At 47.4% G+C, this 72,089-nt stretch overlaps 1 long non-coding RNA gene across 1 annotated transcript; it reads left to right on the top strand.

Moving 5' to 3' along the window:
* Nucleotides 1–64,886: 64,886 nt before the first annotated feature.
* On the top strand, nucleotides 64,887–65,847 carry LOC121135984. The gene is made up of 2 exons (XR_005873092.1): nucleotides 64,887–64,934; nucleotides 65,721–65,847. It is a non-coding gene; the product is annotated as an uncharacterized LOC121135984 (long non-coding RNA).
* The last annotated feature ends 6,242 nt before the right edge of the window (nucleotides 65,848–72,089 follow it).

Genomic DNA, 72,089 nt, shown 5'->3' with positions numbered 1-72,089 from the left:
CACACAAGCTCAGGGGTCAAGGGGCAAAGACCAGAACCCCATGAAGTCAGGGAAGTCAGCTAGATGAAGGGATACCCAGAGACGAGGATGAGGGTCTCCCTGGGACACGGAGATCACTCGTACTTAGAGTACAACAGCCGCAGCTAGTCTCTGCCCGGCAGCAAGAGGACTCTGAACACAAAACCATCATGCCCGTTGACCAAAGCCCAGACCACCCCTCCGGATCGAGTTCAAGTCCAAAAGAACAATACTCTTGAGAAGCCAGTAGTGCCCATACCTGATGGCATCCGTTATGTCCCCTGCCCACTGCTGATCCCAGAACGGAACGGAAAGGAAAGGATAGACTTCAGGCCTCCATGCTCTGCTCCCCTATATGAGTGAAGGCCCAGGGTTACAGTATCTGAGTGGGTGTTTTTTTTTCTACAAATTGGGTTCTGGAAAGGAAGTGAGAAGCCGTTGGAAGGCCCTCCATGAGGCCAGAGTGTGTGTGAGCCCACCCAGAATGTCTGCGGCCCCTGCATACTGCTGTGCTGTATAATGCTTTGCACACCTCCCCCACTGCCTGCACAGAACACTTCAACCTTTTCAGGAACTCCGAGGCATCCCTAGGACCCACTCTCGTCTCCCGTCAAAATGTCGAGCTGCTAACTATAAACTTTATTCTGATGTCTTGATTTTCGGGAATAATTACTCTGTACCTAAAATGTGAGGCTGCTTACTGCTTGTGCAAAAAAACAAAAAAGATGACAATAAAATCAATGTTGCACAATCCCCAGATGTCCATCAAAGCCTTCTGCAATGTTAATGGATCTTTGGACAGAAGGTAGTGCGAGCGGGTGCCTGGCTCTGGCAAGGAAACCGTCTCTCTCTCTTCCTTGGCTCGCTAGACCCTGGCTGTCCAGGATCTCCTTGCTGAGAAGTTGGTAGGAGGGTCTGGAGAGATCACCCAGTGGTTAAGAGCACTGGCTACTCTTGCAGCGTCTGGGTTCATTTCCCAGCCCCCACACGGTGGTTCCCTACCATCTGTAACTCTTATTTCAGGGATTCCCAGTGCCCTTTTCTGGGCACCAGGCACATGCATGCAGGCAAACTACCCGGACACATATAACAGAATAAAAGTAAAAGAAGTTTTAAAATAAATAAAACGAAAAGTTGACTCAAGCTGCCAGGTTGGGGGGAGGGGTTGCAGAAATGGAGAGGGAGTGTGGAGCAGCAGACAGGCAAGCCCACGCAGTCACAAACAGCAAGGGAAATGCACTTAGAGGAGCAGATGGCACCACGCCAACCCCTGGAGGCGGAAAGAGACTCTCAGAGAAGGGGAGACGTTTTCCCTGGGTTGCAGAGCAAATGAGCGCAGTGAGGTTAAAACTGAATCACATGACAGGCCTTGTGGGTCCTACTCTAAACTGCACGCCGTTTAGAGTTTTTTGCCCTGCTCTCCGCTGGTTTTGAGCTTGAACAACAGTTTTAGCATTCCTCCTGGGAAGACAGTGTGAGCCTCCATCCGGGGAAACAGGCTACCCAGGAAGCCGTCACCAAGTCACCATGAAGCAAACGGTGCCCAGAAGCCTGGGGAGGTATCTCGGCCACTTACACTAAACGGAGCCACCACAGGCACTGTGCTGACAAACACCAGGGTCTCGGGATTCTCACTGGGTTTGACTTTGTACATGCGTGTTCCTGTAGTGTCTACCTCTAAGTTACTTGAGGGGGCGGTAAGACGTGTTGTCCTGGATGGGGAACTGGCTGTTGATTAACCCAGCCTTAAACGGGTTCTCTTCTGGTCAGGCTGGCGGCAGACCTAATCATCCCAGCACTCAAGAGCTGAGGCAGGAGGATTGTGAGCTGCAGTCCTGTGTGGCTCTGTGCTACAGAGAAAAACCATTGCATGATTTTCTGATGTCGTGATGAGACATCATGACCAAAAGCAACTTGGGGAAAGACAGGATTTATTTGGGCTTTATGGTTCCAGAGGGAGAAGAGTTGCTCACGACGGTAAGGCATGGCAGCAGCCAGCTAGCAGGCGCGGTAGCAGGGAAGGGAAGCTGAAAGCTCATGTCTTGAACCATATGCAACTGGAGGGTGGACAAGGTTTTTTGCAGGCAGAGCCCACCCCCGATGTTATACTTCCCCACAAAATACCACACCTCCTACACGCACATCCCAAAAAACAGGGCAACCAATTGCAGACCAAGTATCAAATACCCAAGCCTATGGGGGGGGGGACATTCTCATCCAAACCAAACCAAAACATTTACCAGCACCACGGTGGGACGTTGGTGGCAATGGAGAGACGGGTCTTGCAAGGACAGGCGTCGGAAAGGCTCAAGGCTCCTCCGTAGACCAAGCCGAAGGAGGGCGCGAAGCAAGGTGAGAAGCGAGGAGACTATTCTTCACGGTGTCCATCTTCAGAGGAGCCACACAGGCCAGAGCACTTCGGTGGCACCTCCCAATCCAACGCACGTGAGGAAGGGTGTGGTGGGATGGGCGAAGGCAGAGGCGGGGCCACAGATAGAGTCTCAACAATGCAAGCTAGTTATCTGTGGCTGGGATATCCTAGTTCTAACCAGTCTGTGGTGACACCATTCTGCTGGACAGAGCAAGAAAAAAAAGAGGGTGTCAACCAAGGGGCCAATGGGGAGGGAGCAGCACGCTGTGGTACCCCAGCCAAGTGGAAGCTGCCCCACCGGCGGCGGGGCCCACGGCAGTCGGCCTTTCAGCGTAGACCTGTGGTTTGAATCCGCACACAGAGGCCAGGCTTTGAGGAGGTGGCCGCCCTCGAAAGTTGCCAAGGAACCCGGGGGCTGCTTTCTCTTACGCCTCCCACCGACTCCTGGGCAGCGTGAGCAAAGCCAGTTGGTGGCTTTACCAAAAAGCTTCTCTCATACCCATCAAGTTCACCTGGATCGTAACCCTGGATACATCCTCTTGCCCATCTCTTTTCTACTTCCGATGCGTGTGTAGGGGGGGGGTCCTAGAAGTAAAATCATATCTTCTCTTTCCTCTGCACTCAGCAGATTTGATGGATTAGACAATTCTGTCTCTAGGAGGCAGCCCTTACGATGGGCGCACTGGCGCTTACCTTTGATATCAGAACTCACAGGGGCTTTTGCGGGAGGACTCCAAGTTGGGGCAACTCAGGTGATGTCGAACAAAGTAAAGGGGAAAGGACTAAAGAGAGAAGGGTAAGGAAGGGGGAAGAAAGGAAGGAAAAGGAAAGAGGGAGAGACAGTGAGAAGAAGGGAGGGAGACAGGGAGGGAGGCACAGAGAGAAATTGAGGAGGAAACATTTAAGCCCTGTCTGCGGTTTTCAGCCCCTCCAAACAGTTGCATATCAGTACAGATGCCTCCAGTGGCAGGAATTTTCACAGCATTTAAGAGGGGAAACGCAAAATCTGCTATGGTTTCTGGTACCTTGATTCCTTTTTCTTCCACTCAGAAAATCTGACCTAGAATGCTCCCCATCAGGGAACTTGGCTTCCGGTCCTCCAGTTGCCCACTTGACCTGGATGCCACAGAGACTTCATCCCACTACGGCTTTTCCCTGGCTCACCAATGGGTCCGTGAAACTCTCCGGGCTCCAGGAAGTTTCCTCGGGGGGGAGGAGGGGTCTTAACTATGTGAGGCCTCAGCCTGTATCTCATCATTTCCCATCTGAAGTACCTTGAGAACTCTCGGTGATGCCCAAGCCAACCCGCCAAGTGAGTGTTAGAGGAGCCCGTGCAAGCGTGGCCACCCGCCCCCCACCCTCCAACCATTGCACCCCACCATGCCTAGCCTGATCCCTCAAGTCTGTCCTCCACAAACAGAAATTAGTTAAGATGGACTCTTGGTGGGAGGAGACAGAGGAGAGAGAGAGAGAGAGAGAGGAGGGCTGACTTGCATTGCTCTCATAGCAGAAGCAGTGTCCAGGCATCCGTCACCTCTCGGTGATGAAGGAACTCTGTCCCCTTACCTATGACCAGCAGCAATGATTTTTCCCCCCCGACTGTTCTACAGGAGTCAAAAACCCAACAAAGCGCGTCGCGGGCGCTGTAAAGGGAGCACGCTGCTTGTGTCTGTGACCACTGTATGCAAAGCTTGGCATTAGTCACAGCCAGGCCGGCTGTGACAGGCCTGAAGTGAGGGAGATTAATGCGAGGCTGGGGTACTTTATTATTGTCATTCTGTTCTTTTAGACTCTGCCTCTGACTTTCAATTTTGCTCCAGAATTAATTGTCTGCTCCCTACAGTATGACTGATGGAGAAGGATACGCGTAGCCCAGGCACCTGGCTCTGGCCTTGACAGTCTCCGGCCCGGTGTGGGAGGCATTGTGTGCGGGGACAGATGGGTATCCTTCAAAGGAATCAGCCGTGCCACGCCTGACTCCAATCAGGTGTGACCAGAGATTATCCTTTGCTAGGAGTCATTGAGGCTTACGTAGGGTTCTCCGCAACATGTCCCTCCCCCCCCCCACCCCCGCCAGCCTATTAAGAACACTCTCTGGTACCCGGAGCTCAGCCGGTTTCTGAAGTCCGCTCTGACCCTTCAGGGCCCTGGTTTTCTTCTTTCTCTCTATCTGAACGGTAAATTGCTGGCACAGCCTCCCGGGACTCAGCCTTCCCAGTGGCACCACCGGTGACAGGAAACACAAGGCTGTGTCGTTGCTCAGTTCCTATGGACTGGTTAGTGTCTGCCCACATTGTCACCCGCTCCTACCTCATCTTCCCCATCTCGAGAACAACCGCTACGTACACAGACCAGACATGCCACACACACACACACCCCGCCCCCTGCCCGAAGAAGATTCCAATAGAATGCAACATTCTCTGTTCTGAAATACGTAAGTGACTGTGTGACAGCCGACTTAACAGATAAACAAGTAAACAGGTTTCCTAAAAAAAAATAAATACCCTTCTTGGTCAAATTTCAAAGCAAATGCAGATACTTGTTGGGCCACTCATTTTCCTACCAGCAATGTGTCTACAGAAACTGCAGCGTTATTCTCTTTCTTTCCGGTTTTACACATGGCATTCTACTTTAAGTATTTTAAAAACCTTGGGTTGGGGACATGCTCCCATGGTAGAGCACTTGCCTACGAGCCCCCAGTGAGGGGTTGGGTGTGCCTCTGCGGTAAATCGGATGTTCAGCATGACAACACCCTGAGTTCCATCCCGGAAGTCACACTGCCAGCCCCTGAGACGAGGAGGGCTTCCTAGCCTCCCCCAAACAGTTCTGTTAATGTCACGCTGAGATACCCAAGGCCCTTCTGCCTTGAGGCTGGATGTACTGAGACTAGGGAGCAAGGGTTTGTCGGGGGGGAGGGTCTTACAATACTTCTACTTCCCTAATGATTCCGGAGCCTTGGGAGGAGAAGGTGGGACAGAGATGTCCCATTTGTCGCCGAGGACCTCATACTCTCTTATTCCTACGCCATGATGAGTCCTGGTCTCTGGGTTCATCACCATCCACTGCAAACTGAAGCTTCTCTGATGAGAATCAATTAGTGCACTAATCTAGGCCGTAGCAGTAAGTCATTAGGCAACAGTTTGATACCACATCCATGTGGGACAGTAGGTAACCCCCCCCCTCCCGCAGCATCTATGACCAATCTAGACGCAGGCTCTTAGCCCCGATAATGATGCCAGGCATGACAGCATACGGACAGCACAAATTGGATTTGACGAGTTTAAAAAAATAAAAAGAGAACACAAAGTTGGGTGGATAGGGATGGGGAGGGGGAGGGGAGGGGAGGAGCTGGGGTAGGAGTGAGTATGAACAAAATATGAACAGAATTCATTGAATAAAATTCTCAAGGAACTAATTTTTTAAAGATACAAACTTTGTAGGAGTCCTAAAGGGGCAGGGAGCTGGACAGATGGCTTAGGAGTTAAGAAAACCGGCTGCTCTTCCAGAGGACCTGAGTTCAGTTCCCAGCAGTCACGCGGTGGCTTGCAACTGACTGCAACCCCAGTTTCATGGGATCTGACACCTTCTTCTGGCCTCTGCAGGCCCGGGGCATGCATTGTGGTGCATAAACACACATGTAAGGAAAAACACCCACATGCATGATTTTAAAACTTACATAACAAGGTATTCCAAATAACTTTAAAAAACGACAGGTTTTTTTGTTTCATAAAATAAAAAGAACAGCGTCGAATGCGGTCAAAGCCCACGACGCAACTGGGTTCAGACGCTATGAGGCTATCCATTACCCTGCACCATGCATAGCCACTAATAAAATTCCTTTAAATAAATAACAGGGGGGGAGAAAAAATCAACGAATAGCACAAAAGACAGGTACTGCTGAGGTGAGAGCCGTTTAAAGGCCAGTTTCCTGCAGGAGGTTCCGAATGTCCTTCTAAACACACCGCCTGACTACAAGCCGCTGTAAATTACCCCAGCTTTAACTCACCAGTACTCTCCTACGATTACGGTATTACGTTAAAGGGTACGGAAATATATAATACACTCCACTGTCTCTATAGGTGATGCCAAAGGGAAAATTACCACCAGTCGGTGAAGAGAGTCCAACCTCATTACACTAATGATTTACCACGGCGGGAAAAGGTGGAAGCAACCAGTTGCTTTTACAAAAAGAGGTTAACTCCTGCCGCTCCTTTGGAAGAGCCTAGGCTGGGGCTCCTGGCACTGCCACAGGCGCGTTCGGCTCCCAGGGCCACCTCGGCAACTTAATGGAGAAGGTGCACGCGCGCACGCACATGCACGGGCGCGCACATGCAGGGGCGCGCTCTGTAGGCTGACGCTGTGATATCCTTCAAACTTGACATTAAGTATTCAAATGTTACTTAAGCAAAGTGTGAGCAATTAAATTAATCAATCTTGCCAGCCATGTACAGAGCAGATGTTCAATAAATCCTCTTTGCTTACAGTGAGGTGGGTGGTTGGGGGGGGGGGGGAGAGTCCACTCCTGTCCTTCAGCGGTGACACCACTCAGGCAGGCATCCTCCGCCGGGCCTCCTGGGCCACCATCAAGCCTCTTCCTTTATTAGAAATAACAAGAGACCACCTGGTCTACCTGTGCTACTTGGGAGCCTCGGGTTTAATGATCCTTCCTACGGCAGGGCCCCCCCACCCCCCGCCCTGCTCTCTCCTGATCCTCCATAATGGGGCTGATGGGAAAATGATGGTTGGCAGTGACGGATGACTCCAGGCCACCCTGTGCTGCTGGCGAGCAGTGAATGGGGGCTAGCGTTGCAGAAAGGTCAGGGCGAATGTGTTTGCCTGACTTTCAAAGTTTCTCCAGAAAAAAAAAAAAAAAAAGGTGGCCAGCCCCAACCACCTGAACCTCCCGGAGCGGTGCAATGGGCTGGCTTTGGGATGGTTCTGGGAAAGGGAGCCCCGTGGGTGTGCAGGCAGGCATTGGTGAGGAAGACTAGACCATGAGACCCACACAGCCGGAGCCTTGATGTCTATTAATACCTTGGGATGCCAGGACACAGGGAAGTTGTCGCTCAGTGAGTAGCCCGCCCCTTCGCCCCCCCAGATAACCATGGATCCCTGTTTCCCATTCCCATCCGCCCCTAAGCCTGGAGGCAATCTTGTGTTTGCCAATATTGTGCGGCGGGGCTGCCGATCTGCCACTGAAAAGAATAATAGATGCCACAAATATGCCAACCTGCCAATCATGGCAGGATGTGGCCGACCCACAACGATGTCTCTAAATCTACGCCCCCCTCCCCGGATGAAAAAACTAGGGAATATGTACTATACACCCCATCCCAAGCCCAAAATCTGACTATGCCTCCCACCGCAAGCCACGATGCCACTGACATTCAGAAGTGGCAGTTCCCCTTCCGGCCTGCAGATATATAACTTCAACCTTTTGAGGTCTGCCTGCCCATATATGGACTTTACCCACATTTTAATGAGGCTTTAAAACCTCCCAGATTAAGCTGGTATTTTATGTAGAACTGCCTTGCATTTTATGGTATCCTGACATGTTGTACAACATTTGGTGGCTATATTGATCCTTATAAATTCAGCATCTATATATATTCATGAAAAGTACCTTTTCTCCCCACTCGGGCCACAAGATGAGCCTCACACACATTTTTTTTTTTTTGGTGAGTGGAGACAATAAAACTGCAATTGTCAATGGTTTTGAGCTTACACAGTGTTTCAGTATTTTCAAATTAAACCCGCGTTGCCATCTGTTTGCAGGCTCCTCCACGAGGAAATGCTGGTGTCTTTCCAGGTACCTGAGGCTGTCTGCCCCTGTTTCTCCTTCAGGTGAGCTTGTTATAAACCCCAAGAGGCTGCTGACAGCTCCCACCCAGCCTCCAACACGGGACACTATGCATCTTCATGCCCGCATGCTGGCCCAACCACAGAGAACAACCTCTCTGGCTTTTTTTGTGCCACTTATGACTTTTAATCCAAAACAAATGTTCACGGGGAAGGGGGGAGAGGGTGAAAAAATATTATCACCTTGGTGAGCATCAGGAGTAATCAAAAAAAAAAAAGGAAGAAAGAAGAAGAAAGAGACTATGGGCAAATTCATCTTCGGCTGCTACAATCAATCTCTCCCGTATAGAAATACACAATAACTTGGCGGGAAGGAGCCAAGATTTATGACTTAGAAACATCCACACTGACCAGCATATACCTAGTTTCTTGGCACCCTCCCTACCCGAATGGCTCTCTCTAACAGTTACAATGATAAACTGTCTCTCCCTACTGTTTTACAAGTACATTAGCTTTATTTAATGAGATCTCGGAGTAATTTAACAGATGTATATAGAGCATACAGCAGGAAAACTCTGACGACTTGGGCGCTTTTGCCAAGGTATTCTAGGACAGCTCGTCTGAGGTGTGGCTTCCCATCCTTTGTGCAAGCATTATTTAAATTTTCGGGAGCCTTCTAGAAATGATGTTAATAGAAATACGATGTGATTATGAACCGGGTGCGAAGCTGCCATCGAGTGCACTTCGGGTCGGCCTGGGAAAAGCCGGGGCGATAGGGTCTTCTGAAGCCGCCTACTGTATTGAATCATCAGAAGGCATGTCACTGTCAGAAACCAGGAAGTCTGTAAGACATTAAACAAAAATGAAAGACTTCCGTGCCACCAGATGGAGGGAAAGAGAGTTGAGAAGAGGCAAGGGAGAGAGGAGGTAAGGTGAGCTACACAGAGAAGGAGGCATTGTCCAGCCAGCTGCACAGTAGGAGGGGCGGGGACAGGCCCTGGCCCCACACGCTCATGCCTGGCACAGTCAGGCCGTGAACAGCCTTCCCTAGCAGTGACGTTCCTAGGTTCTGGGGACCGTGATGGTGAAAAGACAAGGGCCCCCCTCACTATTTTTAAGAATTGGTTTAATAAACTGTCAATTAATAAGAGAGGTGGGAAAAAGCCCCCAGGAAATTACCTGGTTTTGCTTAAAATGAAATCAAAGAGAGAAAAGAGACTTGTTTTTTTTTTGTCTCCATTTCTCCAAAAGCGCAAAGATTGTACACACACACACACACACACACACATACATGCACACACACACTCACATTCACATTCACACATGCTCACACACTCACTCATACTCAGTCACACATACTCACACTAAGACGCACATACTCACACACTCACATACTCACACTAACACACACATACTCACACACTCACATACTCACACACATACTCACACCTACACACACACACACATATACACACACACACTGGGCTGTGGATTTTAGAATCGCATTCCTCTTCAGTAAGGCTAAGGCAAAAATCTATTCTGTCTATTCAGTCAATCCACTCTGTTTCAAAGTCAAGTGTTCTCTGAGGCTCAACAAATGATGGTGAAGAAACGCCTAACTAAATTTATAAATAAACATGCAAATAAGTAAACAAATAACAGAGGGAAGCAGGCCAGTGGTGACATCTGTTCTGATTGTGTTCATGACTTTTGGAGGTTTGCTTTTTGTTGGGACATTCATATGTTTTGAATCCCTTAAGTGGTTCATGGTGGGCTTCAAGGAATACTTAAACTCTGCAAAATAAATGAATAAATACAAACAAAAACCAATCCAGGTGAGGTGGCATATGCCTGTCACCCCAAGATTCAGAACCCTAAATCAAGAGGTTGAGTTCCAGGCCAGCCTGAGATACACAGCAAGGCCCTGTCTCACAAAGCAAACTCTGGGAAGTGTAGTGTATCTATCATTCAACCCTCACGGAGGTGGCGGCCTCTCATAGAGACTCATGCTTAAGAGCAGATGGCTATGGATTTAAACTCCATCTGTGCGTGAGGGTTTTCAAACCTGACCCCACACTGCAAAATACACACCACTTCACGAGGTACGGATTGCTCCTTGCAAATGACTTCACGATCCCGGGACGGGGGTGGGTCACAGGGAGCATAAAAACTCCATGCAGCAGAAAGCGTTGACTCCACAAAGTGACGGCATGGCCTCTAACACCGGGAGAGAGGGTCCCAAAAAGAGGGGGGCGCCAAATGTAAAAACACAGGGCACCACCAATGGGGGCGTGAATGCAGATCCACTGTGGTGGACCTCATTTCTTCGGACCTTATACATCAAGTCTTATTTGTTTAACGAGCCTGGCACGAGAGAGACATATAGGACACGTCAGACACCGGGTACCGACGCGCGGTGGGGAGGAGATAGCATCGCCGAGTCTGACCACTCACTTTGTCTTCCAGCCGCTTTCTCTATCTGTTGGTTCTTTGGGGGCATAATAAATGAGAGGGCAGAAGGAACAAGGAGCCAAATAATGAAAAAAAAAAAACCACACATACACAAAAAGAAAAATTACAATGTTGGGGAGCAAAGCTGAACCAGATTTACTGACCTCGCAACTCCGTAATCAACAGAAAGTTACCACTGAAGAAACTTTCCTGAGCGAAGCGATCTTAAATAATAAGGAGTCGTGGGAAATTTACAGCAGTTTTAAGATATGCAAATTGAATGCAAGGTATAGACATAAGGGTAATTAATTGTAAATCTAAGAATAATGTTTCTTTGTCAGGCTGTCTCCGTGTTGTGGGTTACATTCCAATGTGCCTTAAGTTGGAATACTCTTTTTAAAGGCCGGTCTAATTATAAGATGTTCACAATTTCAAAATACTGGTTATTCTTATTTAATTTCGCTGCCGAGAAACATTTAATCACAGCACCTACTGATGGCATGAAATATTTTAATCTTTCGGGGTTAAGGCATTTGTTCCTAAGTCCTGGACAGCCAGGATTTGTGTAGGGAGTGGGAAATCAGGTCCGGTGAGGTGCTGGATGCTACAAAGGGAGGCCTAGTTGGTCAGTGTTCCCTGACTCTCCCCCTAGCGTCCCGTGCCAACAGGCTCTGGGCTTTTTAGTGATGTCCTTATGACGCCGGTGGGTGACGTCACTGACGTCACACGCACATTCTGGACAGCATTTTTTTTTCCTCCCGGCCTGCAAACAGGGAAAACAGCAGATAAGCACGGATGGTCATCTGGTACTGCAGGAGGAGTGAAGATGAGGGGTGTAGAGCACCGGCCAAGAACATCAGAAAAGCGGAGGCCTCGCTCTCAGATTGAAGATGCGATGGTAGGTGGCCTGGGCTGGTACTTTTTCTCTTTGGGTGCTACGAGAGATTGTCCGTTGTCTCTTGCTGCTGTGATGTCTACTTTCCCAGCTCCCCCCCCCCCCATCTCCCTCCTCTAGTTTCTTCCCAGCTCAAAAACGAAAGCATGGATGGTACCCAGGGCTTCTGGGTTCCCCCCTCCCCTTTGACTTAGCCAGGGACACCATCACACTCCAGGATATTAAGTTTCAGTTCTGTTCTGGTTTCTCCTCTATTGGAAGGCATCTCCAATCCAGACCTGCTGAATGTGTTCTGTGGCTGGCAGGTTTTCCTAATTTAGTGCATCCCAGACGGGGTGCCTGTGCTAGGCACACCCTACTCCCACCCGACACAGTTATTCAGCTTGGAGCCACACTTTTGTATTAGTTCTCTGGTCACCCCGTCCTGTACAAGTGCCTCATTTCTCTGTACATAATCATGTGTAAGTAACTTACGGAATTCCTGTGCAACTTGATGGTATGCTTACTTCTTTCCTGGGTGATGATGGGGGAAGTCCTTCAGTATATGTGCTTACCTTATCGGTTGTTGAATAAAGCGCCGTTGGCCAATAGGGAAGCAAGATAGGTGGGACTAGGAATTGAGGAGGATTCTGGGAAAGAGAGAGAGACAAAGGCAGACACCACGTAGGCCACCAGAGGAGTAAGAGGTCCGGACCCTTTTCTCCGGCGAGAGAAATGCTTAGATTAACAATCATGGGTGAAATACTTAAGTCAGAACCAGCCGGTACAAAACCAAGCAAACGGCCACCAGCTTTATGATGGATATAGCACCCTGTGTGTTATTTGGGGGTTCAGACAGGGCCCAGGCAACTGGCGGGGGAAACTACGGTGATCTACAGTGATCCACTAAAATAGAAGCTAGAGCAGGGCGCAGAGGACACAGGGCATCTTGGCTGTGTGTCCCGCCCAGCCTGACACCTCCGGCCTTTGTGAAGAGCAGCTCAGGTACAGGAAGTGACTTATTCTGGTCGCCAGCTGACAAAGGGGTGGGTTGGTTTCCTGACCTCGCAGTGAGAGACCACAGTGTCGCTCAGTGCCGACGCCACGGTACGAGCAACACATCCCGGCTTCGCTGTCACCCTGGGACCCAGCCTCCTGGACCTACGCTTGTGGCATTATTTTGGGAGGTTAGGAGGTGGGTCTTAGCTAGAGGGAGTGAGTCGCCGAGGGGGCGGGGTCCTGGCTGGCGTAGCCTGTCCCTGGCTATTCTCTGCATCACTAAACCATTCCTTGTCTTTTCCTCTGTGCTGCGGCCACCGTGACGCCTCGCCCGAATGGGACCAAGCGGCCGTGTGCTGAGCCATCTGAAACTGCGAGCCCAAACAACAACAACAACAAAAATAAGCTCCTTCCTTTAACTCTCCGTTTTGTCAGCCGTCAGGGGCACCCCTGTGCTGTTCTTGCTTCTCGGCATCTTTCTCCTCCAAAAAAAGACCAAAGATGAGCCAGAACGGGCCAAAGGGGGGACCAAAGAGCAAGGCAGCCAGAGGGGGAGGGAGGGGGAGGCCAGGTTGCCATGGCAACCGAGGCCGAGGGAAGGACCGGGCACCGGCCCAAAGCAGCCGGTGATGCCCCAGCTCCAGCGCCTGACACTATGGGATCCCACACTGTGCCGCTGAAGCCCCTCTTCTTGCTGAGGCGGGTGGGGTTATTGAAATACCGGCAAAGCACGGAGCCCCTCCAGCATTAGAGAGGGTTAGGAGAGCCCACATAGTCCCAACCCAGGACTCACATCTGGGGGGGGAGAGCGAGACCTGACTGAGAGTCATCGCTGAGTGACTGAGCAGTCTATATCCCTGGATAGCCCAGAAGGCAATCCTGGTCTCTTCATCAAGGTCTGTCAGTGTTGGCCTGAGTCAATTTTGAGTCACCTTTGCATCAGGCCCCAATTCTACTCCAAGCCAACGCCAAAATTCCAGCCATTTCCGGAAATTCTTAGCTTTTATCCCCCTAGGAACGGCTCTTACAAAGCTCACACACACACACACACACACACAGAGAGAGAGAGAGAGAGAGAGAGAGAGAGAGAGAGAGAGAGAGAGGTCAAGACAACAGGAGAGAAAATAGTCATAGCCCATATGTCTGACAAAGGACCTGATTCTGTAATATATAAAGGATATCTACAAGCAAACAACAAAGTTCCCAAACCAACTCAAGCTTAAAAATGGGCGAAACACTTGAGCAGACACCACACACACACACGCACACACACACACACACACAGACACAATGTGCTGACAGGCAACATTCCAAGAACATGCCCAGCATCGTTGGCTATCATGAGAATGAAAAATTGAAACCGTTACAAACAAACACCGTTTCCTGTCTGTCTTGATGGGTAAAACCGAAAAGCCAGTCCTAAGTGCAGACAAGGATATAAAAACGGGTTGAGTGCACTCCCGTGCTACTGGTGGGGCGAGAAACGGAACAAGCGCTTTAGGAGAAACGACTGTAATTCAATAAGCACTTGCTGTTTGGTGCTGGATATTTACGGGAGGAAGGGGAAGCGGGGAGGGGAAGGTGGACAGGTTGGGGAGTGGGGGGAGAAAAGAGAGAAGGATGGGGGGAGAGCAAAGCTTTATTTACAGAAGGTCACGCGCACAAGTATCCATGGCAGCTTTATCCCCACAACCAAGGCTTAGAAACAGCGGCTCCATCGGCTCGTCAGATGATGTACAGTGAGAAACTGATACCATCCCTGAATGCAGATAGGATAGGCACAAATGCGTGGCACACCACGGGGGAATCTCTAAGGCATCCCCTGGAACCAGACGCGTCAGTGATGGACACATTCTCACATTCTGATCCCTTCCTGCCTGGGCCACGACAGCCAAGTCACCCCGGGAGAAGGGTGTAGAGCCCTTGGCTGCTTTCTGGCAGGTCTGTACAGACCGGCTTGGGTAGATCAGGAGTGGAAGAGCAGCCCGGCCTCTCTGTTCAGAAGGTCTGCAGGAAGAACGGGGCTATGCGAGTGTACCTGTTTGCCAAAACTCACCCAGCCGCTCTTGAAAATCTGTGAGATTTGCCGCTTGTGAACTTATTCTTTATCGTAATGAGCTGTAAATGGAAGTTGAGGAGGACAGTGGAGGGGAAGGAAGGGGTGGGGGAGGGAAAACAAAGAGGGGGGAGGAGGAGAGTGATAGGAGGAGGGGAATGGGGGAGGGAGGTGGAGAGGAGAGGGGAGAGGATGGAGGGATGGGAGGGGAGAAGGAGACAGAAGAGGAAGGAGGGAAACAGCTCTACTCTTCGGGGTTGGTCTCTACTTGGGGGAAAGGGTGTTCCGGGGCAGGCTGGGGAGTAGAGAGTCTTTAGGGCCAAGCTTTGCCCTGGGCTGCCACTACCTGCCACCAAGACCAGAGAGTCTGGACATTTTAGTACAGAATGAAGTAACTGTTACATTCCCTACCCCAGGTGATGGAGTGAGACATCTGTGTGTCAACATATATGCAAACATACCCCAAATCCTCTAAGCCCCTGCCCCAGTTCAACCCGCCCCTGCACCGGAAGGCTAGACAAAACATGACTCAAGACAAAACCTAATTCTACCTCCTCTCTAGAAGGTAATGTGACCCTGGGCAAGAGTCCTCACCCCGCCTCGTCTCAATACACTCACCTGCGTAATGGGTACAGCTACGCGCACACCCCACCCAACCTTTTAAGATCGTTAGAAGCCAATGGTATACCCACGGAGATCTGGATGCCAACCCCGAAGTCTGATAGAACTGTGAGCGTCAGGCATTATTATCCCATAAGGGTAGACAAGTCATGTTTAAAAGGCACTGGGTGGTGGGGGGGCACAAAACAGACAGGATATGAATGAGAGGAGAAGTCTACACACATGATGAAATAAAGGCAGAGAGAGAGATGAGAAAGATGAACCCAAATTACAGTCCTCTGCCTGAAGCTTGCCCAGGCGTTCCCCACGGCTTGCTGAGTGTAATTCGGACTCCGTTATTTAAAGGGCCGTGGGATAATACAGTGGGAAGACAGGTCTGTGCTGTAATTCACACAATTTATCACACAGGGAAGAGCCACTAATCTTTTAGAAAACAAGGTATTCACAGTTATTTAAGGCTAATACTTATGCGTCACCACACATTGTGAGCACGGTCCCTTGCACAGCTGGGATCTGGGAAGGTATTTAGAGGCGACGGTCCGTATTTTAAGCTCCTCCTAAGAAGCTCCAACCCAGTAACCTGAACCAGTTCTGTTATTCATGGCATCTCTACCCTAGACACATTCTCACAAAACACTAACTAAAAGAGTAGATTTTCTTAAGGCCGGGGAACGCAAGTTGAGCTGGGAGAACATGGTTGTACGTGCATTCCTCACCAGCCAAAGTGCAGAGCCATCTTGCAGAGCCCAGTCAATTATCCAAACTCAGAACCATGCCGGCATGCATAAAGGAAGACCTGGCATGGTCCAGCTGGCTCAGCGAGTGAGTCTGCTCCTCACCAGGCACTCACAGACCACACTGACATCCGGCAAGATCTACAGTCTTGCCCATCCCAGGAAGGGTGGGACCTTGTTTTCGTCTGGCGGGAAGATGACTGTCCAGGGACCATTCTCCAGTCATTGTCCAGGCTGCCTTCATGCCCCTGTGGAACATACTCAGTCCCTTATCTTCTCTCTCTGTCTCTGTCTCTCTGTCTCTCTGTCTCTCTGTCTCTGTCTCTGTCTCTCTCTCTCTCTCTCTCTGGAGGGATGCAGCCTCACCTTGCCCCACTCCTCGCTGCTGGTCACACAATTTCCTTTCCTTATTTAATTAGCATGCTCACCCTTTAAGCCAGACCATTCCAGTCTGTGCTGCCCGGCTTCCTTAACCCTGAGTTCCCAGGATAGAAATCTCTACTTAAAATGCAAACTGCAAAATCCATTTTCTCCTCTTCTTTGAGTAATTTCAGTGTGATGCTAATCCCGGATACCTTCTAAGGACAAGACGTTTCTGCCTCAGCAAAATAAGGACAGCAGACGCAGCCCAGAAGGCGGGGTCAAACACGTTCACTCCAGACCAGAAATTCTTGAAGTTTTTGAAGATAAAATCATGGGGCTCCCACATGCTGGACAAGCGCTCTACCACAAAGCCACACCCCAGACCCTCACTGGGGGATTCTAGGTAGGGGCTCTACCACGAAGCCACACCCCAGACCCTCACTGGGGGATTCTAGGCCAGTTCCATAAGCACAAAGTCACTGTCTAAGTGATGAAAGTCTCTCTGGAAGAAAAATCAAGACAGTGAGCAAATCAGAAAAATTCAAGGTAGGAAATTCTGGCAAGCTTTATTTGCACAAACAAGATGTCACTACACTTCCCCTTTTTGTGTCAAAATTAAAAAGCCTTTAACTAATATAAGAAACATGATACACAATAAGCACAACAACTATGTACTAATATATATACATATATATATATGTAATAAATACATCAACAATGTCTAGTTCATTAAAAACTGGAAAATTCAGAGAAAATACTCAATATCCTACTGTGGTGAGTCCAAAAGGTTGTACATAATTTATTTTCTATTCTAACTTGCGTTACCAAAGGTACCTTTTTATTTATTTATTTATTTATTTGTTTATTTATTTATTTATTTTTGGTTTTATGAGACAGGGTTTCTCTGTATTGTTTTGGAGGCTGTCGGTCCAGCCCGGCCTTGAACTCACAGAGATCCGCCTGCCTCTGCCTCCCGAGTGCTGGGATTAAAGGCGTGTGCCACCAACGCCCGGCCCAAAGCTACCTTTTTATGTCTCTCAACTTTATACATTTTACCTTTCTTTAGTGGATTTGTTTTCTGAATCTGATAATGAGGAAAACTATAATTACAAAGTCTTCAACTCCATCAGAGAACTGAGAAGGAAATTAATATTAGCTGAGTAAGCAGGAAGTACAAGCAAAAGACTTCCAAAAAAAATTGGAGAAATGACAGAACACCTGGATGCCTGGACAGTCACCCAAGGTTCCTGGGCAACACTGGGTCATCCTCTTTGGCCTTCAGGCCAAGCGCATCTGACGGGATTTTTTTGTGAAACAGAGAAGTTTGGCGGTCCTTTCTTTTGTGTCCTGCTTGTCCAGTTTGGGCAGCGTACTGTCAGCAGCCCAGGCAAGAGTACTTTCTTGCCCAGTGGCTAAGCTTTGCCACAAAGAAAGGAAACTCCTCCATGTGGAGTTTCCTCACTGCCCATCATCTTCCCTGAAGTAGACCTGTCCTGCCAGGAGCAAACATGTCACATTGTCACAAAAGAAAAGAAACGATGTTATTAAAGCATCTTAAGTGGCGTATTCTTCTGATCTCTGGAGTGTTTGAAGATGACCTATCTAAAATACATCTCTGCTTGGCCTTGAAAACATAGCTAGTACGACTACAAGTTTGATTGCAATAGGTGACTAACTACTAACATTATTTCTGACATTAATAGGTGACTAATTACTAACATGCATCTCTTTTAATCTCAACTTTGTTTCAATACACACAAAAAAAATCCAAGTCAATGTAAAATATTTAAAACTCGTTTTTTGTTTTAAAAGTAGACTCAATAGCCGGGCGGTGGTGGTGCACGCCTTCAATCCCAGCACTCGGGAGGCAGAGGCAGGCGGATCTCTGTGCATTTGAGGCCAGGCTGGACCAACAGCCAGCCTCCAAAACAATACAGAGAAACCCTGTCTCGTAAAAACAAAACAAAACAAAAAAAAGTAGACTCAATAGTCTACCTTATTTTTCCTATTTCTACATCCCTTTTTTTCTTTTTAAAGGAGATTCAGTAATCTATATCCTGTCATATCTATATCCCCCTTTTTTTCTTTTCAACACAGGTGTTCCGAATCTATTTTCCTTTGTTCAACTTTTTTCCCCCGGCCATTACCAATAACAACTTGTAACCAACCCCCCTAAGCAATGACAAATATCTATAACCCACTGAATGGCCAAAATCCACCCACCCCACCTCTTGGGATTTTACTTCCTGCTGTCTGGGTGGGTGGGTGATGGCATCTTTAGGGGATCCTGAAAAGAAAAATTTTGGTTAATTGCCAATTCCTGGGAGAGGTAGCTGTATCACTTGTCATCCAGCCTCTGTGTAATGATAATAAAATAGAATAATCCAAACAAGCACAATGGAGAACCCCCTCCTCTGCCCCACTGCTGAGAACAGAGAAGAAAGCATTATGGCGAAGGAATCTGGAGCTGTGGTCATCATCTACATGCTCTTCACCAAATGTGCTCCCTGTGGGAGAGAGGAGGGTACTACAAAGCCATATCGGGGCACGTCAATTTACACTCCACAATTCAGATGGCAGTGTGTATTAACAACTTCCCCCAAACGTTCATTCTTTACATGCGACCTCATTGTCATGGCGAAATCTGTGTGGTGATTTTATCTTATAATCCGGTACAATTGTTACGCGTATTCGTGGGGTACCACATGATGCATTGCCAGATGAGGCCATGGAGATGTGTGTCTGTGCATTGTGTTATTGTTTTGTTGTTGTTGTTTTTGTGTCAGAGCAACAGGAAAATAACAGACAGACCATGTAAAGCAGGCCAGAGCGGTAGCAGTTTCTGCATCTTAACTGTGGTCAAAGTGCTCCATCCTGTCTGAGCCCGGGAGCTAAGCTGGTTGAGTGTGGACTGAGGAGAAGATGGAATTAAGAACAGCATGACTCTGAACGGACAGGGCCAGAAAGCAGCCCAGGGATCAAGAATTTTGATGCCCAGATGTCAAAGCCCTTCAGATCCTCGGGAGCTCGACGCAGACCCCGTCAGTGCCAGTGTCAGTTAACTGTGAGACAGAACATTCCATCATTAACTTGGCCCAGTGTTAACTGAAACTCTGGGCCACTTCTCTGGGAAAACAGAATATTACAAAGACAATTCATATATATATATATATATATATATATATATATATAGGTTAAAAGTGTGTGAGAGAAATTGGGTTTTTGAGACACCAGGTGCTTTCACTCATTGAAAACCCCTTCGGGGACACCTCAGGAAGCCATTTGTGAAAATCGCTAGGATGTCACAGGGCAGACAGGTTACAGAAAAGGAAGCATGACAGGGACACGGCCACAAAGTCCTAAACTTGCCCAGAGAGCCCCAAAGGAAGTGTCACTCTCTCTTTTCCTGCAGCCCTGAGGACTGCACCATCGGGGCTCACTCTGTCTCCCCCAAGGACACAGAGAAGAGACCGTTCCTCGTCCCTGAGTGAGGGCTATGTGACTCTTTCCCGCCAGTAAGTTCTGAGCAGAAGTGTGGTTTCTGGCTTCTAGACGCCAGTCACTTGGCGGCCCGTTAGAGGCACCCAGAGAACCCTTTCCTTCCATCTGGTAAGTGGCCAAGCAGCGTTCCAGATGGTGCAGCCCACTCAGTGGTCCCCGAGTGAGGACACCTGGAGCAGAGCCCAGCTGATGCAGGACAGGCGTGAGACATGAGCAAGAAGGGACGTGGGCTGTCACAAGCCATTTAAGAATGGGGGGGACGGGGAGGACGGGAGGGCTGGTGACAACCCTATACAGTGATCAGATTTGGTGCCTGCAGGAGGGGAAACACGACAGGAATATCATAAATTACACATTCCTCCAACCCATCTTAAAGGCCCTAATCCCTCTGAGCTGCAAATCTACCCTACAGAAAGAAGTACACACCGCCCCCCCCCTCCAATTTAAAACTAAAATGCAACAGGGGAATCTTGAGAGTCTAAGCCCAAACCAAGGGTCAAAAGTACGTGCTGCATCAAAACGGTATTGGCTTGCACTCTGGTGTTGTTGCAGGTAAGCGGCGTGCCCCGCCCGATTTGTTGACATATCTAGCTTTTCTTTATCTGCAAGACAGGGGTGCACCTACCGCTGAACAACGCGCACACCCACAGGGTTGTTGCAAGAACACATTCGATGCCACATGGACGAGCTTCAATGAGACGTCTCTCTCTCTCTCTGTCTCTCTCTCTGTCTCTCTCTCTCTCTGTCTCTGTCTCTCTCTGTCTCTGTTTTTTTTAATTTCACTAAAAAAAGAAAACCATGGCTATGACCCAATTAGCAACAAAGGAGGAGACATACAATGGCAATAAGCCTGCAACATGGGAAACGTGTACAGGAAAATAGCCATTGTATAAAAGCACGAGGCAAACTCGATTGCTGATCTAATCACAACTGTGGAAGTGTAGGAATGGGAACAGGATGAGTAGACACAGGACGGCAAATGTGTGGCCTCTGGAGATGGAAATTCTTGGCATTTTTTTTTGCCCTGTCCTTCCATTTTCAAAATTTCCTGAAATGAGGGCCTAAAAAGAAGCCTTCACTGGTTTGAAATCCCAGCAAACTCCCTCTCCCAGCCCGTAAGACACTGACCTCTCTGAGTTGGGTTTCTTACCTGCCAAATGGAAGTCGTATGCTTAGCTCATGATACTGTCTTGATAAAAAATTCATCACTTTGCAATTATTAGAATATCATAAACAGCCAATGCACATGATCTATTTCCATTAAATGCTTGCTACATCTGTCTTTTCCATTAGGACAAATAATTGTTTTATGAGTTTATTTTATTATTTTACTATGTCTGTGCACCATGTGCACAAGGCTGGAAGAGGGCGTTGGATCCCCCGCCCCCAGACAGGAGTCACAGACGGTTGTGAGCCTCCGTGTGGGATGCTGAGAATCAAGCCCAGGTCCTCTGCAAGAGCAGCCAGTGCCCTTAACTTCTGAGCCGCCCCTCCGGCCCTGGAGACAAAGAACATCTTAAAATCCAACATAGAGCTTGTCATAGCAAAGGGTTTGTGCCACATACGGAGCCTTTGACTTGGGAAGTTCGCGGCCTCAGGTCAGACACGAGCAAGTCAGGACTTCAGGGCGAACAGAAGGCAGTCACACAAGATCCAGAGAAAAGAGCTGGCCCAGGTCACACCAAGACAGGCCCTTGGCGTAAGCTGCTAGCTTCCCCAAGGTCAGGGCCAGCATGTATGGAGGGGGTGGTGGTGTGGGAAGGGCCCCCTCCTGGCTGCCGCCCCTGCAGCAGCTGGCTTGCCCGGGTGATGGATGGAAATTACAGCAGTTTTCAAGAGACCAACAGAAGGCAGGCTGTGTCCTGATAAGCTGTAACAACAGTTGTAAAGTTCTAAGGAGACCAGAGGGTCCCCACAACCACACACTTCCCGCGGCCATGGCTGCGTAATTATAGCTTTGACAGCTGGGCAGCCCAGGGACATGACTGGAATAGATGAAGGCGTGGGCATATGGTGCTGCTGGTGGCGGGGCCAGCCTCCCATCCCGCCCCTGCTGGCCAGGTTCAGCCGCATCTTCAGGCCCGGCTGCGAGGAGACCACTAAAGATACTGACATTGGATGCAGGGCTGTAGTTCCCAGTGCCAGCACACAGTAGGCATTTCGCCATAACCAGTTCAGGCTGACGCGGGCAGTGACACATTCCAGAATAATACTTCAGGGCTCGCCACTGCTGAGTCGGATTTGAAGCCCCGAGGCTTCCAGCTCCCAGAGCAGACTCTGCTCCCAACCCCGCTGGATCCATCCACTGACTGAGTTCCCAGGCTCCGAAATCTCCTCTGTCCGGAAGAAGGAAGCGATCGTCTCTCTGTCCACGTCTCTGCTGCCTGCAAGGCCACCCCCCTGGATGCACTCTGTGTATTTGTTTCCTTGTAAAGAGGGGCCGCGTCCTCCTCCTCACTCCAAGTGTGGCCGTTCATCCGATCGCTGGCTCCTAAATGGAGCGTCTGTGATAAGGATGAGTGTTGGTGAAAGTGAAATATCAGAGAGAAACAGCTTCAGGATCTGTTTGGGCTCGCAGCTTCAGAAAGAGCAGGCCATGGTCAGCTGGATTGAGAGGGGCACAAGGAGAGGGAGGAGAAACAGAGAGAGGCAGAGATATGCCAGAAGGGACCTTCAAAGGCATGTCCCCAGTGACCCACTTTCCCCATCAAGACCACAATTCATAGCGGTCCATTCAGCTGTGAACTCATAAGTCGTCATCCAGCGAATCCATTGGTTACCCAATCACCCGTCATTGGGGTTCCACCGCTGGGGACCATGCCTTGAACCCATAAGCCTTCAGAGGGACACTCACCCATGAACCACCAGCCATCAACTCTGCGGGACACTGATAGAGACACCATCTGAGGACTCAGACCAGATTAAGAGAAAAAGGCTACCAAACGGGAGACTGCAAAGCAAAACTTTTGGGGGCGGTGGTTAAATCTCTGTAAGGTGCTGCCACAGGCGGTAAGAGGACCCAGACAAGTCTTAAGACACTAAGGAGGCCTGGAGAGATGGCTCAGTGGTTATGAACACTGACTGCTCTTTGAGAGAACCCAGGCTCGATTCCCAACACCAAAAACGGTGGCACACAGCCATTGTAACTCCAGTTCCCGAGGGTCTGACACCCTCTTCTGACCTCCTCAGGCACTGAGCTCACACACGATACACAAATATACATGCAGGTGAGACATCCATATGCATAAAAATAAGGATAAGCAAATATTTAAGGAATCGAGGATGGCTTCCTAACTTAGATATAAGGAAGTGCTGAGTTAATGAGAGCCAGGGCTGGTGGTAGCTCTGTCATCGCCTGTGTGACAGATCCAATACCCAGCGTGTGTGTGCACACACATACATACATACATACGTATGTACGTACGCACGCACGCACATGTGTGTGCGCGCACACACACACACACACACACACGCACACATGCACACAGGAAGTTAATGACTATTGTTAGTGTGGAAAAAGCTCTATACAAGGGACAACTCTAGATGGGCCATGGCAGACTTTTCATCTTAGGGGTCACAGAAAGACACTAACACGTACAAGATGGCGTGACCAAGATAAGTTTTTTTTAAACTTAAATTTAAATTAGAAACAAGGTTGCTTCACATGTCAATCCCAGGTCCCTCTCCCTTCCCCTCCCCTCCTCCTGTGCCCTCCCACCACCCCCCCCAATACCCCTCCTTTCCCCAGGGAGGGTGAGGCCCTCCATGGGGGTGTCCATAGTCTGTCATTTCATCCAGGGCAGGGCCTAGACCCTCCCCCAAGAGTCCAGAATGAGAGTGCATCCATCATTGTGGGATGGGCACCCAAAGCCCATTTGTATGCCAGGGATAAATACTGATCTACTGCCCAAGGCTCAATAGATTACCTAGGCCTCTTCACTGACACCCACATTCAGGGGGTTCTTGATCAGTCCCATGCTGGATTCCCAGGCATCAGTCTGGGATTCAAGAGCTAATCCTTGTCAGGTCAACTGTTTCCATGGGTTAACCCAGCCCAGTCTTAACCCATTTGGTTATCAGGCCTCCCTCTCTGTTACTGGGTTCCTTGAGTTCAGCTCATATAAGGAGCATTCTGGTGTCCTCTAGAGAGAAGGGACTGGAACAAAGTGGAGCCAGCTTTGCTCAGAGGTCATCTTATCAGAGACCAGGGGCATGACCAAACTATTTGTCGACTGAGCTAACAGGAAGGGGGCAGAAGAGGCAGGGGTGCCCAAGCTTCAGGTCCCCGCCCTCCCCAATTCTCCAAAATGCACAGGGTCCATTCTGAAGTTCTGAAAGGAGACCCACCTTCTCACACACCCCAAGCAACTTCATCTACCTGAGTATCAGCACACACCTGCAGATAGCAATGCAGCTGGCGCCATGCCTCGCACCCAGAAGTTGCCCATTTAGGCTGCAGGCGAGGTAACATGGACTTTCAGCCACGGTGAAGATTCCTACCGGCCAGGGAGCCAGGAGAGGAAACTCCCCAGGGAGAATGCGATGCCAGCCTGTGGGTCCTGTTCCTGTTCTGTCTTAATCGGTTAGGCGACTGCAGCTCAGGTGCTGTATGTGTGTACAGTTAAACACCAACTCCACTGTTGGCATGGTATCAACGACGAGGGATGCGTCAGGCCCTCCCACAACCATGCACGCCGTGTACCCCACAACCACGCACGCCGTGTGCCCCAGGTCAAGCTTCCTGGTCCCCTTCAGCCCCTGACAGCTGCTCCTTCCACCGTGAGCTGCTCTCCATCGTGACCCTTAATTAAGGATTGTCGGGGTTGGGAGGTCAGGAGGCAAAGTCCCGAATACTTTCCCCAAATCTCATTCCCAGGGCTTTGCCTCTAAAAGAAAAGAAAAAAATATCAGGAGGAACGTTTTCCAGGAGGGGTTTCTATCTTTATGCAAAGTGATAATATGCCCCTCGTATAAAATGTTGAGAACAGTACTTTCAAAGACATAAACAAAAAAAAGTGTAAACTCCATGTTTCTCTTCCAGAATTAAATACTGATAACTTTTAATTGTGCTTATGTTCCTCTGTGTGTGTGTATGTGTGTGTGCGTGTGTGTGCGTGTGCGCGCGCGTGCTCGCGCGCACACTAATATACAGGTATGCAATGTTTAACTACAGTGTTTGTTTCATCATTAGTTAGTGTTTCTATTGCTGTGTTGAAACACGGTGACCATAAACAACCTGGGGAGGAAAGGGTTTTATTTCAGCTCCAGTTTCCACATCACAGTCCATCATTGAAGGAAGCCACAGCAGGAACCCAAGGCAGGGACCAGGAGGCAGAGCTGATGCAGGGACCATGGAGGGGATCTGCCTACTGACCTGCTCCTCTTGGCTTGCTCAAACTGCCTTCTTAGGGCAACCCTGGACCACCTGCCCAGGGTTGGCACAGCCTGCAGAGCTGGCCCCTCCCATGCTGTCACCAATTAAGAAAACGTACCACAGACTTGCCCACAGGCCAGCGGGCAAGGACACCATCTTAGCCGTCTCCTAAAATGACCGTAGTTTGTGTTATGTTGACAAAAAAACTAGACAGCATATCTTGGGACTGGGTTCATGGCAGTGAATTGTTTTTGTTTTTTTCAGCACTGTTTGATGGTCATGTAATTTCTGCCGTGTGACCGTCATATGCTTCCACCATCCGTTAGTGGTCCCAACTGAAGTTTATAGTGACTCTTGTAATTAACACTGCAATGAACATCTTGAGGACAAAGCTCTAAAGACGCGTCCAGTAGATTTCACTAGGTTTCATACAGGAATGAGAATAGCCTACAGAGAGAAACGGGTTATTTATTAACACTTCACTTTGCATTATGAATTTGCTTTATTGCGAAGTTGAACCTCAGGAATATATAGATTCAGAGCAAGAGATGGTACAGCGCTTGCCTAGAACCCCCCCCCCCATGACGGGCTGGGACGTGTCTTCGTGATTGGGCACTTGAGAGGTTTGTGGGCATAACTCGGCGGTACGGCACCTTCCTAGAGTCTCCCAGTGATGGGTTAGAGGTGTGGCCAATGGGTAAACCACTTGCCTAGCATTCATTAGACCTAGTACCACGGAAATGTATCCCAGCAACAGAAAAGCCATTCATGACTATTCCAGATACTTTTGTCGTGTAAAAGAAATAATGTCACCTGGAGAGAGATGACGGGACAGCCTGCCATCCACAGGCGCTACGGGGAAGGGAATCTGAGGAAGGGGAGTCAAGAAGGTTCAGAGACAGCAGAGTCACACAGTGAGGACAGATGGGACCACTCACGTAATACTCCTTCTTATCCTGCTACGAGGAGGTGACGGGTATCCAGAATGTTCTGCATTCCGGATCCGTGCAAACTGTTCTTTCCAATTGTAATTCCTTGACGTCTTGCAGAGTAGAATTTCTTTATATAGCTAGCCATGGTGGTAGTTTTGCGATAGAGTTTTCTGCTTATTCGTTTTAGATATTTTCTGTTGCATATTTACTCATTTGTTATCGGTTTTTGTTTTTGTTTTTTTTTTTTTACGAGACAGGGTTTCTCTGTATTGTTTTGGAGGCTGTCGGTCCAGCCTGGCCTTGAACTCACAGAGATCCACCTGACTCTGCCTCCCGAGTGCTGGGATTAAAGGCGTGAGCCACCACCGCCCAGCTGTTATCGGTTTGTAAGTACTCATTACATGACACAAGTATGAAATCTCCTATGGCAAAGTTACCTCTCCCCCTATCTGTGGTGCAGCATGTGGCTTTGTAAACGATCCCTTTGTACAAAGAGTGTTACTATTCTAGGTAGTTCACTCTGCTAGTCCTCTTGCCTACGGGTCATACCTTCCTACACTCTGCTTTTGGATAGTCCTTTCGCACAGAGATTTCAGACAAATATTTGTGTGGGGGGGTTGATTTCACTTTACACTTATTTTCACTGTATCATATATGGAGAGACGTGTGTATCATGGACTGCACGTGGAGGTCGGAACACAACTTGCAGGAGTTGCGTGTTCTACGGATAGAACTCAGACCACGAGTTTTGCCAGCAAGCACCTTCACCTACTGCCCCATCCCAATATCCCGAATATTCGTGCATTTTCCCAAACTCTATTGTTTTACGTTTCACACTAAGCATTCTGCCAAGTCGAAAAATTGTTGCTGGGTATTGTACTGTAAAAGAGAAAACAAGGCCGAGCGGTGGTGGCGCACGCCTTTAATCCCAGCACTCGGGAGGCAGAGGCAGGCGGATCTCTGTGAGTTCGAGGCTGGGCTGGACCGATAGCCTCCAAAACAATACAGAGAAACCCTGTCTTGTAAAAACCAAAAAAAAAAAAAAAAAAGAAGAGAGAGAAAACAAAAACTTTACCCTCACAGTCAAGACCCAATTTAACTGACAGACTCACTCACTTATTTTTCAATTAATTCTTATTAAAGTGTGTTGTGTGCACGTGTCTGTGCATGTAAGTGCTGTTGCCTGTGGGAGCCAGAAGAGGGCACCCTGGAGTTGGGCTTTCACACGGTTGTGAACAGTCCTAGGTAGGAACTGGGAACTGAACTCAGGTCTTCTACCAGAGCTGTATGCCCTATTCACTGCTGGGCCGTTTCTCCAGCCCAAGAACTGCACACTGATTGAATGTGACAGGCTCGTATATGAAATTCATATGTGTGTGTGTGTGATGACTCAGCTCTCCCTAGAGTGTTTTATTGATTTACTGCAGGTAAATCAAACTCTTCCAACAAACACAAAGGTCTGACTACACCACCACACACTGTTCACCCAGGACCTCCATCCCCTCTTCATCCTTCCTTCCAGAATGCCCTTGGCGACTCCAAACTATCAAACGGGTTTCAGAATAAACTTGTAACTCATGAGGACTCAAAAGACCCATGGACGGCATTACTTGGATCTCATTAAATTTTCTACATACTGTGGGATAATTGCCAGGTTTCCATTTTTGTTTGTTTGTTTTAATGTTTGTTTGTTTGTTTTAAGTAGTGTCTTAGGGTTACCACTGCTGTGATCAAGCCCTTGGGAACGGAAGGGTTTATTTGTCTCACGTTCCCTCAGTCACTTTCCATTGAGAGAAGTCAAGGCAGGAGCTGAAGAAGGCCAGGAACCTGGAGGCACAACCTGAGGCAGATGCCGTGGAAGAGGGCTGCTCACTATCTTGCTCCTCCGTGACTTGTTCGGTCTGCTTTCTTTTAGCACCCAGAACCCCACCGGCCTATCAGTAATTCAAAAAAAAAAAAAAAAAAAAAAAACGCACCGCAGGCTGGCCTGAGACGCTCTCTGAACTGAGAGTCCCTCTTCCCATATGATTCTAGCTTGCGTCAGGTTGACATGAAAGCTAGCCAGCAGGAACAGCATAGTGCACATTTCTACTTACATGCCTTCTCCTTTTTAAAATTAATTAATAACGCGATTGCTTATATACACACCTTAGAGTATACGTCTCTATGTGCTGAACCATCTCACCAGCCCCTTATTCTTCTTAGATCCATTTCTACATATTTCTTGTGGCCTTCATGCTGGAGTTGTTGCTTACTTTGGTGGCTGGCATGCGTGTTGCTTTCAAAACTCATGGCAGCATGTAGAAGACTACAGCCTTTGACTACGTTCCTTTTTCTCACCTTTTCTCGTTACCTAAGAATATCTTTACAATATTATTTTGGTCGCACTCACCACTCCCTTAACCCCTCCCAGATCCACCCACCTCCCTGCCTATCCAAATCTGTGTCCTCTTTTTTATTTTATTTTTTAATTCCCTGAGTGTCCAGTTTGTGCTTCTATCCACTTGAGCGCGTGGCTTTCGCTAGCACACGGTCAAATCACCGCCTTTCCCAGAAGCTACCGGTTGCCAACGGCTTCTCGGCTAGATAGAGATGGGATGTCACACCCACCTTCCCTTCGCGTGCTGGGATTCTGCACACTGTCACAACTTGCTGGAGTTCATATGTGCTTCTGCCCCGCCGTGTTCAGAAAACGCCGTTTCTCTGTAGGTATCTCCCACCTCTGGCTCTTTAGCTTTCCACGTCTCTTCTTCCGTGATGATTCCTGAGCCATGGGAAGAGAAAACGGGATGCGGTTGCCCCATTTAGGGCTGAACATTCCAGTCTCTGTACCTCCACCAGCTGTGGCTGTGTTGACCACCATCTACTTCCAATAAAAACTTGTGTTGCGTTTCTTCTTTTAACTAAATGTTTTATTACCGAACGCATCATTCTTAGTGTGTTCTCTCGTGCTCACCATCTAGACATTTCTGTCACATTGATAGCAATAATCGTGCTAATTTTCAAAGTTGCCCTTTTAATTTTTTTTAAATTCAGTGGGCCATGATTTCAAAAAGCTGTGATGGCTTATATACATATGTCCAAAAAAAATGAAATCCACTCAACAAATTGTTGCAAGCCAGTGTTTACCTCACCTTATTTATAATAGCTGAGATGCGGAGTGTGCATGTATGCCCATCGGTCCATGAATGGATAGAGAAACTGTGATCTATGCATACAATGCGATACTTTTCTTAGCCATAAAGAAGAATGAAATTGCTGGGCGGCTGTGGCGTACACCTGTAATCCCAGTACTTGGGAGGCAGAGGCAGGCAGATCTCTTGAGTTCAAGGCCAGCCTGGTCTGCAGAGCAAGTCCCAGGCCAGCCAGAACTGTATACAGAGAAACCCTGTCTCAACAACAAACAAACAGAGAAGAATGAAATCCTGTTGTTTGTATGGTACCGGACAGTACTGGCTGGTACTAGACAGCACAATGTTAAAGGAATAAGCCAGACACAGCGATGCAAGCACTGTACCTTTGACCTGCTACAGGGGAGCTTAAGTAAGTTAATGTTGACCTCAAAGTAGAGCAGTGATTACTAGAGACTGAGAAGACAAAGAGACTAGAAAGAGCAGAGATTCGATTCGCTCATTGTACGTCATGTTACGTAGTACTTCATGTCCGCATAGCCAGTGGATTCCGTACAGTTTTCAAAACCACCTTTAAACATGGTAGAAACTGTAGGAATCTTTTCTCATTCAGATAGAAATGATTCCAGTTTTTCAAAAGTGCGATTCCTCTGCAGACCTGGGAGTTAGGACGAACCCCTTTGTTACTAAATGTTTTTAAAGGTCTAATTTCTGTTGTATTAGCAGCCTGTGAGTAGCTTTGGGAGTTTGTTTCTGGGAGTGGCTGTGGAATTTCATTACAAACCGTGTTACTAGGAGATGGGTGCCAATTTTCATTCTGATTTACTAATATACTAAAGTTTGTTAACACGTGTTCTAATATTAGACAACCCCGGAATTACTGAACGGCACAAAACTTCAACAAAGGCCGTTATTCTTGTTCTGCCATCGTATTTCTTTTTATTTTTAGAAATTTAACACTGTGTTCAAAATTAAGTTTCTCTGTGTTGAACTGCCTCATCCAGTTGAAGTCTCAGAGTGACCACGCCATGTGATAAATGATGTTTTTGGAAGGAACTATGTTCTAAAACTGTATACATAATTTTATATATTTCTCATAGACGCATCTTTGCTTTCTTTGTGGCAGGTGAACTATACCTGGAAACAATCCTCACATTATAAATTCCTCCAAGAGTTCTGAGCTAGCCGGGCGTTGGTGGCGCACGCCTGTAACCCCAGCACTCGGGAGGCAGAGGCAGGCAGATCTCTGAGTTCGAGGCCAGCCTGGACTACAGAGCAAGTTCCAGGACAGGCTCCAAAACAACACAAAGAAACCCTGTCTCGAAAAACCAAAAGTAAATAAATAAAAACAAAAGAGAGTTCTGAGCTGGCTCTGTGGTTAAAAGCACTGGCTGCTCTTGAGGAGGGCCCAGGTTTAATTCCCAGCACTTGCATCATAGCTCAAAACTGTTTGTTAACTTCAGTTCCAGGCAATCCAACCCCTTCTTCTGGTCTCCACAGGCACCAAGCGTGAACATGGTGTACATACAAACTTATAGGCAAAATATTCATCTGCATGAAAACGAATAACTCTTTCAAAAAAGTTAAATCTGTACTTCTGTGTTGCTTATGTAACGTGTTTTTTTCTCCTCGAAAACAGCAAATTAACACGTGCATTTTATAGTTTAGTTCGCAGACCACACAGTGCTTTAAAATTTGAAATTGCACTTGTTTCACCATAATTATTTCATTTTTTGAAGAGAAGCTCCGCCCTCATTTTCTTGCTAAATACATGAAAACTTAGCTATAGTTCTAACAAGGCAAAATTTGTGTGTTAATACTCAGCTTGTTCTTTGAGTACGTGTTGGATTTTCCTCTTCTTCCTCCTGAAAATTACTAATTGGACTTTCATTAATTTAATGTCAAAAATGAAAGATTAGGAACACAGTAGCGTTGATTTGTATTTCTATTTTTCTAAATACACGGGTAAGTTTCCTATGTGCACAAAAGCGATACGCGTGTGAGTATACCACACGTAAAATGTTTTGAGTTCAAAACATTCCTATGTACTAAATTGCGTGTGTTGACATTCTGATTGTGTTACGGCCTTTTCCCTTCCGTTTTTGAGCTCTTGCCTTACTGGTACCTTTTTGTCACCTGGCACTTAACAGTCCATCATCTGTGTGGAAACACTAATGCAAATACGTGGAAACGAATACAAGCTAGTGTAATAATCTTGCTTTACATTTAATTAGTCTGAGCCTAGAGAAATGGCTCAGCCGTTAAGAGCACTCACTGCCCCTGCAGAGGACCCTGGTTCGGTGTCCAGCACCCACATGGAGACTCACAACTTTCTGTTAACTCCAGCTCCAGGGGATCAGACGCCCCCTTCTGGGCTCCATGAGCACCTGCACTCACATGCACACACACACACACACACACACACACACACACGTGATAAAAAGCTTTATTTATTTATTTATTGTTTTTCGAGACAGGGTTTCTCTGTATTGTTTTGGAGCCTCTCCGGAAACACTCTCTGTAGACCAGGCTGAACTGGAACTCACAGAGATCCAGTGTGGGCAAGGGGGAGATACCCCAGTCTCCCCTCACCCCTGTCCCCTGTCCCCTTCACAAGAATGGTGAGAACAACTTTATTCACAGTACCCTGAAGCCGGAAAGAGCCCAGGTACCTCTCCTCTAGTGAACAGAGAAGACAAGCACGCGGTGCTGCAGGCTCAGAACACTGTACAGCAATATAAAGTAAACAAACACTCCATACACTGAAAGTACGGACACATCTCAAAAGCCAGGGGGAAAACAGTGTGTGCCTGTGCCTTGTGAGATTCCACTCATATGGGAAGCTGGGAAAGAGAACCGTGTAGACGGGAGAGGTACAGCTCAACGGGGTCCCCCCAGAAGAGCACTTGGGGAAACATTAAAAATTGTTCTTCTTCACGATGGAGTTGTGCGTCCAGACTCAAACTATGAGATTAAATGTGGAGACTTTATATGTAAATTTTAGATGATCTTTTTTTTCCTCCCCAGAGTGCTTAACAAATAGATTTTCAGAATCCCCAGCCTCATATCAACCTTGACTTTTAAAAGACGATCAAACCGTGGGATTGTAAGTCCAATTCTCTTTTTTTTCTCCCACACACGGGCAGAGCATCCTGTTAGAGAGTGTGTTGTGTGTTAGCCTCAGACACCAGCTGGATTGTCTTTTGTTTGAGGAAGTATTTTCCTCCTTCATCTCTGATGGTAATGATATTCACACACCCTCCCTCACAAAGCTGCACCCAGTCCCGGGGCCCTGGGATTCCTAGGTGATAAACCCTTGTTGTGAAGCCTTTGTCTTTTTTTTTTTTTCATTACTGTTGTGAGAACTCGCAAAGAGCTTGTCCTGTGGGGCGGATTCCTCTGCAGTGCCCTGGCCCTTGTTTTCATCTCCGAGTGCTGTTTTCTGTGCCTTGGAACAGAGACTAACCCTCCAGGGGAATGAGGCTCTGTCTCTCTCATCTCCTCCCTTATCATCTCTCCTCTCTGCAGACCTTTGATTTCTCGGGATCATGGTTTTAATTGCCGAGGTGCCTCCTGGAAGCAATCCCTCTCCCTAGGTGACTCTTGTTCTTTGAATGTAAGGTCTTCCTGAATGTCACTGCATGTGTTTTAAAAACTTTAGATAGTTTTTTTTATTTTATTTCACATGTATATGAGTGTTTTGCCTGTGTGTGTGCCTGTGTACCATACGTGTGCCTGGTCCCCACAGAGGCCTGAGTGAGGGGAGCATCAGATACCCTGGAACTGGGGTTATCGCTGCCCTGTGGGTGCTGGGAATCAAACCCAGGTCCTCTGCAAGAACGGCCAGTGCCTCTAGCTGCTGAGCCACAGATGGCACCCTATCACTGAATGTACTTTAAGGATGTGTATTTTATTCTGTGTTTTACACTGCTTTTTCCTGCATGAGTGTGTGTGCGCGTGCGCACACATACACACACACACTCGCACACACGCACACACGCACGCACACATACACCACGCACAAGCACTCTCTATCCCTGCCTTCCTCCCTCCCCATAGTCTGTCACACACACACAGTCCTTGGTTTTCCACGTATTCCGAAGAAGGTTCCATTGTTGGTTGCCGTCCTGCGCAGTCATATTCTAGATTGCCAGAACAAACCCTCTACTGCCTCGCTTCTGAGTGAAGATTCTTTCAAGGGGAGGGATTGTGAGAGGTGGGCAACACTGTGTGAGACAGGGGGTTCCCAACCTGCCCTGCGAGATGAGCGGTTCAGCCCACCCAGTGTGGTCACTGAACACAAAGAACGTGGGATTTCTTGTCTGTTTAAGGATAAGACCACGGTGATGGCTGGGCGGTGGTGGTGCACGCCTTTAATCCCAGCGCTCGGGAGGCAGAGGCAGGCGGATCTCTGTGAGTTCGAGGCCAGGCTGGACCGACAGCCTCCAAAACAATACAGAGAAACCCTGTCTCGTAAAAACCAAAAAAAAAAAAAAAAAAAAAAAGGACCACGGTGATATTGCCATTTTGACAAGATCACCAGGGAAACAAACTTTTGTTCACAACTGTGAGGAAATTGCCAGGTTGTGTTCACTGAGATGGGGGTCCCCTGTGGGAACCTGGGTGGCAGGGATCAGCAGGCTGGGGTACCGGGACTGAATAGGAGCCAGACACTAGCTAGCACTCACCTCTCTGACTGAGGATACAAAATGACCAGCCCTCTCAGGCTCCACCCCATGCCTGCCCGTGGTAATGGACTACACCCTCGAACTATGAGCCAAAACTCTTTCTTCTTCTTTTATTTAAATTAGAAACAAGCTTCTTTTACATGCCAGTCCCAGTTCCCTCCCCCTCCCCTCCTCCTCTGACCCCCTATCCCATCCCCTTTCTGCTCCCCAGGGAGGGTGAGGCCTTCCATGGGGGATCTTCAAAGTCTGTCATATCATTTGGAGCAGGGCCTAGGCCCTCCCCCGTGTGTCTGGGCTGAGAGAGTATCCCTCCATAGAGAATGGGTTCCCAAAGTCCATTCATATACTAGGGATAAATATTGTTCCACTACCAGAGGTCCCATAGATTACCCAGGCCTCCTAACTGACACCCACGTTCATGGGGTCTGGATCAGTCCTATGCTGGTTTCCCAGGTATCACTTTGGGGTCCATGAGGTCCCTCTTGTTCAGGTCAGCTGTTTCTGTAGATGTCTCCAGTCTGGTCTTGATCCCTTTGCTCATTACTCCTCCCTCCTGCTCTCTCCTGTCCTCCTTTTCCCTCCTCTTCTCCCCTTCTCTTTATCCTAACTTGCTCTTCCCTCCCCCCATGCTTCCACTTAGCTCAGTAGATCTTGTCCCTTTCCCCTTCTCTGGGGGACCATGTATGTCTCTCTTAGGGTCCTCCTTGTTTCCTAACTTCTCTGGCGGTGTGGATTGTAGGTTGGTAATCCTTTGCTCTATGTCTAAAATCCACATATGAGTGAGTACGTACCATGTTTTTCTTTTTGTGACTGGGTTACCTCACTCAGGATGGTTTCTTCTAGTTCCATCCATTTACCTGCAAATTTCAAGATTCCATTGGTTGTTTTTTTTCTTCTGAATAATACTTCATTGTGTAAATGTACCACATTTCCTCCATTCATTCTTCAGTTGAGGGGCATCTAGGTTGCTTCCAGGTTCTGACTATTACAAATAATGCTGCTATGAACATAGTTGAACAAATGTTTTTAGGTATATGCCTAAGAGTGGAATTGCTGGATCTTGTGGTAGACTGATTCCCATTTCCCTGAGGAACCACCATACTGATTTCCAAATTGACTGTACAAGTTTGCACTCTCACCAGCAGTGGAGGAATGTTCCTCTTTCTCCACATCCTCTCCATCATAAAATGTCATTGGTGTTTTTGATTTTAGCCATTCTGACAGAAGCAAGATGGTATCTAGGAGTTGTTTTGAGTTGCATGTCCCTGATGACTAAGAATGTTGAGCACTTTCTTAAGAATCTTTCAGCCATTTTAGATTCTTCTATTGGGAATTCTCTATTTAATTCTGTACCTCACTTTTTAATTGGATTATTTGGTGTTTTAGTGACTAGCTTCTTGAGTTCTTTGTATATTTTGGAAATCAGCCCTCTGCCAGATTTGGGGTTGGTAAAGATATTTTCCCATTCTGTGGGCTGCATTTTTGTCTTGTTGACTGTGTCCTTCACCTTACAGAAGCTTCTCAGTTTCAGAAGGTCCCATTCATTAATTATTGATCTCAGAGTCTGTACTACTGGTGTTATGTTCAGGAAGCAGTCTCCTGTACCAATTCATTCAAGGGTACCTCCTACTTTCTCGTCTAAGAGATTCAGTATGGCTAGATTTATGTTGACATCTTTGATCCTAAGTTTTGTGCATGTCAATAGATATGGATCTGTCTGCAGTCTGCACATGCCAGCATCCAGTTATGCCAGCACAATTTGTTGAAGATGCTTTCTTTTTGTCCATTGTATAAATATTAGTTTCTTTGTCAAAAATCAGGTGTTTGTAGGTATGTGGATTCATATCAGGGTTTTCAATTTGATTCCATTGGTCTACCTGTCCATTTTTGTGCCAATACTAATGATTCCTCTAAAATCAGGAACAAAACAAGGCTGTCCACTCTCTCCATATCTCTTAAATATTGTACTTGAAGCTCTAGCTAGAGCCATAAGACAGCAAAAGGAGGTCAAGGGGGTACAAATTGGAAAAGAAGAAGTCAAACTTCCTTTATTTGCAGATGATATGATGGTTTACATAAGTGACCTGAAAATTTCTACCAGGGAACTCCTACAGCTGATAAACACCTTCAGCAAAGTGGCAGAATACAAGATTAACTCAAAAAAAAAAGTAGCCCTACTATATACAGATGATAAATAGGCTGAGAAAGAAATCAGAGAAACATTACCCTTTACAATCGCCACAATCAACATAAAATACCTGAATGCTAACCAAACAAGTGAAAGACGTATGTAACAAAAACGTTGAGTATTTAAAGAAAGAAATTAAAGAAGATACCAGAAAATGGAAAGATCACTGACCTGACCTTGAAAGAACAATACTCAACTTTATATGGAATAACAAAAGACCCAGGATAGACAAAACAACCCTGTACAAAAAAAAAAAAGGAACTTCCGGAGGCATCACCATCCCTGACTTCGAGCTCTATTATAGATATATAGTCCTGAAAACACTTTCTTTTTTTTCTAACTTGCTCTTGTTGGATATTTTGTCAGAGCAGCCAGAAAAGTAGCTAGTAGCTCCACAATCAGTTTTCTCCTGGAAATAAGAGTCCAGCAATCTGAACTCAGCTGAGCCTGTGCACTAGAAGTGTCAGCGGGTGGTCTCACCCGTGTTACTAACTCCACTAACCATCTTCTTCTAGACTAGTCCCACCCCTTCTCCTCCCGTGCTGACCTCTAAGCTGGGAACCTCCAAAGTCACCTTAGCGCCTAACTGCTTCTTGCTGGTGTTCGGAACACTTCATCCCGAGCTGGTGTCTGCTGCTCTTAGACGTGGCGGATGGATGGACTATGGGTTAGCTGGCCCTAGCAATCTTAGGGAGGGGCTGAGGGGTTACCTAAAACATGTTTTTTCTGGGGTCTCTTGCTTCCTTATGCACCAGCATGCAAGGGTCCCTTTTCCCATTTCTGTCACCATGCTGGAGTCCCATCCAGGCCTTCCCCACCATGAAACCATGAGTCTAAAGTGACCCTTCATCCTGCAGGCCGCTCCGACTCAGACATCTAGTTCCAGAAACAGTATTAACTAGCACACTTGGGTGGTTTTGTTCCTTTGTGAGAAGCAATGAGACAAGGTCTCACTCTGTGGGTCAGACTTGCCCCAAGTCACTGCATAGGCTGGGCTGGGCTTTGACACACAATCCTCCTGCCTCACCTTCGGACTGCCTGGATTACATGCGTGTGCTACTGCCCTAGACACTACTCGAACTGCTAACTCCCACCACCGTGGACCCTAAAGAGGCAGAGTCCAAACAAGCCTGCTTTCCACAATTCCAGCCAAAGCCCTCCTTTTCCCTCATTTATTTTGCCTGGCAAAATACTGATAATAGACTCCATCTCCACACACCCACAAAGGTCACTATGATGGGAGTTTCTCCAGGGCCCTCTATGGCCGTTTCAAGACAATGAAACTGCTTGTGTATTCCTCTTAAGTCACATGCATTTGTCAAGTAAATCAAGATTAATTTCAAAATAACAAATTATGTGTCCAATGTTTCTACATCCATATTTATATTTTCTTGATTTGTCAAATACTGAATAGTTGTTGGGTTTTTTTAATCTTGACTGTGATTTCAGTTTTACAATAACAACATGCAAAATTGCTTCATGTAATTCAGATGTCGTTATTTGGGGCACAAAAGTTCACGTCCACTCCAGTTTCATAAAGAGTAGATTTTAGAAAAAATATATCAAAATTAAGTGTCTTCAGTCTGCTAAAAAAATCTTTTATCTGGGGGATGGAGAGATGACTCAGCAGTTAAGAGCACTGGCTGCTCTTGCAGAAGACCTGGGTGCAGTTCCCAGCACCGCATGGCGGCTCACAACCATCTATAACCCATCTGTAACTATCAGAAAAAAAAAATCGATGCAGAGTCTGTTTCACCCTGGGCAGAACAGCTGCCATAAAAAAACAAAAAACAAACAAACAAACAAAAAAAACACCAATGGCAGAGCCAAGCCGACGGCTCAGCAGTGCCAAGTACTTACTGCTCTTACAGAGGACCCGGGTTTGACTCTCAGCACTCATACTGTTTAAAAACGCCAGTCTACGCAAGAGATTCTTTGTCTCTACAGACGTGAGACAGTTTTGATTAGAATCTGAGCAGGGGACTCAGACTCTTGTGACTGGGCCTAGAGCTTCAGTTGGTGAGCTCTGACTCCTTTTTCCTATAGCTACCCTGTGTTTGTGTGTGTGTCAGGGATATGGGGGATAATGGGAAAAATCGGAAAAATGAAGCCAAAATAACTTTCAGTTACCTAAGAACACCAAGGGGGGCCGGGGAACGTGTTGGCTTGAACGTGGCTAGAGTCAGTACGGACAGGGCCTTTTGGCCGTCCTTGGACACAGGTGCCGTGTAACCCTGACCTAGAGGGAGACCTCATAGACTACGGGAGCTGTCTACTACATACAACAAGGTGAGCACAGACAGGTGGGAGGATCTGGCTGTGAAGACAGACAGAGAAGTGTGACTCAGACGCCAGAGTCTAGATTATTCACAGGTACCCTGTAGTGAATGGCCTGAGGTGTTCACACCACTGCTGCTCACACTGCCTGTATGAGCTACATGGGGACGGAAACATCCTCTTTTGTTCTGTAAGCTACCCTGGCCATGGTGTCTGTCACATCAAGGGACGAATAATGACGCAGGTGTTTTGGTGCTCTGAATACTTTCTCATTTCAAAATCTTGCCAGCCTGGGTGTGGAGACCTGGATCAACAGTTAAAAACACTGACTGTTCTTCCAAAGGCCCTGGGTGCTCCCAGAATGTACTTGTCAGCTCACAAACATCTGTAACTCTAGTTCCAGGGGATCCTGCACCCTCTTCTGGCTTCTGTATGCTCTTACTGCACGCAGTATGAAATACATACATGCAGGGAGAACACCAAACACATGAAACAGTGAAAGATAAAACTCTGCTAGGCTGTCCTAGGAATAAGAGCTTAAAATAGCGAAGAATGGCTTTTCTATTAAAAAGAAAATACCAACCTTTTACTATATAAAGTCTGCCAATGCACATAGAAGGAAGTTAGAATATGCAGATGAGCAGAAGCAAGAAATAAACAAATAAATGTCCTGGTCAGGCTCACTACTGCCTCGATGAAACACCATGACCTCAGCAACTTGGGGATGAAAGGGTTTATTTGGCTCATGCTTCCCGGTAATTGTCTGTCACTGAGGGAAGTCAGGGCAGGAACTCGAGCAGGGCAGGAACCTGGAGGCAGGAGCTAATGCAGAGGCCATGGAGGAGAGCTACTTACTGGCTCACTCCTCATGACTTGTTCAGCCTGGTTTCTTATAGAATCAGGACCACCAGTCTAGTGATGGCTCCACCCACCATGGGCTGGGACCTCTTCCATCAAACACCAATTAAGAAAATGTTCAACAGCTGGATTTAATGGATATGTTTTTTCTCAACTGAGGTTCCCTGGTGACTCCAACTTGCATCAGACGTAACACTAGCCAGCAGAGCAAACATCATCTTTCCACTACACAAAATTACCACTGTCAAAGACCTGAACTGTGTCTCTTCGGGTCATTTTCTATACAGAAGCCAGTCCATCTTATTGGAGTAAGGTCATGCTGCTCTTACTGACCTTGAGGTCTGGAAGGACAGGATTCTGTGATGTCTGGAGAACAGCGTCACCAGTCACCACTGCTGGAGTAGAGTCATTCTTCTGCGAATAAGATGACCATACTAAACATCACCACCATCATAAAGCCAGATTGCTCATGCCTACAGACTACCTGGCCTGCAGTCATGGCAATAAAATAGTCAAATCATACAATGATAGCTGTGTGTATGGTAATGGAGCTGTTAACATTCCCTGTTAAAAGGCAAGAGAGGGTACCCAGGTCCTAGGGAGATGCAACCCACCACTCACTTCCAACCCATCCTAGATTCTTGTAGATTTGAGAGCTTCTGAAGAACACAATGGATGTGGGAAGGGGGGGGGAGAGAAAGAGCGAGAAGGAGAGAGGGGATAACAGAGTAGACAGATGGGGGAGAAACAATGGGGGGTGGAGGGAGAAGCTAAATGGGAAAGAGAGAAAGTCAGAGAGAAGGTAGAGATTTTTCTGTGATTCACGTGCCTTTGATTCAGCCACGTTCCCGTAAGTAACCACTGTGAACCAATTAGCTCACCGTGGTTCCCCTTTGTCAGGAGCCAACAGGAGCCAGATGACCAGCACCTCTTGACACAATTCACACAGCAGGTTCCATGAAGCCAAGATCAGGTAGAGAAAGGGGAGGGGTGGGTGTGGGCAGCCAAGGAAAGTATTGCTGTAAAGTCCATCTTTTCCATCGTTCATAAGAATTTGTCGGCAGTTGCGTGGAGGCCGGTGACAGAGTTCTGTGCCACTGTCTCCAGCAACCGAGTCCCCCCTCTCAGGTCAAGCCTGGATTTCTGACTTCGCTGCAGACAAGAATTCATTATGCACCAGTCAGAAACAAAGTTGACAGTAAAGAGATTTTTTTTAACATAGATTAAGCATGGGGGTTAATAGAGAGGCCCTCGGAGAAAGGACGCAGACGGAGGGTGGGTTTAGGAAACTTCAGAGCCCAACCCCAATGATACCCCTCTTCCAACAAGGCCACACCCCCTCCAACAAGGCCACACCCACTCCAACAAGGCCACACCCACTCCAACATGGCCACACCCCACCAACATGGACACACCCCCTCCAACAAGGCCACACCCACTCCAACATGGCCACACCCCCTCCAACAAGTCCATCCTCTTAATCCTTCGCAAACAACTCCACTAACTGGGGGCCCCACACGCAAACATATGAGCCTGTGGGGACGATTCTTATTCAATCCCCACACTCACTTAGACCTCAAGCATGGTTCATCACTACCTAACAAGCCCTTTTGAAACATCTCTGTGTAAGAGCAATGTTGTCTCCGTACCGACCACCCTCACAGAAAGAGTTGTTAATGGTATTGGCATGCCTGACTCTCAGTTGGCAAGCAACTTCAATTTGACTCCAGAATGAGGGTTTCCTCTTGCCCCGTCATGCCCCCTTACCTTTCCCTGTCTTTCTATCCTGCCTTGGGTTTCTTTGTGTGTTGCATCTCTGTTTTGCATCTCTGTGTCCCTGGTGGCAGGTGTGTGACCTGGACTAGCTGTGCTGGCTAGTGTCAAGTTGACACAAGCTAGTGTCACCTCAGATGAGGAATTGCCACCATCGGCTTGTCCTGCAGGCATGCCTGTAGGGGCATTTTCTTAAGCACTGGTTGATGAGGGAGAGCCTCACCCACCGTGGGATGTTCCACCCCTAAGCAGGTATATAAGAAAGCAAGTTGAGCAAGCTATTGGGGGGCTACCCAGTAAGTAGCATTCATTCATAGTCCCTGCTTCAGGTCCTGCTTCTAGGTTCCTGCTTTTAGTCCCTGTCCTGACTTCCCTCGGTGATGGACCGTGACCTAAAAGCTATAACTGAAATGGACCTCTCCTCCCCAAGTTGCCTTTTGTCATAGTGTTCTATTGAAGCGACGGAGAATCAAGCCCAGACAACGAGGGAACAAAGCTGATGGGATTGGCCATTTGATTTTTCTCTGGCTCATCATCACTCCCGTGTTAGGGATCCCTAGCACATACAGAGGAATTTCCGGGCAAGGTCATGGAGAAAGCTCTACGCGTATTCTAATCCCTTGAGTGTTAAACCCGAGGCTGGTGTCCTCTATCCTTTGGCCTGAGCGGGCTTACCCACCCAGACTCCCACATCCCTGTGGAGCACAAGGGGACACCAGCCATCAAGCTATGTCTAGTCTTGCGTTCAGTCACCGATCATGTATTCACTCACCTGGGAGGTACTTACTACACGCCTACTGTGTGCAGCAGGAACTTCAAACACAGATACTTACAAGGACCAGAGATGACAGGCATGTGAGGACATTGAAGCTATAGGATGGACTCTAAGGCCCCTTCAAGGAGGGTGTGGCCCCACTGTGAAGGCTGAAGCCTGCTCTGTAGGGATGTTGGCCCAGCGTAGCTATCTCTTTCTTTCAAAGCACACGGATTTCCAGCCTGGTGAGCAGTCTCTGTTTCTAGACACCCCGGGGGCTCTTCTTTTGACTACTCACATTCCAGGGATGCGAGAGGCCAGAAGCCCGTCTGAAGTCAGCTGCCCAGAGCAGTCATATGTGTCAGTTACGTGGAGACTGCCATTGTTTGCAGAAAGAGAAGGTCACTGTCACACCACGAAGGCAGACGTTGACCTTGACCTGCCTGGATCGGGCAGGGACTCTAACAACCTGCCTGAAAATAATAATAATAATAATAACAGAGCACAATGAATAGTGTGGCACTTTCCCTCAAAGCTGGACAAGGTCTTTCCTTTGGGTTGTCATGTAGGCAACAGCGAATGGACAGATCAGACATGGTGGACCAGCCATGGCCTCAAGTTTCTCCCATTCCCCGGAAAGCAGAACAGCAATTGGAGAGTCAGAAATGTAGCACCAGGATCACAGCTTTGCAAAAAGACTCTCTTCCTACTCTGTGATGCTCCCCTGAGGGGCAGATTCCTTGCTGCATAGGTATACTAGCCTGCAACCCACTTTGTAGTTCCAGTTATGAGGATCTCTCTCTCTCTCTCTCTCTCTCTCTCTCTCTCTCTCTCTCTCTCTCTCTCTCTCTCTCTCTGTCTCTTCCTCTACCTCTCTTCCTCTTCCCCCCTCTCATTTTTTTCCAGAAGAATCCACATTCAACAAGCTAATTAAAATAAAACCTCACCTTCTGAACCCCATCATTCCTGGACTTTTAAATGACTGGCTCTCCTTAGCATACTCCTACTGGTCTCAATTCTCTGCAATATTCAGATATGTCCAACATAGTAACACATACTGTAACATAGTAACACATGTATCATAACGGATGCCAGAAATACTAGCATCAAGCATTGGTTCCAGTGCAGGCATTTCACTAAGCGTTGGATTACAATTCTCTCATCCTTACAATCATGTAACAAAGGTGGATATCCTTGCATCCTTCAAATAAGAACACTGAAACGCAGAGATGTCGGCTGTCTTGCCCAAGTGAACAATCCCAAACCATACTTTTAATTTCCAGAATAAGTGAGTATGTCAACAAGCCTTGGAAATCACTGGTGGTATTGATGGATAAGTTTACATGAGAGACATATAAGGAAGGTTAGCATGTTTTCTCCCTGAACAGTGGGGATCAAGACAGTGCATGCTACCACACTTCACTTCTGTGGTCATAGGTTCGCTCTCAAAAATGTCTTGTTGGAGGCTGGAGAAATGGCTTGGTGGTTAAAAAGACACATTCCGCTCCCCCAGAGGACATGAGTTATGATCATAGCACCACAACAGGCAGCTCATAACATCCTCCAACTCCAAATCGATCTGATGCCCTCTTCTGTCCATCTCGTGAGGTACACCCACATGCACAAGCCCACACAGACGTGCACACACTCCTTAAGAAATCAAAATATTCAAAATGTCCCGTTTATGCGGGTCATGTCTTAACACTAAACTTGAAGCTCTGACATGGCTACGGGAAAAGGTAGAGGAAGCGATTCAGGATACATGGACAGAGTGAACTCTGTGACCAAAGAGATTCCGAGAAACTGAAAGGCTTCCACACAGACAATAAAGCAATTGACTGTGTGAAGACATCCACAGAATGCGAAAAGAATCTCTGCCAGCTGGAATTTTATGTTGCACTAACATCCAGACATCTGATGGAGCACAGGGAGCACTAGCATCCAGACATTTGAGGGAGCACTCACGTACACTAACATACAGACATCTGATGGAGCACTTGGGAGCACTAACATATACAGACATCTGAGGGAGCACTAGCATCCAGAATGGACAAAAAAATAAATAAATAACCTCCAAAAGCTAAGTAAGGAATCAGACAATTAGAATACTGGCTAATGAAATGGAAAGGCCATTCCCAGGAAATGAAATATAAATGACAAATAAACGTGTCAAAAAAAAATTCCCTTTGCTCTCAGTAGCCATCGAGAGCCCCTCGTCCTCCATCATGGTAGTCAGAATGGTGGCAGCCCTTAGGCAAATAAATGACAAAAAAAGAAAAAAATGCAGCTCAGGAGACCAACGGAAGGAAAGCCTTATACACCGTCGGCTGGAATGTGAAACAGTCCAGTCACTGGAGCGCCTCAAATAAGCTAACACTAGATCTTCCATGTAACCCAGGTTCGCCTCCAGCACAACACAGAGGTGCCGGCAAACCTGTGTTGATTCACAGTGGCCGAGTGTGGAACCAACCCGGTGTCTATCACAGGAAGAATGGGTGGAGAAAAGGTGGTGTGTACACTGCCTGGAATTTTCTCCAGGCATACGAAAAGAACAAGGGTTTATGTCATTTGCAGGAAAATTCATTTGACGGGAGAAAACAGTCGCAGGTGAACCAAGCCTGTCCCGGAAACACAAATGTCATATTTCCTGTGATTTATGTGTTCTAGATTCTCGTATGAATGCATGAAATTTGTGTGCGTACGTGATACAAAATTAACAGTGGGAACTGCCTAGGCTGAGAAGGGAGCTAACGGAGGTGAGGAGAAAATGGAGGGCAGATCTCGCAAGAGGACGGCCCTCGGTGTACAACACACAGCTGTTGAAAATTCCCTGGTGTGGGACTGCGGAGATGGCTCAGTGAGTACTTCCAGAGTAACTGGGTTTGGTTCCCAGCACCCACATGGTGACTCACAACCATCCCAAATTTGGTTCCAAGGGAGATCTGATGCCCTCTTCTGGCCTCTGGGGTCAGTAGTTCTCAACCTGCAGGTCGTGACCCACTTGGGTTCCCATGTCATATATACTATATATCAGATATTTACATTACAACTGATAGCAGTAGCGAAATTAGTCTTACAAAGTAGCAGTGAAACAATGTTATGGTTGGAGGTCACCACACCATGAGGAACCGGGTTGCAGCATTAGAAGGTTGAGAACCACTGTCTGTGAGTATCAAGCATGCCCAGGTGCAGACACATACATACCAGCAGGCACACATAAATAAAATAAAACAAAATGAATAAAGCTTTTCAAAGATTTTAAAAATAAAATGTCCTGGCACAGTACAGTACCATGTACTATGAGTAAGCTTCAGGTTCAGCGAGAGACCCTGTCTCAGAAAATCAGGTGGAGAGTGACAAGAAGACACATGGCTTCTTACCCGCCCACACATGGGTGCGCATACCCCCCCCCACATGCACATAACACACACCAAAGCATATGCAAAACATTTCAAACAGGAAACAACATACTCTTAGTGCATTAAAATCAGGGTAACAATGAAACAATGAGAAACACGCTTTTTATGTGGCATGCCGCGGCATGTCGACGACCTGCGGGTGACTGCTGGACTGTGTGCCTGGCAGGTTGGGGACCTGCTTTCCTAAACCACCAACCACCAAGTCCCCAGGAACCAGCAGCAGCTTGGTACCAGTTGCTTCCTGTGAGAACCTCCCGGTTAGCTTCTTCCACTGGTTTTTTCCCTGGGTTTCCCTCATCCTCCTCTTCTCTGAACAAGGGAACCTCTAGGATGGGTGTTTAAGGCCCACACAATCTATCCAACACGCCCATGGCTCAGAAACGGACGCCAGGGCTCCGAAGACCAGAGAAAATAAACAGAGGGCGGGCCGCATGAGTGACTCCCGGCATGAGTCAACCATGGATGATGGTTCTAGCCTCCGCTTCTGAGCACAAAGGGTGCTTAAAACTTTAATGAATTGAACCCTATGAGTAAGGCGTGTTAATCATTTTAATTACCCAGCAGCTTGAAATCAGATAGAACAGTCCAATAATGTATCTTTAAACGAACACAACCCTGCCCTATAAGAAAAAAAAGAACCCTCCCAAACCCATTGTAATAATTTCTATTTATCTTTGCTGACGTTAACTGCTATCCGGCCCAGCCGGGCCGACAGACAGCCTCTGCCTCGCCTCGCTCTAAACGCGATGCCGTCTGGTTTTTCAGTATCATTAGCGTCCCCCTGGTGGGCAGGGAGCAAGGCGGTGGCAATGGTCACACTTCAATGCTTTATCTCATATGACAAAGAGAGATGATGCGCTTCCATCCGGGGCCAGTCTGGCAGAGGGGAAGGTGGCCGCAGAGAGAACTCCCTCTGCTGCCTCGGCATGTGACTGGCTAGCAGCATGAAGGGGCAGACAAATAGATTTCCCTCTGTATTTATAGCCGGCATCATTCTTCCTTTCAGGGCGTTCAGTACAGGTAGCTGTTTTATATGAAATGAACAATCTTTATAGACATACCAGAGCCATAACAAGCCTGATTTTCAACGAAGCTGAGGTGTATAACTCTTACCGAATTGTCAGGCCACTTGCTCAACAAATCAAGCCTAACTTATGATGTTTGCGGTGTAATTTTTATTCCTGTTTGACTAGCCAACTACCCTGTGGTAATAGGGTGTTAGGAAAGGGCAGTGGCGATGTTTGTGTATGCGGTGATTGATGGGCCGACTCGGCATTTTTCATTTATATCTCCGGATTCCAAATCAGTTAAGTTGAGGAAAAATGAAACAAAGTGGCAAGAAAAATGTTTGCAGATTGCAGCCCCGGCGCTCCCGGAGATCTGAGTTCAGCCCACATCTGCCGGGATTGTCTGGAAACATTAAGATATCTAAATGAAAATCAATACGCTATGTGCCAGGCGATTGCTACCAGGAACAAGCAACCGGAGACCTGAGCTAATCAGACTTCCAGTGTGCGCCTCGGCACAGGCTGAACCCCAGGGGTGTCCTAATTGCTCAAACTAATCATAGGAGAGTTAAATTTATAACCAAGAAAGACATTTTGTTTTTCTTACCAGCCATCGTTTGGAAGCGGAACGGCTCACCTGTGAGGTAGGTGGCAGGTGTACAGCGGGAACCCCTTCCAGGGAGGAGGGGCTGGGGGGGACAGCGGCTCACCTGTCAGAGGGGACTGAAGACAGATTTACCGACAGCCATGAAATCAGCGAGGCTCAGGGAAGCCCCGGAGGGAGAGGGGCTGCATCGGTTTCCTTCCAACCCCAAGGCCTGGTAGGCTGGCCACTTAACCCCCCACGTTCTGAAAGGGAAAAGCCCCCCACACCCACACAGCCTTTGATTCTCCAGCCTGGTTTTCATTTTAAGGAACAGCTCAGCAAAGCGAATTACATCTGTGCTGTGCTGTGAAAATATATACGGATGTGTTTTTGTTTCCCCTCCCTGAGTTCCATTCCAGGCTTTTGTCCCTTGGAGCTTCAAACAAGCTAATGTCACTTGATGACATGCCATCTCCCTAATACACTCTTCAGACAAGTCACTGATACTATTCACACTCCAACCAGCTACAAAGTCGCACACTAGCTATTGAAAGAGGCTGAACCTATAATGCTGAAAAACCATAATGCACCAGGGGACTGGATTCCTAATATTTGTATTCTGGATGCCAAGTGTGGGCATATTTTGTACTATTTTCAACAAATTACCACCAAAATATGCAAAATGTTTATGAGGTTCCATCTTCTATTTTTGGCTCTTGTATATTTGCAACTTAATAGTCCTTCAGAGATTTGTCTCCTCGGGAGAAATAAGAGAGCAGGAGAGAGGAGAGAGGAGGGAGAGAGAGAGAGAGAGAGAGAGAGAGAGAGAGAGAGAGAGAGAGAGAGAGAATGGTTTGTTCAAGCAACAAGTCTCATTCTGCAGATTTTTTGTTTGTTTGTTTGTTTGTTTGGTAGGGAGAGGAGCCAGCCATCCCATGGGACTTTCTGCTTCAGCAAGAAATTTAATAATATTATTTGGATTCTTTGTGCCCTGGTTTCAGATACATTTTTAATGCATAGATCTTAAAACAAAACAACTGTTGTCTAAATGCTTTCCTAGACAGCACGGCTCCGCAAGCCTCATAAGGATGTTGACTAAGGCAGGAGTAAGTCTCCCCTTCTGTGGCTTCCTGAGGGTGCCTCAGCCTTGCCTGCAGAGGGCTTGCCAGTTCTCCTCCTAGGAGAGGGACCCCTGGTGTCTGTGACCTGGGCAGGTGACAGACTCCTCTTGCAGTCTATGGCATCATAACTGCTCCATGTTTACACAGCTACCAGCAAGGTTGCCTCTGAGATCTTCGGGCCCGTTAACGTCAGCGCCCCTGTGCAGGGTGATGACTGCTTTTCCCAGCAGAGTCTGGGATAAAGGCATTTGACCGAACCTGGGTTCATAACGTAAACAAAAAGCAAAGTTGCAGCTCATCGGTTAGAGAGGCCTTGTGCGGCTCTGGCTTCCTTCTGCAGAACCACGTAAGATCCCTCCTGCTCCTGGGTTATAGGAGTAAATCAAAATCCGTTTACTCCAGCTCGCCCTTTGAAAAGGCTGTTAGGCACAGACGCACGTACCTGGACACATGCAGACACATGCGTACTCATGCATGTATGGATTGTTTTCTAATATTCATTACAATGAGCTTAACCTAGGAACTGGTTTTGTTTTGTTTTTAACTACATCAATTGTTCCTAACAAGACTGAGAGTTCAAATTTATTACTAATCCAGGATGAATGAAGCCAGGAACAGAGATCTATGAGAAACATACTCATCTTCTTGTCCAGCATTAGGTTTGAATACGAATTTTCCCCCACGAAAGCCTCACGTGTGGTCACTGTCGGGCAGTGCTGGGTGGAGGTGCTGGAGATCTTAGAAGCTGGAACCCAGCTGAAGGAAGTGCGTCACTGGGGGAAATCTTATTCTGCCCTTCTCTCTCTGCTTCCTCCCTGGTCTCCCGTGGGGTGAGCCACTCCTGCCACGCGAGCCCGACCGACATAGTGATTTTTCTGCCTCGCCTTGGGATTAGAATAAACAAGTATTGTATTGTAGACTTCTGAAAGCCTGAGCCCAAACGGATCCTTCTTCCCTTGAATGGTTTAATGTCAGCCGTTTCGTCACAGTGATGCAAAAACAAACACGGCCAGCTTCCATCCCTCAGCACAAAGACACACATAGTAGGTCCTCACACCACACTGTGAGGGAGCAGGAGAAACGGGTTGGCAGTTAAGAATGCCTTTTGTTCTTCCGGAGGACAATGGTCTGGCACCAGCATCCATGGCACACAACCCCTGTAGCTCCAACTCTAGGGGACTCACAGGCACATAAATCACACACACACACACACACACACACACACACACGTAAATAAAAATGTTTTTAAATGTATCTGTAAACTGAGTATGATGGCGCAGGACTGCAATCCCACCCGTTTTTGGAGGCTGAAGCTGAGGGATCAGATATTCGAAGGGATGCCTGAGCTACTAGTGACTTCAAGGTCAGCCTAGGTAATTTCATGAGAGCCTGTGTCAAAACGTAAATGAATAAAAGGGCCAGAGATGCATACAGCCTAATCATAGAACACCCACTGAGCATATGAAAGGCTCTGGACACAATCTCTAGTAAAATACGCACACACGCACACACGAGCACACACACATGCAGGGATCTGTGGCCCTGACTGCTCTGTGATATGTGGATGTGGAGCTGGACACAATCTCTAGTAAAATACACACACACACACACACACATGCACACACACACACATACACACACACACACACACACACACAGGGATCTGTGGCCCTGACAGCTCTGTGATATATGGATATAGAGCTGGAATGAGCCACATTGCCTACAGACTGGCCAACATGTCAAGGCCATCACCCAAGTGGAGAGACAGAGAGAGAAGAATTAAGTCTGGAGCACATCATAAGACTTGGGTCACAGTTCTCCTTCCAGATCTCTGTGTCGTCTTGCACAACAAGGCCCCAGGTAGAATCATCCGGACCCCTAATCTTCAGCACCAGCAGAGGCCCCCAGCTATAGAACCATCTTGAACAGAAAGACTCTAACCCTCACTCCTCAGCTGTATGGGGTCAGTTAGGAAAGCAGGCTTGAAGACTGGATGAGATGATGCCTAGTCTGTGGTCCTCCTGTGACTTGCTTCAATGGTCAAGGTCTTCCATGCTCAGGGACGCAGAGATAAAGACTGTCTGAGGGTCAGAGAACAGAGCCTACCACTAGCTAAAAATAGAGGACTGGAGGTCTGTACAGACAGACAGGAAGTGAGGTAGCTGGGCAGAAGCAGGATATAAGCAGAGAGAAACAGGCGTTCTTGTCTGTCAAGATGCTAAGTGGGTAAGGCGTGACGGTGGGGGTTTGCTCCTTCCCTCTGATCTCTCAGCATTTTCCTCTGTATCTGACTCCGGGATTTTACTACACAGACCAATTAAGAACTGCACTTACACAGGGATGATAGGAAATGGCGTAGACCATGTGACAGGTGCTGCGGTCTTAGCACATTGAACCCGTAAGAAGCAGGCTGACATGGGCAGAGATGTCCCTGGAGACGGAGACTCCCCAAGCTTCCGTAAAGCGCACATTTGCCTTGCTAAGACTTCCTCGTGTGTTCACTGGTCTTCTCCCTTCTGTGAACCCAGGGAGGTGAGTCCCATCACTGCCCCCACAGAAAGCAGACCCATCATTAGGTTGTTGAGACGCACGCACCGCAGTCTCTCCCAGCGAGGTCAGTCACCGTGTAATTATTTTCTCGTTACTGTGGTCCAATACCTGACAAACGCAACTTCGGGAAAGGAAGGATTTATCTCAGTTCACGGTTTGGGTGGACACACTCCACCACGTCAGGGAAGGTGTAGGGACAGGTGGCCCCACGGTGGCGGGCGTATGCAGCTACGATCTCTCTGATCTTCTCACATCTTGGTGGAACAGGAAACATAAAGCAGATAGGAATCGAGGTCAGGCCATAAATCAGGTCTGACCCCAGGTGACCCACTTCTTCCAACCATGTTCCAGCTCCCGAAGACTCTGGGACCTTCCAAAGCAGTGCTACCCACTGAGGACCAAATGCTTAGGCACTGGAGCCCATAGGGGGCTCCTCATCTGACCCACAGCGGGCATAGAGTCAGTGCTGTGAACCCCATTGACCCTACTGCTAGAGGAAGGTGTCAGTGGCCTTGGGGACTAAGGTCAGCAACCAGGAAGGCGACATTGTCAGATTTTTCAAGAGGGGGACACAACACACGCCAATCCACTCACCCCAGGATGGGAGCCTACCACGGAACATAGTAACCACCGCAAGGAAGTCCACCTTGGTGAACCAATGAGTCTTTATTGGAGTTACAAACTGGAGTGTGGATAAGGAGTCCCTTACAGGAGCAGAGGTGACTCAAAGAGTCAGCCTCATCGCCAGAAAGCCCAACTCCACTTGGGTGACAAGTCAGGGCCACTGTGGTCCTGGAACGCATGCAGGGAAACTCACCTCTCCAGCTCTGCTGGCCAAACCCACCCCTCCCCCTCCCCCTTCTCCCTCCCCTCCTCCTCTTCCTTCCCCTCCTCCTCCCCAAGCAGGTGGGGTGGGGGGTTCTTGCTTGAGATTCTTCCAAGTTTCAGCTTTCTTTCCCAAACCTGAGTCTAGTGAGTCTTTCCCTCCCTCCTGGAGGGAGTGTCTGAATTTGGAGCAAGCTGCCACAGAACGAGTTTAACGAGAACCCAATTAAAATAGTCTTGAGGGTAAAATTTGAGACAAATATTCCAGGGACTTTGAGGGTGTTCCCCACTTGGGTTCCTCCCATCCCCATCCCCAGACAACGACAGCTCTCCCCCCCACCCCCAACCCCCCACCTCCCCAACCCCCCACCCCGTCTCCATGCCATGATTAAGAAACCAGATGGGCAGCCACGCCATTCCCCCAGAGTCTGCCTGCTGTCTCGATGCTATGGGGCCTCCCTAAGCCGATACCATCTTTGGGGAAACTCCATTTGCAAGCCTGAACCTTCCCTTGCTTTTTTGGCTCTGGGCGTGGTAGTGGGGGGCGGCAAAGGTGAGGGAGCTAGAGGAAAAAAAAATAAGAAAGAGTGATCATCCTGAAGATAGTCAGGAAGGGGACATAACTGGCTCCATTCTAATAAATCACGGTGTCCCTAGGAGGTGGAAGCAACGGGGGCAACTCGGGGAGAAAGCCACGCTGCACAGTGACCCACGGCCAAGCTTCCAGAGAAATGATGTCCCTCTCACAGACTCCTGGAGAGATGGCCTGCATTTGCCTCTGACAAATGAGAGGCGCCCTGAATGCAGTCATTCCTCAGAAAATAGGCCCGATTTAGCCGTGCTCACAGTGCCATTAGCTGGCTGCTTAACAAAGGCCGTTTAAGCAGGGAGGGCTGTAGACCGCTGGCCTACAGGAGGTGGCACTTCTGAGGCATGGATCCCCGGGACCTCCACCTGACCTCCGTAAAATCTAGAGGGCCGGGCAGACTTTCGTGAAAGCAAAGATGTCATATGTCTCTAGCCCCTGTGTGAGCTTTCCTGTAGGTATCCATTGGACCTCAGATGCTCAAGCCAGGGCTACCCTGTGCAAACTGCCAACTCCTCTCCAATGTGTTTTTGACCTGTTCAAGGGTGGGGGTGGGGTAGCCTGAGCCCTAACCATCCCTACTGAACACCAGCACTATCACAGAATGGATCTGGTTATAGCCACAGCCCAGAAGATGAAACAATCCCTTTTTTCCAGGAAGTATTCATGTTTGAAAACTTGTGTGCAAAGATTGCAACCTGTCATTATGCTCCCTGGGGAACCACCTTCCTAAAAATTATCTCTAATGAGACCCACAAATCTAAGAGGGAGACAGCTTACTTTATTGTGTTTGTAAAGATAAAAATGTTTTAAATAGGTCATAGCTCCTGGGACTGACAGTCCCACCATGAGGGGAAGGTCATTTTGAAATGTTAATAAAAGTTTTCATAAAATATGAGGGTGCTCAAAGAGTAATGTTCGGATGTAAAAATACCCATGAAAGTATAATTTCTACCAGGGTGCACAGCAGCTCGCATCAAAATATCTGCCCAAACACTCACTGCATTTTTCCCCCAGCTGTTTTGATGGTCCTGCTGGGATCTGATCTTTATAAGCAAGGACTAGGGTGTCGTTTCCTTCTCTGGTTACATTAGAAACACCCCCAGTGAAGCTCATACATACCCCCGACCTAGGGCTAGCTCAGTTTGCCCCTAGTCGTCTTGCATTTGTCTTGCAAGACAAAGACGGACCAGGAGGGTTCAAAAGAAAGGCAGCCAGACCTTAGCCTCTAGGCTGGAGTTTCCTCACTCACTGGGAGCTCGGCAAATGGAAACACTCAGGTGTTTCCTATCCAATGAACTCCTTCGTGTTTGAAGTTAACCAGCCTAAAGGAACCATTGCAGAAGAATTTTCTAAGTGATAAAATAACTAACGAGACCAAGCCATTCCCTGTTTGCTAAGTCACAACAGAGGCACAAATCAACCCTGATGCTTCTATTAGGTTGGTAGGGAACGTGGGAACTTAGGGGTTGGGGAACAGAAGTCGCTGTAGGTACTTGAGGCAGAGGTTAAGGGAAAGCTAAAATGTGATGGAATCTAGAATCATGGATTTGGGGGCACAAAACAGAGATAATGCCATCGTTGTAATTCCAAAATACACCGGCTAGGAAGTCATTCATTCACAAGCAATTTGCTTTCTCGGTATTGTTCAGTTCTTGCATCAGACCTACGACTCACTAATGTCTTGACACTGGTAGATGTATTCATGAACTTCGGGTTGCTATGCCTAAGGTAATTAGCCTATCAAAAAAAAAAAAGGTAAGGTTTACTCAGCTCATGGTTTGGTGGGGGTGGGGGTGGGGGACTGTCCCTGAGGCTTTGGGCTTCTGGAGAGATGAGGATGGTAAGAGACAGCAGTATGAGAATCATAGACCACGAAGGCAACGACAGTGAGAAGAGACCATTGTCCCATGACCCTCTTCAAGGGCACCCCACCAAGGACCCCGGGGGAATGCCTCTCACTAGGCCAACCTTCTAAAGCTGTCTCCACCACCACCCAACACCACCCAACACCACCCAACACCACCCAACACCACCGTCCTGCGGGCCAAGCTTTTAACTTACAGGTGTCTACCTGGAGGCTGCTCAGTATCCAAACTCAGTCAGTGCTTAAATCCTTCATGCCCTCCCCTTAACTCCTAACCAAGCCGTTGCTACTCACCCGGGCCCCAGGGGACCAAGTTTCCCCTTTCCTCTCACATCTAACGTTCTGAGATCTCCAGGACTCCCATCCATGAATCTTGCATCTCACACTCAAAACCCTTTGTCATGGGTCATAATCTAGAAACTCAAAACCCTTTGTCATGAGTCATAATCTAGAAACTCGAAACCCTTTGTCATGAGTCGTAGAAGTGATTCTGGAAACTTGGGCTGTTCCTTATCTGTTTGGAAAGCTAGCTCTCGGAATCAAGGTGTGTATATACAGTCGCGTGTACACATTTGGTGGCTTGTATGTAGGAACAGCGTGTGCATATGTGTGCGTGTGGAGGCCCGAGGATAATTTCAGGTGCCAGGCCTCAGACACCATTCACCTTGCTTATTTGTTGGCTGGTTGGTTGGTTGGTCTGTTTTGAAGTAGAGTCTCCCCTTTGGCCTGGAGCTCGTCAATTAGTTCAGGCTGGTTGGCTAGCAAGCCCAACGGTACGTGCCTGTCTCTACCGCCTCGCTTGCTGGGACCACCAGCACACACAGCCATGCTTCTCAAGCCTGTGCTGTAAGCACTTCACCAGTGCAGCCGTCTCCCCAGGCCATTCTCTCTCCCTTCATAGCACTGATTTTTTTTTCTGAATTATGGCAAAACAGACTCCTTCGTTTACTGACCCTCACAACCCCTAGAAACATGACAGGTACATCAGAGTGGCTTTGTAAAGTATGATCACGCTTTGGTAGTTTGTGGGACTGGATTCCAGCCCCGCCTACACACACACACACACACACACACACACACACACACACACAGAGAGAATAACAGACAGACAGACAGACAGACACAGAAAGATAGAGAGAGACAGAAATACAGAGAGAGAAAAAGAGACAGAGACAGGGTCACAGAGAGAGAGAGAGAGAGAGAGACATTGAGAGTAAGAGAACCAGAGGCTTCAAGCTCCCTGCAGAAAACAGGTGTTTTACAGGATATAGTCTGTGCATATCTTCCTACATACATTAAACCACCTGCATCATGCTTACGATACCCATGAAGCACATATATGCTCTGCAAATAAAAAAAAATTAAATGTCCAGAACATATGCACTTTTTATGTCTTCACTGTCTTTAGACCTCTGGTTGGTTATATTCATAGAAGAAAAACCTGAGACTATAGAAGGCTGACCATGCTTACAGGTGGGTGGGTGAATGGGTAGGTAGGTGGATAGATGATAGATAGACAGACAGATGATAGATACAAACAGACAGACAGACAGACAGATAGATGATAAACAGATAGATGATTGATATAAAGATAATAGATAGATAGATAGATAGATAGATAGATAGATAGATGATAGATAGACAGATAGATGTCCAACTCTTTGGATTTCACAAGGCCAGGAAGCTACTCAAAACTGTAACTAAGTTATTCACACATGCCTTTCGTCCAGAGGATGTCTCCAGTTTGATGAGAAGAATCCAAATTCAAACACAAAACCTACTTTTGCAAAGACAGATTTGAGGGGATATGGCTCTGTGGATCCAGTAAAGCAATCCCGTTGAGGCAGGTTCTGGCTGTGTTTATTCTACAACATTTCAAATTAAAGCCTCATGAGAGAAAAAAAAAACTAAAATGTTGCCCAAAGGAGTGGATAACAAAACTTTCTTCAGAGCAGGCAGCTCCGAGAAGCAATGAAGTCACCTCAGCAGAGCGTTGCAGCAAGGGCTGGGGCACATCTGCTAAGAATGTCTCTGAAGGAGTTGCAGAATGAGTGGGAGGGCAGAGATTAGAATCTGGGTTTCCTTCTGACTTCAATATGTTGTGATCTGTGGCTGACAGAATAACGGGCTTCCAAAACTGTCCACACCCTAAGCCCACGTCTAAGAATCTGTTACCTTAAATGGCAAAAAGGGCTTAGAGAATGTGATCAACCTCTGAGATAAGAGACATTGTTCTAGATTATCTAGGTAAGTCCACGGTGATCTCTGGAATTCCTAAAACAAGGGAACACTCCCAGCTCTGATCAAAGAGACAGATTTGAAGATTAAAAAAGAAACATCTGAGGCAAGCAGTGTGTGGACTTCAAAGATGGAGGAAGGGGCTGGGTCCTGGAAGACGCAAAGTGATAAATTATATCTCAGAGCTTCCCAATAGAGAGAGAGAGAAACCTCACATCTTGACATGCACGCTGTGGCACCTACACGGAGCTTTTGGCGGATGTAGCTACGAGGTCATAACTTCATGTTGTCTAAGGCACTGGACCTGAGATGCTTGTTACAGCACCAGCAGGAAACTCACGCCATGGCTCTGAGATTTCTTACACAAAACAAGTAAAAGCGCTGGTCAGAAAATGACAATATAGGTGCTGTCCCAAGCTTTGATTCCTAGTGCAAGCAGATGCCAGTGAGGGCTTAGCCTATGCAAGCCTGTGGATACCAAGGAAGGACTTGACCAATTTAAAAAGGAATGTTCTGACTTAAGAGAGGCTAAGAATGACTTCCTTTCAACCCTAGAAAGCAGGTGGGTCTTCTTTGAGAGAGGCTCATGCTCTTAGGTGTGTCTGATCACTTCTCTGGGTGACTTTTCTATTAACCCTTACACTTTAATCTATGTTAAAAAAAACTGTTTTTGCTTACTAAAGTTATGGTACATAAGATAAATATATAAATAAATCCTAGAAAATACTTTCTTCTTGAAAGATACATACTCTTTTTGTATGTATACAAAATCTTATTCTGAAAGATGCATACATATATATAATATAATATAATATAATATAATATATAAGAGTTTGTTTGTGAGTGTATGCCAGTGTCTTATGACATGCCCAAGAAGATCAGAAGAGGGCATCGGATCCCCTGAAACTGCGGTGACAGATGGTTATAAGCCACGATGTGGGTGCTGGTCACCAAATCTAAGTCTCCTCCAAGAACAAGTCCTCTTAAACCTTAAGCCATCTCTCCAGCCTCCATAGCACGTGTGGGCTGTGTGTTCCTTACCAACACTACTACACCAGAGTCCTTTCACATCCCATGTGTCAAGGAGCCAACAACACAAAGCCATATTTTCCCTATAGTTTTTTGAGGAAAGGGTTCCTTCTCCATCGCTTCTAAGAAAGAAAAAGTGTTGACAGAACACACACTTGGAAGTCCCCTTAGCAAATAAAAAAATCTTTCTCACTTTGCTTGATCATAACTCTTGTCTTGTGTGTTGTTGAATAAGTGCCTTAGAACATACTTGCTACTACACATAAATTAACAGTTTTTAAGACCAGTGGGTGAAGTCACACTGTGTATTTTATTTCTCTAGAGATTAGGAAGATTTAGGTAACTCCCTGATTCCACAGCTCATAGTTATACACATTGCTTAGACCCTAACGATGGAGGTCACGCCATATCCGAATCGAGAATGAGGCCGGAGGGCTACAAGGGGAAAATTCAGTAGTTCCTCTGCGGGGAACTCCCACGATTCTTGAATCGGTATAAAGGACCAGAATCCCTCAACCTCAGAATCTGAGGGAGGCCATGCCAAAAGCAGCCAAATTTTAAGTTGTATGTGTTTGAGGAATTATTTGTATTGTAACTCTGACCCCCAAAGTCTTCAATCTATCCATTTTATAACTATAACAAATAGTCAAACTGTTAGCTTGGTAAGGGGTAGTTTCCATATAGTTTAATGTACTACGTGTAAATTAATAACTCTAACACGGACTATTTGAGCCATCTGTATGTCCAATGCATTGGGAAAACCTAGGCTATTTCACCAAACTTCCTACAGCCTTTGCAGACCTGGAACCAAGAACAACTCATCCCTTTTTGCTCCAAAATTTCTTTCCAGCATCCATCCTGTCTTCTACAGAAACAAGTAGCATGTAACCAGATGGGGCCCAGGAGTATAATGTAGACTCTTGTCCCAGATCTTGCTTTTACAAAACCCATTGAGCGACAGCTTCTAAGCCCACAAATCATATCAGTAGGATGGATATACATGAAACTTGGTGATGCTCAACATTAGAGACTTGGGTAAAAACTCTCACAGTACAGAAAGTAAGATGAAAAGTCTCTGACCTCTGCTCCTGCTGCCATCCAAGACTGTATCTGTGTAATAATGGAAAGTGTAGGTGTCTATCATGTACCATGGAGTCACCAGACTGAACAAAACTGCTACAGCCATGAAGGATGAGCATGGACAACCTTGAATGTAAAACAAGCCCTCAAGAAACTCAGAGACAGGCCAAACAAATGATGTTTAAGGGCCCAAGGGTGCTAAAAACAACTGGTCCTCATGTCCGGAGTCTCCCCCTGCGGGTGCTATAGACAACTGGTCTCCCCCATGGGTTCTCTGGGCAGCTGGTCTTCACTTGGAATGTTGCTCCACTTCATGTGTTGAGTGGTGGCAAGCATGTACTGCAGTCTTGAGAGAGAGAGAGGTTATATCTACAGCAGGGCAAGGGCTCAACAATCCCTTATGACTCAGCAAACAACGATACATGCAGCATAAATAGTTTACACATGACGCGAGAATAAACCAAGGTGGAGCTGTAACTCAGCGGTAGAATGTTTGCCTAGCATGACCAAGGCCCTGAGTCTGCCCTCCCCAAAACAATTATTCAAAACAGCTCATGGTGTATCCAGGTCTAAATGAACAGGCTATTTGTAGAACGTCAAATTCCATGGTCAGAGGTCTCACTGGACGCATGTTCTGCCAGAACCTTAAGTCACACAGTCAAACAGGTCCAAAAGTTCTCCGGAGGTTGTAAGGTGGTTTCTTAGAGGGCTGGAAGGATTAGGGCCACAGGGGACAAGCTAACTGCTTGAACTAGGAGACCAGAGTTGTATGTCACTCACTTTTCACACCAGCCCTGTTCTCTTAGCTAATAACTGTGAGACACAGAGACCTTTATGGTCAACTTCTGGGGGGGAAGGAATGGATAAGCCTTGGCTTAACATGTAGATCTAAGCACCAAACAGACCAGTTCACCCAATAGTTTCATGCAGCCACAGACTCGAAAGATGGCAATTAGAGGAAAATTCCTCCCAGCAGCTGGGGCTTTAGATGAGGAAACTAACTTCACTCTGGCCAGAAAGAAGAATGTACTGACATAAAGACCTCAATAGAATCACTGACAGTGAAAAATGGCTTGACTTGTTGGTCACGGAAGGAGAATGACAGACAAAGAGAGACAAAGAGATCTGGCAAAGACTTCAGGTGGACCTGTGACAGAGTACAGAGCGCAATGCTGTGGGTGTTGTACAATAACACACTTTATTCCTTGCAAGCAGGAATAAAGTATGAAGTCTAAAGGATGGCAGACAGAAGACACCAGCCAGTCCATCAACATCATGATGACCTCACACATAGAGCAGATACATGGTAACAGACATTAAGCTTGGGCCCAGGGTCATTGCCTTTTTATTCTCTGTGGTTAAGGCAGCTGCTACCCCTGCTGAATACCCAACTTGTAAGTCACAGAGACCGATATGTGGCAAACAACATGGCTCCCTCCCTCCAGAAGACAACTTGACTACAGTGGGCTGCTTCCATCTTGGAAAGAGCATGGATTCTATTTGACTCTCGGACATAAAGGGTTTTCGATAGCATTTCAGTCTAAGAACTCGCACCAAAATTGGATGGATCCTACCTGGTGCTGAATTGTGCTGGGTGATGTGGCTGTGGGGAAATGATTATGCAACCCGCTGATCCTGTCATTAACCACACTCCAAGGGAAGCTACCAGCTTGATAGGGTGATAAAAAGGCCCTTTGAGGACTACTCTCCGTCACCAACCCGAAGGTAACACTCCAAAGTACTACTAATAGAGATTTCTCCAGGACTCACAATATTATTCTGATGCAAAGAAACTATGATTCAGTGTCCCCATCTGGTAGAAGTCATGAGTCAAAATTCAAGGAGTAGAAAAAGGAGTGGCCCCATTGACCATCCCTCCTGGCGACCCAGCTGAGGCCTTTGTACTTTCTGTCCTTGTGACCTCCAAGCTCCAGGGAATCTGAAGGTCCTACATCCCAGAACAGGAACTCCCCCCACCAGTGGTAAGAGGAGTGCCGTTATATTTTTATCTACAACTATTACCTGTTGGGGTTCTTATACTAAGAGTCAGGAGAGGAAGAAGGGAGGAAACAAATTTGTAGTCATATAATAGGGGGAGCTGTCTGGTGACCTAGGACATCATGTTACCAGTGCCCTGTCCTCGGAATAGTTGAATACTTTCTGTAGCCATGACTGGAAAGGAACATGGTAAATAAAAGGCCTGGTCATCAAAACACATGAGTTCCTCAGAGCAATAAGAGTAAAAGCTAAGAATGAGGAGAATTGTAGATAATAGAACATATGGGCCATTGGATAACAGCTGCAGTCCAAAGACCATCTTCAGTGGCTCTATTCTTAGAGTTCTCCCATGGAAAGCAAACCAACCAGGGTCACAGAATTGCTGGCCACAAAGACAATGTTGTGGAGCCATTGGAAAGGTAAGGAGTGGGCTGTGGTAGCCCACGCACGTTGGGCATCCCAACTCTTGAGAGTTCTGGCCAAAGAATAGCCTTCTCCAAGATCACCCCTTCTCCCCATTGGCGGCTCACCCTCAATCCTGGCTGATGAGAACCTGGAAGCCAGAGGGGTGAGGCACCGACTCCAATGGTCTCACCTCAGTGCTGAGCTTCTCAGTGGTCCCTCAGGCTCCACCGTGTTTGAGGGGACTTCTCACAGCCTCACTTGTGACTCCACTGTGGTGAAGCTTCTCCTGACCCTTCCAGAGTGTTGTATCTAACAGCGGGTGTTTCCCTCAAGAACATTCCACATGCAGACCTCTAATGCTCAGAGATCTGATTCCTTGGAAACTCAACTCAGAATAAATGTTCCCATTAAAAGACAGGCATATTGGTGTGTCATCGTGCATAACACACACACACACACAGAGACACACACACACACATAGCAACAGCAGTTCCTATCCCACTTAGGACAAAAGACAAAGGTTCTACACTGGACCATTAGGTCCTACTTGGTCTGACACCCACCAGTCCATCTCTGTCCCTCATTTTATACACCTCCCCCCCCCTTAGCCCCCACTGTTTCTGCGGCACTGGAATGTGCCTTGGGTGTTCCAGGCAGGTGCTCTCTAACCTCAGAACCCCTGCGCGCACGCTAATCCCACCACAAAGGCTGTTCCGTGTTCTCTCCATTTACCCTCCAGCCGTTAGACAGAATGCCTTCTTCCGTCCCAGACTTTACCAGGCTGCTCCTGGCACTGCCCACTCTTCTGCCATAGCCACTGTCAACTTAAATTAAACACATGTGTCACTATTGAGTTAAAGTCCATTTTAACTCATCATTGTAATGCCAACATATGGGACAATGCCCGACTTCTGCCTGGCACTACATATCTGTTAAATATATGAACAAGGTGCTTCTGGTAGTGGTGGCGCAACCATTTAACCCCAATACTTGAGAGGCAGAAGCTGGTGGGTCTCTGTGAGTTCCAGGCCAGCCAGGATTACCCATTGAGGCTCTGACTTCAAAACAAAACAAAACAAAGACACACACACACACACAGACACACACACACACACACACACACACACACAAAGCAACAACAACAACAAAACAATAAAAATGCCAGTTTATACAAACAGATGCAAGACTGACTAGATTCTGGGGCCTCTACAAACACCAAACCCAACACACAGTTTTCGGCATTGTCTTTTGTCTTCTGTGGGCATTTTTCCTGAGTGGTGATTTCCTTTCTTGGTGGATTCCTGCCTAGCCAAGGCAACACCGCCTGACTTTGTAAGTCTCAAGGGGTTAATCTGCTCCTTCCTATTTGTGAACTAAGAGGATTTTCCTTCCTCATCTGAATCTCAGACAAGGGGTCTTCAAGAGGGTTTATTCAAATAAATTCAAAGAGAATGCAAATGCAAACACCTATGTTGAAAGGCAGGAATGCTTTTGTTTTTCCTTCTTAAAAATTTTTTTTCAGGCATTTGTGTGTATCACAGGTATACACAGAATGCAGCATGTGTGGGGCTCCTGTATTAGTCATATTCTGTGTTTGGTAGGACCAAGGAGAACCCAATGCTAGGGAGAAACGTGCCCCCATTGTTGCCTGCTTTGCTAAGTGGTAAATGAAGTCAGGCTGAATGAACAGGCCTAGAACAATACCAACAAATCCTGACAGCATGAGGCTGTATATGAGTGTGGAGGAGAGCCCCACACCCAGAGAAGAAGGTGCAGAGGTTGCAAAGGATACATGAAGCCAGACGCCACACAAGGCCAAGCCGTGGGTTCCCTGTTGCTGAATCCTCTGACTTTTCCAAGAAATGCAGACATTCATCCAGTTTTGCACAACTCATATTTGACCTTACCTTAGAAGGAAAATAAAGCAGAGGGCCGGGGAGTTGCCTCAGCTGTTAAGTTGGCTGCTCTTGCGGAGGACCAGGGTTCAGTTCCCAGCACCCACCTGGCATCTCACAGTCATCCATTCACATCCAGTTGCAGGGTGGGCATCCAGCATCCTCTTCTGACCTCCACAGGTGCGGCGTGCGCATGGTTCACATATATTCACATGCAGGCAAGTGCTCCTACGGGGTAAAATAAACGAACAAATAAGAGCAATAAACAAAATAAGAGGACGTGACTTCCAAACAAAACACAGTTTAGCCTTTGGCGTCTTGCTCTAGAACCTTCCATGGGCAGCAACCCCATAGAAGGATGCCTGGATCTCTTGTATAAAACGGGCTCTCATCTTAAATCCCATGCGCTTTCAGTCATCTCTGGGCTGCTTATAATTCCTGTTGCAGTATAAACATTGCAGAGATGGCTTTGCACTACACAGTTCATGAAAGGAAGATGAAAGAGCAGCCCACCCGTGTTTGGTTGAGACGTGATTTTTTTCCCCAAATACTTTCTGCTTGCAGGTTTGCAGGTCGTGAAACCCAAGGATGTGCACACCCAAACCAGAGCCAAGCTTAGGTGCTTTAGAGAGTTAAAATGTGCTGTGAATCAAACACAGCCTCTTCAAACTCCCTGGGAAACTGGACAGGGCCCTAGGAATGACGGTGCCTCAGTTTCTCAATCTGCCAAGCCAATCGTGTGGGGCCATCAGATGCTCGGCTCCCGAGAGTTTCCGGATGTCCCTCTGAAGCCTGCTGTGCACCCAGCCATGCTCTCATCCCCCAAGTATCTCATTTTCATTTACAATTTGAAGGAAGCGAAAGGTATTTTGCAGGGATTTTCATTTCTTCCAAGGGCTAATTGCAAAAGACAGGGGCGAGAGCGCACACCATGCTTCTCCTTCACATCTCATTACATTTATTCAGCTTTATTACTAATTCTTTGTTCATATAATTTTCACCCTGGGATCTACATATTTTGCCTAGTTACCCCAACTCAGAAAACCCACCTTAATTCCAGAGGCTTCGAACACCTCACAGGATTTTTTTAAAGCAACAGTTCCAGTGCTCGCACTGGCCTCCCAAGCAGACCGCTGTTCTAAAGAGGATGCAGGTCCCTATCTGAAGCCCAGGACATGGCCTGGAGAGTCTAGGGGCTGTTCCCCGTGATGCAAATAAGGTCCGCGTCTGTCCTCAGAAATGTATAAACACGCACAGGGAAAGAGACAGCTGCCTTTCCAAAGCCCTTGGTGGCACACACCTGTCGTCCCAGGAAGCAGGAAGCTGAGGCAGGAGGATCATGCGTTTTATATCACGCTAGGCTACATAGGGAGACCCTGTCTCAAAATATCAAACCAAATCCCCACACGAAGAGCAGGAGAAACAGGGTGTTGTGATAATACGCATGGGGGAACCTTAGCAGGTCCCATGGCCGGTGAAGGTGACTGGGGCGGAGGGACAAACACACCAGGCAGACAGAGCATAATTAAGTGAGAAGTTTTATTAAAAAGGGGGGTAAGGAAAGAGAAAAGAGGTGAAGAGACGCAGAGACAGAGGACAGAAGAGAAGAGAGAGACAGGAAAAGCCCTGCCTGCCCCAGGCGAGCAGTGGGAAGAGAGAAGAGAAAGAGCATAAGTGGGCGGGGTCTGTCTTTTAAGGGGTCCTTTGCACCTGCGTGCTGACTAGTAGTCATGGAACCCTGGGCTGACCAGAGTACTGCCTGAGTGCACTCTGCCAGGTGACAAGGGCAGGCCAGCGTAATGCCTGAGTCCTTTCTGAAATCATCAAAACCCAACCTGGATTAGGAGGCATGGGTTTCTGTGAAAATTCCCAGCTCCTGCAGAAGTCTTCCATCCCTGGAACAGCACGAAGAGCATCTCTGGTCCAGCACAGGTACGGCACCTCCCCAGGCCACTAACACTTGTTAGCAGGCAAAGCTGCATCCAAGCCGTGGAGCCTCATCTCCAATTACCTTATCCAGATTTAGGAAACAGGTTCTCCTCCCCGGGGAAGCCAAGGATGAAAAAGGACAGGAAATACGCACATTCCCCCCCCAACCCCCGTGAAGAAACACCATTCCAAAGGACAAATGCAGTAATCCCACCAATGATGCTCCAAGCCCGTGATGGCTAGCAGCCGACAAATACCCGCAGACCTCAATCCATTTTTATTGTATTCAGGCTGCAATGCTGTATTTCCTGCCTCCCCCTTAGCACCACACATACAGTGTACTTGAAAACAAAAATCTATAATATTGATCCCACAATGTCACCACAATTATTCTTTTGAAACAGCCATTGAAAACAAATTACATCTGCACTGCCTTTTCATCCGCCTGCTGTGAGTGAGCAATGCTCACTGTGGCCTCCGGCACCATGGTGTTAGCACTGTGTCACAGCCGACAGGACAGGACAGCCCAGGGAAAAGGCAGGCGGAGGGGCGGGGCGGGGGGTGGTCATGAAGAAAACCAGATCAAAGGGTCAGCCTGACTGGGCTTCCTGGAGAGGGTGTAGACTCTCAGGAGGAGGTAAGCTGAGCCAATGGGGGAAAGACTCCTGGGCTGCCTCTGAAACTGCTGCTGGTCCTCTGGAAGAGGGGGGTGGAGGTGGTGGTGGACAGTGCCCCCAACTCGGTAAAACAAAGATTTCTGGCAAGCACTCCGTGTCTGGATGTTCTGGTTTTGAATGTAAGCGGCACCGGGAATTTGCACCGGTTACTGACAAATCGCAGTCTCCTTAACAAAGCCGGGGGAAAGCCAGACGGATGTTGCCCCCAGCTGCAGCCAGCCACCCCCCCACCCACACACACCCAGGATTCTAACTAACTAACCCCCCCACCCCCGCCCTTCTAAAAAAAAAAGCCAGGCTTTTCTTTTCGGCAACAAGCTGAAGTCACAGAAACTCTTCTGGAGAGCAGAGGCTTGCTACAGATGTGGTGGCTCAGCCTCTGGTGGCCCCCAGGTCCCCTCTAACATGCTAGGCAATTGTTCCCCTCCCCAGGAAGGGCTGCCGTCAGGGGCCTGCCTGTTTGTTTCAGATTGTCCATCCTTGGAAAAATTATCTGCGTAGTCATTAGGTCCCTGCCACGGAGTAGTGGGCAAAGAGGAGAGTCTTTTGTTAAGGTTTGCCCACACAAGTCAGTGGCCACTGTAGCAGTCAGGACGTGATAACTTCGGGCTGCGGGGGCGGGGGGAGGCGGGGGGGGAGGCGGGGGGGCATGGGGGGGGAGCCAATAGCCTTGTTGACATGGACATGGGAACCTAACCCCCCGAAGCCTCCTGGTATGACGCATTGATTTTCCTGTCCATGTACAGTTCTAAAGTCATCCATTCTGCGTGGTCAAGACTCCAAGGGCCAGCGAGAGAAGGAAGTAAAACAAAAAAATCTGTTCTTGCTTCATACCTCCAGGCAAAGTTGAGAAATAAATTCCATGTTTTGAGAGATGATTTGTTCAAGCTCTGTTTAAGAGAATATGATTGCCTTAAACAAAGAGAGAGAGAGAGAGAGAAAGAGAGAGAGAGAGATGTTTTGTTACCCTGACTCCCCTTTAACCTGCAGTCACTCATCTTCATGCCAAAATGTTGACACCGCAGGCGTGGCTTCTACAGAGGGTGCAGGGCGCCAAGGGACGGGGGATGGGGCAGGGACAGCTTTGCCAAGAGAGAAGTTGGATTTATTTATAATATCATCAAGCTGCCTGATAATTCCTCAAATAATCCTATTCCGACCACCGGGGGTCATTTCCTGAGTCCTGTGTGAATTTGACGTATAGGCACACCTGCCCCCCTGAAGGCTTGCAATAGCCCCTCTTGCCTTGAAAAGTCCCTTGTCCACAGCTAAGCCAGGCTAAGTTGACCCTCCCTTCAGGTCTGCCTATGAGGCATCCCGAACCCGTCCTCTCCGTGTGCTGAGGCTGTCAGACAAGGCTGGATCCCCAGAGAGACTTCTAGTATCACCTGGCCTTCTCCAGGGCAACCCCCCAGGGCGTCCACCGCATTCATACCATCTGTCTCTCCCCAACCCAAACCCCTGCCTGTTGTTGTCTGTGACAAGCAGGGAAGTTGGGTGAAGGAAGAGAGAATCCAGGCTTTGGGGAAATGTGCTGAGACACCACCTGGGGATCCCGAGAGCAGCCGGTTTTACATGCTCAGGACTTTCTGGAGCGGTTATGGCTATTTTAGTCACAAATAAAGAAAGCCCTGTTGCCGGTCGGGAAGCAGTGCTCACAAAGGTGGAAGGCTAGCATTTGAGCTGCAGGTTAGCAGCGACGTTCTTGGAGGTATTACATACATCATTTCCTGGTGCAGAGGGACACGGAGCTATTTCGGGGGAGGCTCGAAAAGACAGATCAAAAAAAAAATCATGAAAATTCCCTGACCTAGACAGAACTAAGGACTGAATGCAAAACCAGGAAACACTAAGATGAATGCTCTCACAAGATCTGGGTACACGCCTAACATAGGCTTATCCCAAGTGTATACAGTGTAACAAGATGCCAGCCAGCCAGCAAGCCCTCTAGTTAATGTCCTAAAACCCAGTCACACAAAACACGCCCGCCAGATAACTGCGCCTCGCTCCTCTTATAGAAGAGTATTCTTAAATTAGGTTGGTGTGAATGTGTTTGTATATTTATTATTAAAATACTTACTGTTCTGCCTTTTGAAGTCGATGGACAAATGATTTAGGAGTGGAAATAGACGAGAAACAAAATTAATGCAAATAATGTGTTGATTTTTTTTTTTAGCTTGATTAGCCAAGCCAATGGAAAATTCTAGAAAACGTATACAATTATTTTAACTGTCACAGGCTGGCAATTGTAATTGACATGATTTGTACGAGATGCAGTGTAATAACTGAATATATTAAAAAAAATCTCATGCCTTGATTACCAGGAGAACATTACGAGCGCCACGATATTATTAACAGCACAATTATTGTGGCATCCTTAGGATACGCTCTTAGCACTTCAATGCATTAGTGAACCTTTGCTAACGAAGAAAAAATTAAAGTACAGCAAATTTCAAAGCACCAGTTGTACCCAATATCATTAAAAATTTATAAAACTTCCTCTGAACATGACAAGTGTTTGGTTTAAATGAAGATCAGCCACAAGGAGAAAGCAGAAACTCTGATACTCTTTGTCTCTGTCCTTACCCTCCCTCTCTCCCTCTCCTTCTCCCAGACCTCCCCCAGCCGGCACCACCTCAATCCAGCTGAAATATGTAACCATTACAGAGTGACAGCTTGACACACAATGACCCGTCAGAACATTCATCTCGCAATGTTTTATTTTAGTGAGGAGCCAAACTGCAGAAAAAATAAGCAAGTTGTTTCAAGGCTTGGAAGGAGATCAAACATTTCTGGCATGCCCACTTACCAGACCTTTGATTTACAATGGACGTGTCAGAGCCCGATTAGACAGTGTGTGCTCAAAACCCTACAGAGGCTCCTCAATTGCCCCAGCACACCACCATTTCCCCCACGGAGAGCGCCCCTTTGTTCCCAGGTCCTACAAACACCGGGAGAGCACAGAAATGTGCACCCTTGCAGGAGAGCCAGGGAATACATAAAAATCCAAACTAGTTAAGCAGCTGCAATTAAATCTCTTTTGCCAAAGAAGTGGACGGAGGGGAGCGTAGAGGAGAGAGAGGGGGCCCACGCTACATTGGTTCTAGTACAGGTTTCTCTTTTTACCTCTTCCTTCCAAATCAAAAGTTACCATCTTTCCCAGAAAAAAAAAAACCATACCCCGTGATTGCTAGCACTGGTGTTTTGAGCTTTCTCAACTTTTATTCAAATGGAAACAGCTTTATAAAAAAAAATTGAACCAAAAGTGCAGGTGTTTAAAATATGTTCACGGTATTACAATTTTTGCTAGTAATTACAACTAGGAAATAGCTGGAAATATATTGTTTCAATTTGTATGGAGAACAATTGCCGAGCGTGCGCACTTGGTATGATCTGTGCCTGGCATCAGAATGTGTAATTCCTTAACCCTATAAGGAGGCCCAGGGCTCACTGGGGCAAATTATGAATCCATGTGTTTGGAAGGAAGGAGTAGTAAATTCAGTTTCTTGGGTATCCGTTACAATGCAATCCGACATGTGTGATTTATGGAATATTAAGTTAATACAGTATTATGAAATTAGCTTAATGCACTAAAGCTGTAATTTTAAAGTGAAAAACAATGCAGCCAGACGTAAACAATATCAACATTAGCATTTCGTGAAAGCTGAAACCAATTCACTCAAAATGTGTCTGGAGAGTCACAGATTTACCTCTCCTGCCAGGCCAAAGGCTCAGCAGGCTTTCAGAACTCAGGACCAGTCTCCAGAGGCCAGGCTGCTCTCCCTCTAGCCTAAGGTAGCTTGGCCAGCTATGGACACCAACCAAGGAATCCGTCCCTCAGGGAAGCTGCCAGGAATTGTTCAGAGCTGGTCAGCATGGAGAGATGATGACTGTGCAGGCTGAGGAGGAAGGGCCTCCTGCCCCTACACGGGAGCTCGTGCACACACACACACACACACACACACACACACACATACACACATACACACATATACACACATACACATACACACACATATACACACATACACGCACACACATACACATACACACATAAACACATACACACACATACATACACACATACACACATGCACACAACATACACACATACACATACATACACATACATACACATACACATACACACGCATACACACACATACACACGCATACATACACATACACACGCATACATACATATACACACATACACATATACACATATACACACATACACATACACACACATACACATACATACACATACACACATACACACACATATACACACATACACACACATACACACATACATGCACACACATACACACACATACACACACATACACACATACATACACATACACACATACACATACACACATATACACGCATATACATACACACGCACATACACACACATATACACACATACAGGCACACACATACACATATACGTACACACATACACATACACACATAAACACATACACACACATACATACACACATACATACACACATACACATACACACATACACACACATACACATACACATACCCCCCCACATACACATATACATATACACACAAATACACACACACACACAAATACACATACACACATGCACACACATGTACATACACACACATACACATATACATACACACACACAAACACACACACAACACACACGGGAGGGAGAGAGAGAGAGATGCCTAAGCAGAGCTCAGCTGGGACACCAGACACAACTCAGGATTCCTGAAGTTCCATCCCGGAATGGATGGGACTCTGAGGTCAAGCAAATCTTGTGGATTCCAGATGAGAACAAATCTAGCCAAGTTGTCCTGGGATCTTCAGAGAGAAAACTTAACCAAAGGCGCCCAGAGACTTGTGACAAAGCACCAAAATGGCAGATTCTGTGAGCATCAGTCACGCGTGCCCAGCATGGCCTTCTGCAGGCTCGTGGGAGGGGCAAATGGCAGCACAGAGGGCTGTCAGCCAGGGCCGGGTGCTGCAGGAGGGTGTTAGACACCGGGTCCCTCTGTCTTGCTAGCGAGGGGGGGGGGGTCCTTTGGGACTGAGGAATAGCGAGTTCAAACAAAATCTAGTGTCTCTGACGCCACGTCCTGGGGCAAAGGGGAGAGGGGACATGCTGCTTTCACCCGCAGTAGCCAGTAAATGCGAGTGCAGACTTTTGGGGTGCTCCTTTCTCTTGGTGACCACCGAGGCCCGGCCAGTGGCAAACAAGTTTCCTCAGACCCTGAAGGAATGATTCTCGGGCCTTTCCACCTGTGTGACTTTGGGCATAAAGCGCCCCGAGTGTCACACTTCACTCTGATTCCCCAGTTCGAGACTCCACGCGGACACTGGGGAGACCAGACAGATAACCAGACGAGTGGAACCCTGGAGTATCTGTAAGGACCCGACCCACTCACACTCTGGGAGTCCGACCCTTAAGTGCTGGCAGATGTCCCCGCAGATGACAGACCCTGAACCCCACACTGCCCTAAGCGGCACTGTGAGTGCCCAGCCCAGCTTAGCCGCGTCCAGTCAACATTCGCCTTTGTGTGGTTTCCTCTTTTTTAGGATTCCCTGTCTGTGGCTTAAAATGTGGGGGTCGGGGTGATTCCATTTATCTCGTGTGCTGCAGTGTCTTCCCAATACCACACTAAAACAGAAGCAGCATCCTATTTAAAACGAATGAAAAGTGCATGTCAAAGTTAGAGACAGAACAGTTGCGGAGCAGGGCAGGGCGGGGGAAGGGGGAGGGTGGGGAGTATCTATCCATAAGGCCTGCAGAGAGGCCCAGGTACCTCCTCCTCCACCGGGCCAGCTGTCTGCTGCTGGCTTGCTGGCTTCTATTCCTGGGATGTGCTGTGCTTGTTAACCGAGCCCGAAAGCCAATACCCATGTTTTAATTCCATCAAGAATGTTTCAATTCCTATTCTGCACTTTGCATTAGGAACCCAGACTCAGTCGATACTTTGAAACATCCTTGCCGGCTGGTGGGTACAGGGGCTTCACCTGCCTGGGTTAATGGTTACATTACCGGATTTGAGGATAAACAGGGACCCGCCGGTTGCTCTCCCAGGCTACAGCCTAGTCACAAAACGTTTGTCTAGAGAGATAGCTGTGAACAGGGGTCTTTATTGGGTGTTTTCTGCTGGAAAAAAGAAAGTAAAGCTTCCTTTACCCTTCCAGAAATATTAATCTCCAGAAATAACACATTCCTCTGCTAGGTGTGACAGGTAAGCCAGTGAAGATGGCGGCCAAGCAGCCAATATAGCCACAGGTAACTCAGAGTTGATCATCTCTCAGGCCTCAGTGGATGGGAGAAATATGGTGGGCAGCCTCTTTGGTGCTGAAAGTAAATTAAGATGTGGTTGAACAATGGATGGCACTAGAAGAAACCATCCTGAGTGAGGTAACCCAGTCACAAAAAGAGAAACATGGCATGTACTCTCTCATATATGGATTTTAGACATAGATCTGGGGAGCGCCAGCCTACAATCCCATGGCCAGAGAGTCTGGGAAACAGAAACTTCATTCAGTGGCTGATGGAAGAAGAGACAGACTCCCATGGCTAAGCACTGAGCTGAACTCAAGGAATCCAGTGACAGAGAGGGAGGACTGATGAGCAAAGGAGTTAAGACTGGGCTGGTTTAACCCCCAGAAATAGCTGACCTGACAAGGGTTAGCGCTTGAATCCCAGACTGATGCCTGGGAAGCCAGTATGGGACTGATCCAGACCCCCTGATGTGGGTGTCAGTGAGGAGGCCTAGGTAATCTATGAGGCCTTGGGTAGTAGATCAGTATTTATCCTGGGTATACAAATGGACTTTGGGCTCCCATCCAACAATGAGAGATGCACTCTCACCCTGGACTCTTGGGGGAGGGTCTAGGCCCTGCCCTGGATGAAATGACAGACTATGGACACCCCCATGGAGGGTGTCACCCTCCCTGGGGAAATTAGGGGATATTGGAGGGGTTGGGGGAAGGGCACGGGCGGAGGGGAGGGAAAGGGAGAGGGACCTGGAATTGACATGTGAAGCAGCCTTGTTTCTAATTTAAATTTTAAAATAATATATATTAAATATAAAATGTAATA

This window comes from Mesocricetus auratus, unplaced genomic scaffold (genome assembly GCF_017639785.1).
Source record: "Mesocricetus auratus isolate SY011 unplaced genomic scaffold, BCM_Maur_2.0 Super-Scaffold_100046, whole genome shotgun sequence".
Classification (NCBI taxonomy): domain Eukaryota; kingdom Metazoa; phylum Chordata; class Mammalia; order Rodentia; family Cricetidae; genus Mesocricetus; species Mesocricetus auratus.
This window is presented reverse-complemented; position numbering and strand designations above follow the sequence as displayed.